The sequence below is a fragment of the Miscanthus floridulus genome, chromosome 16, assembly GCF_019320115.1.
Source record: "Miscanthus floridulus cultivar M001 chromosome 16, ASM1932011v1, whole genome shotgun sequence".
Lineage (NCBI taxonomy): Eukaryota > Viridiplantae > Streptophyta > Magnoliopsida > Poales > Poaceae > Miscanthus > Miscanthus floridulus.
The window spans coordinates 20,309,315-20,381,403 of record NC_089595.1 but is presented as its reverse complement, the minus strand read 5'-3'; the positions used below and the strand labels follow the sequence as shown (position 1 = coordinate 20,381,403).

At 46.2% G+C, this 72,089-nt stretch overlaps 1 protein-coding gene, 1 long non-coding RNA gene and 3 pseudogenes across 4 annotated transcripts; 3 read left to right on the top strand and 2 right to left on the bottom strand.

Moving 5' to 3' along the window:
* Positions 1 to 1,615: 1,615 nt before the first annotated feature.
* On the top strand, positions 1,616 to 4,161 carry LOC136513534 (uncharacterized; annotated as a pseudogene).
* Positions 4,162 to 6,862: 2,701 nt separating this feature from the next.
* Positions 6,863 to 11,065, top strand: LOC136512401 (uncharacterized). Of its 2 annotated transcripts, none has more exons than XM_066506364.1 (3): positions 6,863 to 8,090; positions 8,607 to 8,654; positions 10,810 to 11,065. In XM_066506364.1, exons 1-3 carry the CDS (start codon positions 6,932 to 6,934, stop codon positions 10,854 to 10,856), a joined length of 1,254 nt encoding a protein of 417 aa, XP_066362461.1. In that variant the 5' UTR covers positions 6,863 to 6,931; the 3' UTR covers positions 10,857 to 11,065. The 2 variants fall into 2 exon arrangements, with proteins under 2 accessions (XP_066362461.1, XP_066362462.1); XM_066506365.1 differs by having other exon boundaries at positions 8,607 to 8,702.
* Positions 11,066 to 16,772: 5,707 nt separating this feature from the next.
* LOC136514042 (uncharacterized) lies at positions 16,773 to 19,169 on the top strand (annotated as a pseudogene).
* A 25,438-nt stretch (positions 19,170 to 44,607) lies between these two features.
* LOC136510381 (disease resistance RPP8-like protein 3) lies at positions 44,608 to 63,803 on the bottom strand (annotated as a pseudogene).
* LOC136512621 (uncharacterized) lies at positions 57,575 to 60,698 on the bottom strand. 2 transcript variants are annotated; one of them, XR_010773167.1, is made up of 6 exons: positions 59,401 to 60,698; positions 58,958 to 59,065; positions 58,808 to 58,862; positions 58,361 to 58,509; positions 58,044 to 58,067; positions 57,575 to 57,934 (listed from the first exon to the last, which is right to left on the bottom strand). It is a non-coding gene; the product is annotated as an uncharacterized lncRNA (long non-coding RNA). The 2 variants fall into 2 exon arrangements; XR_010773166.1 differs by lacking the exon at positions 58,044 to 58,067 and having other exon boundaries at positions 57,576 to 57,934; positions 58,958 to 60,691.
* Positions 63,804 to 72,089: the final 8,286 nt, after the last annotated feature.

Genomic DNA, 72,089 nt, shown 5'->3' with positions numbered 1-72,089 from the left:
ATTGAAGAAGTTAACAAGCAGCTGATTGTCTGATAGGAAGAAGGGTTGATGCACGTGAAGTGCATTGAGTAACTGAGCTCTGAGTGCTAAAGCTGCTGCTTCAGCCATTAACACGGAGTTGCATCCTCTTTGCTTTGCTTTAATAAAGATGGTCGATGCAGCACCTGGCAGGTTGTTGACGATGAATATTCCCAATCCTGCTGAACTTGAAACCTGCAAAAGATTATCTGGAGCAATGGATGCATCAGTGTAGCATCTTGTGCCGGGGAGAATAGCTGGCATCAAAGCTTTGTAGTGAGGTGGTCCTGGTAGGCTCAGCATTAGGACAGAGTGCTGCTGATCTTCACCGCGATTCCTCCTTTCTTGTATGTTACCTGGAAAAGAAGAATTCATACCTTGTTGCATGGCTGCACTACATACTTGGGTAGAATGAATGTTTTGAGAGCCATTGCTCACCCTCCCTTGATCTGTTGTCCCTGTATTGGAGAAGTTCTCATTGTCTTTCTGATTAGATCAGTAGCATCATCGTCTATAGTTGATGTTATCTTGATGTCTGCAGCAACCGCATAGTGTACCTGCAAAATAGACCATTTTTTTATTTTGAAAGCGAGTGTCATTATGTACCAGTGTGCTATTAGAATTTTGTGGAGCTCCTCATCTGTAGTGCTTGGAGTTATAATTATTGAAAGAATTTCTTGAACTCCATCTTGTTCTTGTGGTAACCTGGAGGTGATTAGTGGTGGCGACTTTGGTTATGTAGTTGGATATATGTAATGGATTTATGCCTGACAAAATGCTTTGACTGCACTTCGAGGAGTCAATTAATTTTAAATTGAACTATGAAAACACAATTGTTTATGATACCAGATAGATATCATTAGAATAATCATGCCATATAATACCTCCGTCCCTTAAAGAATGTAACTATGGACTGCGTGCAACGAAAAGTGGTTCATGTTTGACTAAGTTTCTAGTGAATGGTATTCATATTTATGGCTCTAAATTAATTTATTATGAAAATACATTTCATAATTAATCTAATGGTATTAATTTGATACTATAAATATTTATAATTTTTTTATCTATAATTGGTCAAACTTGATATACTAAAATACAACACTGTTTCAGAGTTGCATTCTTTTGAGGACAGAGGTAATATTTTCATAGTAAACCTGTTATATATAGAAATACAAATGTTAATATTTTTTTCCTATAAATTCAGTCAATCTTGAGATTGGTTGACTTCCCAAAGTGCTAGATGTGCACTTATTTCCGGACGGAGGGTATTCATTAAGCATAGTTGGATTATTTTCTTTGCTAAAGAACAAGAAAATGAAGATGTGTGTATGCTAACAGTACCATGAACTCTAATCGTTTCTAGACCTAAATATGTTTAGCATGCCATTGTTTTTTCCTTATCTTGATTGGAGACCAGCATATGAATTGAGATTATAGTTTGAAATACATGAGCAATCTTTCTTGAACGAGTCAATTAAACTTTATGTTACAAATGGTCAAATACCATAAATGCAAGGCATTGTTTCGCTCGGAGCAAACGTGCCGAGAGGATCAACAGTGGTAGTGAGGTCAGGTGCCGCCTACATGTTCATGTTGCAGCAGTAGCTAGCGTCCATTTCACAGTCGCGCTCGCTCTTCCGTCTTCCTCCTCCTCCCTGACCCCCCCCCTCCGAATCTCAAAACCCTCGTCGCCTCCTTTCTTCGATCCACCGAGCGACCCCAACCATGCCGCCGCCGCCGCCGCCACCCGAGCTGGCGGACGACCTCCTCGGCGAGGTATTCCTCCGCCTCCCGCCAGACGACCCCGCATGCCTCCTCCACGCCTCCCTCGTCTGCAAGCGCTGGCGCCGCATCCTCGCCGACCCCGCCACCGGGAGCTCCACCGGACGCCATCAGTCGTGGGGTTCTCCTCCGCAACGCGGAGGGAGTCGCGCCGTACGCATCCCGCTTCGTCCCCAACAACCCCGCCTCCGGCCGCCCCGCCGCCCGTGACCTCCCGGGGCGGGTCGTGCTCGATTGCCGCCACGGCCGCGTCCTCTTCCTCGCGCCGAGCCCAAGCCTCTGCATCCAGCTAAACTATGACCTTATCGTCTGGGACCCCTTGACGAACGAGCAGCGCTGCCTGCCCCGGCCCTCGCCCCCACCCAACGACGTATCATGCAACGCCGCTGTGCTCTGCGCCGCCGCGGAAGGCTGCGACCACCGCAAATGCCACGGAGGGCCCTTCCGTGTGGCCTTTATCTGGCGTCACGGCCTTGTCATGTATGCTCGTGTGTACTCGGGGAGGGACAATTGGAGTGAGGTGATCTCTGTTCAGGAGCTCTCTCGAATCTTGCATCCCATGTTGCCATGCCGCATCACTCTTGTGGGAGACACTCTATACTTCCACCACACCTTGAAGTATGCCTTGGAGTACCAGCTTGGTGCACAGCGCTTATCTATCATCGAAGGGCCTCCACGGCCGGTGTCCCGAATTTGGGCCATTTTCGTGATGCCCATGGGGGACAGTGGGCTGGGATGCATGGACATCGAGGAGGACGAATCAAGCCTCCATCTACAACTATGGTCAAGGGAAGCAGCTTCAGACAGTGATGAAGTTGCACGATGGACAAGGGGCAGGGCCTTAGATCTTGAGGAACTGCTACCTGATGGTGCCCTACCATCTCCACGGTGGACGTCTGTTCCCCGCAGGTTACCGAGTGTACGATTGCTTGGCTTTGCGGAGGGCACCGATGTCATCTTTGTGGGCACATGGGCTCGTAACCACCCCAACCCTCATGCTGTCTATATGGTCCAACTCAATTCAGGGAGGGCCAGGAAGGTGCTTGACCAATGCACTTTCGTCGTTCTGTATACAAGCTTCTGCATTCCAGGTATAATATATGCAGCTAAATACCTACTTATATCTTTGTGTGCTACTGCTTTGTTAACTTTACATCCTTTATAATATATGATTTGCTATTAATGTCTTCTAGACTGCAAGTAATATTACGTCAGTTAGCGACAAGCCTGCATACATGAATATAATATCAGTGCTCAAGAATGATTTGTTATTAATGTCTTCTAGACTGCAAGTAATAGTATGTCAGTTAGCAACAAGCCTGCATATATGAAGATAATATCAGCGCTCAAGAAACATTGTTGATGCCAGTATGCCACTGTGGTTGCTTTTGGATTAGTAAACATTTCTAAAGTTGCCAGTGAGGCTTATGAGCAATGCATTCGTCACCCTGCTGATTTTGTTCTCAATTCTTTTTTTGCATTTCTGCAGTAACTGATGCGTCTTCTACAACCGAGGGGCCAGGAGATGACGTTTCACGGGCATGACAATCTCAAGCTGCTTGTTGTTGGGCTTCTGAATCAAACCAGGAAGCGTATCTTGATGTTTGCAAGTTGTGTTTCTGAGTTTATGCAGTGGAATGAGTTTTTAGGACTGAGTTCATTTTGTTGTGAGACAACTTATCGGGACTTCCTGATTTTCTGGTGGGGGCCGGGAAATATTTTAAATTCGTCAGATTTTGCGGTGGGATTACACCTGTTTTCTTGCCTTATGAACCATATGAATTTAGCTGTGTTGCAGCATTGACTTCAGGGCTGCAAAAGTTATCTAAATTCGTGAACTGGTATTGGAAATCTGAGTTTTTGCATACCTCATTTGTGTAGCTGCTGTGTTGGACACTTAAGTGCAGGACTTTCGATTTCTGCCCACCTTGCTGTAAGTAGTCAAAACAGTCTGATGGATACACAGGTGTTATGTATCTACCTGAGTTCATATGAATTTAGCTGTGTTGCAGCATTGACTTCAGGGCTGCATCAGTTATCTAAATTCGTGAACTGCTATTGGAAATCTGAGTTTTTGCATACCTCATTTGTGTAGCTGCTGTGTTGGACACTTAAGTGCATGACTTTCGATTTCTGCCCACCTTGCTGTAAGTAGTCAAAACAATCTGATGGATACACAGGTGTTATGTATCTACCTGAGTTAGCTGCCCTAGATGTTAGTTGTGCATCTGAACTTTATAAGCCCCATGGTAAATTCCGAGACGAAAAACACTGCAACTGAGACCGCGTCCTATGTTGTTATAAGGTGAGATTATATTGCCTGCTGTGGACATGTATGCACACATGACCTATCATTTGTTCCATCTGTAACATTACTCGAGGTTTGGGACATGTGGTTGTGTTTGCATATTCTGATTGATCCTTTCCATGAACCTGTATTCTCTGTGATTCTACTATTCTTTTTTCTCGTTTTGGTTTGGTTTCACATTCATTGTCAGATCCCGAATTCTGTACGCATGGTATTAACGTTTTTCAGCTTTCAGATTTGTGTCCTGTTGGAATCTCATGCTGCCAAGGTTGAAAATCCAAACCAACAAATTTATGATCTGTGGTGACTGGTTGATGATCAATCTCGTGCACAATCTCAAATCAGTTGCATATGGCCGTTGGGTCACATAAATAGTTATATAATAAATTCATAGTTCTTCACTACATGATCAATTTCATTGTGACCATGAGTCGTGGGTCACATTTTGTACTCGTCCATTCCAAATTGTAAGACATTTTGGCATATGTTCCAAATCGTGTATGTCAAGCATGAACCAAAATAGATTGGCTAAAAACAAGCATAAACTGAACCATAGTTTTTTTAGTTGGGATCCGGAGAATTCAACCAGGGTAACCATGACAGATCAAGATGGGTTTCTCTGCTCTTAAACTACCCAACTACTAGTAACGAGATACTCCCTCCGTTCAAAAATGGTAATCGTGCTATACTAGAGAAAGAGTCATACAAAATATATTGTTTTCCTAGGCCTTAGCCTTCGAACACCAGGTTGCTGCACGAGCGAATCGATCGGGACGAACGCAATAGCGAACACGGGGTGGAAAGAATGAGATCAGTATATTCACTATAGAATGTTATCTTCCCTTACAATTTCTGCATCAGGAGCTATTTATACATGCCCGTAGGCTTCTTGTGGACAAAACTACCCCTGCAACCACTACATATTCGAGGTATATTCTCGCCCGCCGAGGTCTTGCTCGGCCTTTTGGAGATGTCGCCCGCCCCGGATCGCACCGGTCCTCAAGTCGCCTTGTGGTCCTGCACCGTGTCGCCTTTTTGCCGACCAGGCAGGCCCCAACGGACCGACGTTGTCGACCCCTTGTCTCCAGGCGAACTCCTCTCCGGGCAAAACCTGCAAAGGCCCCGTTTAGTTCCAAGCCAAAAACCAAAAATTTTCAAGATTCCCCGTCACATCAAATCTTGCGGCACATGCATGGAGTACTAAATGTAGACGAAAAAAAAAACTAATTACACAGTTAGCCGAGAAATCGTGAGATGAATCTTTTAAGTCTAAATAGTCCATAATTGGACAATTTTTGCCAAATAAAAACGAAAGTGCTACAGTAGCCAAAAGCCAAAAATTTTCGGAACCAGCCACACAATCTAATATCAACTATCCGCCCAGGTGAAAGCCCTGGGCCGACCGGACCAGGCGATAGTTATCAGCCTCCTGCCGATACAGCGGGCCCCGCGGGACCGATCGCCCAGGCGAGCAGCGTCTATTCGCGTGGGCGAGAATAGTCCGAGCCGCTCCGCCGCATTGGTACGCTGTATTCGCTACGACGAAGAGACCAACCCTGGGTCAATGGGGTTGTCATCGCATTGCCATAGCGAAACGACTGAGCCGTGCGTAGATCGAGCACGGAGCCACCGCACGGGGCACTCTCTATTCGCCCCAACGACCATGTTGCGGGCTTTTTTCCCCGGCGTCTACACGCGTCCATCATTTCATCGGTGCGAAACATTGACTACGCCCGACAAGAGGGGGAAGGAGATGTCTGAGCCTCGTGGGGGTGCCCACAGGTTAAGCCTCCCCCCAACATATATGTTGACCATTTTTTTCCTCTTATGATATATAAAGTTGACAGCTTGAAAATCAATATCATCTTATAGGCACTTTTAATACAAATTTATTGATGCAAGTCTTGTGGTCTAAACTTTCATACTATTTGACTAATTGTTGGTCAAAATTTATAAAGTTTTACCCAACTAGTAACGAGACACTTTAAAGCAAATTTGAGGGCCAAGCAGTGGCCATACTGGACTTTGTTTTTTTTTGTTTGCTCCGACTTTAAAAATGAGTTTTAGTGTATAAGTAGGGGTGCTGCTAGAGTTGCTCTTATAGCCTGTTTGGTAGAGTTTTACACTCATTTTTAGCTCAACTCATTGATTCTTTGACGGAGGAGCGGGGTGGAGAGGAGATGAGAATTGATTCCAGAGTGATTTTGGTGAAGATTGAATAAAAAACTATGATGATCGAGTTTTTTTTAGCTCCTCACTCAGTGTAAATGAAAAATAATCCTTATTTGCTTTCTATCAGATTCTATGTGATTTTTATTATTTTAATTGAACGAAAAACTGTGTCATGTGTCAAACGGCCAATCCAAACATGCCCCTGACTCCTGACTCGTGAGGCCTAGATGGTCGAACCCAACCATGTAGCAGCAGCAGTAGCGCCCAGGCCCAGCCCACTTCGCAGTTCACAGGCGCGCTCGCAGCTCGCTCTTTGGTCTTCCCCTTCCCGAGGTCTTGTTTAGATCCAAAAAATTTTGTAAAATGAGTACGGTAGCATTTTCGTTGTTATTTGATAAATAGTGTCCAATCATAATCTAATTAGGCTTAAAAGATTCGTCTCGTGGATTTCATCTAAACTGTGTAATTAGTTTTATTTTTTATTTATATTTAATGCTTCATGCATACGTTCAAAGATTCGATGTGACAGGGAACGTGAAAAATTTTATAAAATTTTTTACAAACTAAACTGGACCCAAATAAATCACCGGACCCCCAAAATTCCCGAACCCTCGCCTCACTTTCTTCGATCCCCAAATCCACAGATCAACCATGCCGCCGCCGCCGCGCGAGCTCTCGGACGACCTCCTCGGCGAGGCATTCCTCCGCCTCCCGCCGGACGACCCCGCGTGCCTCCTCCGCGCCTCCCTCGCCTGCAAGCGCTGGCGCCGCATCCTCGCCGACCCCGCCTTCCGCCGCCGCCACCGGGAGCTCCACCGGACGCCATCAGTCGTGGGGTTCCTCCGCTTCTCCGGGCGCTACGCGTCCCGCTTCGTCCCCAACAACCCCGCCTCCGGGCGCCCCGCCTCCCGTGACCTCCCGGGGCGTTTCGTGCTCGATTGCCGCCACGGCCGCGTCCTCCTCGGCGCGCCGAGCCCACTCCTCGGCTCCAAACTAAACTATGACCTCATCGTCTGGGACCCGTTGACGAACGAGCATCGCTGCCTGCCCCGGCTCTCGCCCCCACTCACGGACATATCCGGCGGCTACTTCAACGCCGCGGTGCTCTGCTCCGCCGCTGTGGAAGGCTGCGACCACAGCATATGCCACGGTGGCCCCTTCCGCGTGGCCTTCGTCGAGATTCACGACGTACATTTGTATGTTCGTGCGTACTCCTCGGAGACGGACAATTGGAGTGAGGCGATCTCTGTTCAGAAGCCCCCATTGATGATGTATCCTCGCTTGTTGCGATGCCGCAACACCCTTGTGGGAGACGCTCTCTACTTCTACTACACCTTGAAGTATGCCTTGGAGTACCAGCTTGGTGCACAGCGCTTATCTATCATCGAAGGGCCTCCACCGCCGTTGTCCCGAAGGGCCCTTTGGGTGATTCCCATGGGGGACAGTGGGCTGGGATGCATGGACATCGAGGAGGACGAATCAAGCCTCCATCTACAACTATGGTCAAGGGAAGCAGCTTCAGACAGTGATGAAGTTGCACGATGGACAAGGGGCAGGGCCATAGATCTTGAGGAACTGCTACCTGATGGTGCCCTACGATCTCCACGGTGGACGTCTGTACCCCGCAGGTTACCCAGTGTACGATTGCTTGGCTTTGCGGAGGGCACCGATGTCATCTTTGTGGGCACATGGGCTCGTAACCGCCCCAACGCTCATGCTGTCTATATGGTCCAACTCAATTCAGGGAGGGCCAGGAAGGTACTTGACCAATGCACTTTCGTCGTTCCGTATACAAGCTTCTGCATTCCAGGTATAATATATGCAGCTAAATACCTACTTATATCTTTGTGTACTACTGCTTTGTTAACTTTACATCCTTTAAAATATATGAGTTGCTATTAATGTCTTCTAGACTGCAAGTAATATTATGTCAGTTAGCAACAAGCCTGCAAATATGAAGTTAATATCAATGCTCAAGAATGATTTGTCATTAATGTCTTCTAAACTGCAAGTAATAGTATGTCAGTTAGCAACAAGCCTGCATATATGAAGATAATATGAGCGCTCAAGAATGATTTGTTATTAATGTCTTTTAGACTGCAAGTAATTGTATGTCAGTTAGCAACATATATGTAGATAATATCAACGCTCAAGAAATATTGTTGATGCCACTGTGGTTGCTTTTGGATTAGTAAACGCTTGTAAAGTTGTCATGTTCTCTTTTAGTAGCAGATTCGTCGTACGATGTTGTTTCTACTTAGGTTAATGGGCAATGCATTCATCAACCTGTGATTTTGTTCTCAATTATTTTTTTACATCTCTGCAGTAACTGATGCCTCTTCTACAACTGAGGGGCCAGGAGATAATGCTTCAGGTGCATGACAATCTCAATCTGCTTGTGCATGGGCTTCTGAATCAACCAGTAAGCGTTTCGTGTTGTTTGCAAGTTGTGTTTCTGAGTTTATGCAGTGGGAAGAACTTTTGGGGCATGCCAGTTCATTTTGCTCTGAGACAACTGTTTGGGACTTACTGATTTCCTGGTGGCGAACTATTTAAATTCATAGCATTTTGCCGGGTTAAACCAAACATAATACTAACCACCCTTGGTCATCCATGTCACCATCTGTTGAAATATTGCTTTTCTTTTTAATTTCCAAAGACATCGCAAATATCATTTTTATTCTTGCTTTGTCATAGGTACTTAACCAATTTGATATGATCTGAAAGTTTGAAGTGATTATTAACAATGTTCTCAAGCTCCAGATTTGTTACATGATTACCATATTTAATTATGCTTTTGTGCTAAGTAGTTGCCATTTATGTACCTAAATCTTCACTCTTACTATCTTTACTACCTCTGATAGTTGGGTTAGCATTTGATATATAATACTTCAGTTGAATCAAAACTATAGAAGCTATATATAATTTTGTCAAGTGCTGGATCGGAATTTTGCAGAACAAATAGGTCACTTAAACCCTTCTACTGAGTGCAGATCCATTACTAACTTTGTGTCCTATAAAACATGCATTGTGTAGTTCTTAAATTCTGCAATTTACAGATAATGCAAAATTAGCTCCAGAAGAAATATTTGAATCAAGTTAGCCTCAGGCAATATTGGGAAACAGACTTGCGTCTGTTGAGGATCTATGAGTGCAGCTTACTGCCTTCTTGATCACTTCCTTGCGTGATCCTCACAGCTGTATATTCTTTTTCCCCTTAATGCTAAAACTAACTACAGACCTCACATTCCACATGATATATGTTCTCTCAGTGGTATTGCTTGAAAACTATGAAATGAACTAAACGAGACCCAGGAGTCAAACCCAGCCAGTGGAGGTGCAGGTGCTACTAAAACATCACAACCATTAGGCTATGATCTTGTTTTCTCATCTGTCAGTAAACCACCATCGATTGTTTTGGCATTGTTGAAATATTTAAGATCAATAGAATGTGACATATGTCTGTATATAACTACAAAGTAAAAATGAATAAGATAAACTCCATTTATATGTCTACTTCTTTTTTCTAGAACGTGCTTAGCACGTGTTTCATTAAGAAGTTTAGAAGCATACACGCCCTACATCACATCACAGCGAGATGCCATTAGTGATGGGGTTTCCTTAGCTCTTAATTTTAGTTGACAGTTGTTATGTGTTTGTAGCATTACTTTACATATTTGGGTTATCAGTTCGATGGGTTGAGTGCATCCCATGTGGGCAGCTGCAGCTCGATGTCCATGGCTGGCACATGAGGGAAACAAGGCTCTCAAATCATTATCAGCCACATTTACTGTTTCTGCCACCACCATTTGATATTAACTGAAACTCTAGATTCTCTCCAGTAAAGACAACATTTCTCCTTACTACACTATCAACTTGTCAACTCACTAAATAAATTGAAACAAGTCAGCAATATAGATTCTATTCATGTTAAAATAAAATCATGCGCTCTAGAAACCCTGCAAAGTTTCACATCACTTCTGATGCAGGGAAATCACTCACGTGACAAACAAATACTATACAAACAAAAGAAACTTACCTGAACACCACGGATCTTACCATGGCCAAAACTATCACCAGGTTTATAAGATGAGGCATCCATTGCCCATATTTAACAATTGTAACAATAATCGTGCGAAACCGGATGGGGTCTCTATTACTCACGCTGTCACGCATCACGGGCTGGCCAAAACTGTCTGTCGCGTAGTTTCTAGTAGTATGTGAGTTTAGCAACAAGCCTGCATATATGAAGATAATATGAGCGCTCAAGAATGATTTGTTATTGATGTCTTCTAGACTGCAAGTAATTGTATGTCAGTTAGCAACAAGCCTGCATATATGAAGATAATATCAGCGCTCAAGAAACTTTGTTGATGCCACTGTGGTTACTTTTTGGATTAGTAAATGTTTGTAAAGTTGTCATTTTGTTATTTAGTAGCAGATTCGTCGTACAATGTTGTTTCTACTTATGGGCAATGCATTCATCAACCTGCTGATTTTGTTCTCAATTCTTTTTTACATTTCTGCAGTAGCAGATGTCTCTTCTACGACCGAGGGGCCAGGAGATAATGCTTAGGTGCATGACAATCTCAAGCTGCTTGTGCATGGGCTTCTGAATCAACCAGGAAGCGTTTCGTGATGTTTGCATGTTGCATTTCTGAGTTTATGTAGTGGGATGAGCTTTTAGGACATGTCAGTTCACTTTGCTGTGAGACAACTGTTTGGGACTTACTGATTGTCTGGTGATGGAACTATTTAAATTCATAGCACTTTGCGTTGCGACTATGTCTCTTTTCTTGGCTTTTGGACAATGTGAATTTAATTGTGTTGCAGCAGTGATTTCAGGGCTGCATCAGTTATCTGAGTTCGTGAGCAGGTACTGGAAATCTGAGTTTTGCATGCACCATTTGTGCAGCTGCTATGTTGGACACTTGAGTGCACGACTTCTGATTTCTTCCCACCTTGCTGTAAGGAGTCAAAACAATCTGATGGGTATATAGGCAATACAGGTGTATCTACCTGAGTTGGCTGTCCTTGGCGCCAGTTGTGCATCTGTACTTTGTAAGTCCCATGGTTAATCCCAATAAGAAAAGCATTGCAACTAAGGCCCCGTTCGCTTGTCTTAAATTTGGCTTGTTCGGCTTGTTTTTTCAGCCGGAACAGTGTTTTTCTCTCACAACAATTCAGCCGGAACAGTGTTTTTCAGCCAGTTTCAGCCAAAATTCAGACCAGCGAACGGGGCCTAAGAGTGCATTCAATGTTGCTATAAGGTGGGGTTATAACGCCTGTTGTGCATGACTTATCGTTTCTTCCATTGGTAACATTACTAGTAGGTTTTAGACAAGTGGTTGTGTTTGTATATTCTGGCATGGATGATGTACATTAAGGTTTTCCTTTTTTTGTGTGAACAAGATTAAGGTTTTCCAGCTTTCAGATTTTTTTCCTGTTGGAATCTCATGCCACCTTGGTAGAGAATCCGAACCAACAAATTGATGATCTGTGAATGGTTAATAATCAATCTCTTGCACCATCTCAGATCAGTTGGCTGTTGTGTCACATAAAAGTTATATAAATTCATAGTTCGTCAATACGTACATGATCAATTTCATCGTGAGTCCGTGACCATGAGCCATGGGAACTGCTTAGGGATGCAAGCAGGGTTCGTGAACAAGCCTGCTCCGCTTGTATCCCTATATCTGCTTTTCTGTCATGTTTTGTGTTGTTGTTCATGCTCAGGCTGGATAGAGCCACTTTGGGCTGAGCACTAGAGCATATGCGTGCTCTTCTTCGGTGAAAATCGACTCTGGTTCTAGTTGAACTTTCATGAGAGCGTATTTATGCTTCCGTTCGATCTGAACAACTCTGTACATGCCCTTGGAAATTTGGAGCTGACGAATGCCGGAGTCGCGATTCAGTTTACCAGCAAGGACGAAGTGCATCAAGTCAGTGTCAATGGAAAGTACCATTTCATCACGCTTGCGAAGAAGCTGGGGAGGGAATAAGATCTTAACGTACTACATGTCTACATGCTTCTATGTCAGAGAGGAGAGGCGTAGAAACAGCAGCGCCGGCCGTTCCCTGGCCACGGAACGACGGCGGCCGTGCGCGAGACGAGCGTCCACCGAGCCACGGCCCAATTGCACAAGACGTACCCACTTGCTTGCTGTGCCCTGTACGAGAGGGAAAAGAGCGCGAGGACCGGAAAAAAGGCGCGATGGGAGCTTCTCTGCTTCAATCTTGTGCGCAACATTTGGTTCTGTTATATTCCTGCTGCTTCTCTGAAATTGATTGGAATAATAACTTGGTCTTGTTTTTTTCTTTTGTCATGGAAGAATCCGATGCCTGAAAGGTATTTGACTATGCAAATGAGTCAAAGCTGCCCTTTCCTCCCCCTCCAACACAACACACACACGTAGGAGTAACCATCAGAGACAATCCTATTTCACTGAACCCATGTGTGGCCCAGTACCAACATCTGAACCTGCTCAACAGACGGTAAGATGTTGATGCGTGCATATAACCTAGTAACCGAGAGAGAGAGACAATAGTGCGTCTACGGCTCTTGTGCTCTTCGCGCGGGTGCAAACTATTGATGTGCTATTTTCTCTCTCGTTATTTGTCTCCCTGCTAAAGTTTTTGCTCAAGCTCAAACTTTGCACACACATGGATGATTCCATTTTTTTTTATTTCCGCATCTACGTAGCACTCTATCGGTGGCTACTACACTCCACCATCGTCCGTCCCCTGCGCGTTCGCAGGCGGCTCATGCTGTTCGTCCGGTTCGCCTCCCCGCCCGGCCTCGAGCGTCGGCTATGGGCGCGCGTGCGTGGAACACTAAAAAAAAGCTGTTTGGAGTGTCGTAGGACACGGAACACGGGTTGGGGTTGAGGTCTGATTTAGGGCTCCTTTGGCACGGCTCCTGCCGGCTCCGGCTCCGCTACTGTAGCGGTACTGTAGCACGAAGCCGGAGGAGCCAAAATCGTGGCTTCACCGGCTTCGGCTCTTCCCAGTTCATTTTCTGCCTCGATTTCTGAAACGGCTCCTGCTATAGTGCAGCTACAGTGTTACGACGCGGAGGAGCCGGAGCCGGAGGAGGTGCGCCAAAGAGGGCCTTAGTTCGTCCCAAAAGTTACACCATATTCCATCGAATGTTTGACACATGCATAGAGTATTAAATATAGACTAAAAAGATAACTAATTGTACAGATTATGATTACTTTACGGGACAAATCTTTTAAGCCTAATTAGGCCTCGTTCGCGTGTCCTTAAACCCGGCTTGATCCGCTTCTTTTTTCATCCGGAACAATATTTCCCTCTCACAAATTCTTCCGGATTCCTCCAGAATTCCTCCAAGCGAACGGTCCATAAGTTGACAACAAGTGATACAGTAACACATATGTTAATGATAAATTAATTAGTCTTAATAAATTCGTCTGTTTTTTATTAGTATCCTATCGTCCCATGCCACGTCCCCACGTGAGATGACACGTTGAAACTTTACTCCCTCTGTCTAAGGCCCAGTTTAGTTGCCAAAATTTTTTACAAAATGACACTGTAGTATTTTCGTTGTTATTTGGCAATTAGTGTCAAATCATAGTCTAATTAGGCTTAAAAGATTCGTATCGTGGATTTCGTCTAAACTATGTAATTAGTTTTATTTTTTATTTATATTTAATGCTTCATGCGTCTAAAGATTCGATGTGACAGGGAATCTTGAAAAATTTGGCGTTTTGGAGGAGAACTTAGGCCCCGTTTAGATGCGAAAATTTTTAGCTTTTGGCTACTGTAGCACTTTCGTTTGTATTTGGCAAAAAAATGTCCAATTATGGACTATTTAGGCTTAAAAGATTCGTCTCGCTAATTACGGGCAAACTGTGCAATTAGTTATTCTTTTTACCTACATTTAATGCTCTATGCACGTGCCGTAAGATTTGATGTGACGAAAAATCTTGAAAAATTTTAGATTTTGGGTAGGATCTAAACCGGGCCTAAACAGGCCCTAAACGAGAGGGCCGGACGGGAGACCGATCCGGACGAACAGCAGCAGCAGCAGAGCAGCCTGCCACTGCGCCACTGCGAGTCTGGCATTGGCAGAGGCCCAGAGAGAAGAGCCCAGACCTGTCCTGTCCAGGAGGCAGGGCAGGGCAGGGCAGGGACAGGCCCAGGCGCCCAGGCCCGGCCATGCAGCAGACGCAGAAGCTGACTGCTGACCTGACCTCGCGTGTCTGACACCCATCCATCAATCACTCCATCAAAGGCAGGCAGGCTGGACGAGACGACGGCCGGCTCGTGCTGGGGCTGGGGCTGGGGCTGGGCCCCCGACCATGACCCTCCCCCGGCGTGTGTTTCAAACGAACACGCTACTGCTCGTGGGCCCCGAAGCGCCGGCGAAGAAGTCCCGTGTGGGGTAGGGGTGGGTAGCAGGCACAGGCCCACCAGGCTCTGGCTTTTCGCCAAATCAAATCCGAATTAACAGCGCGGACCAGGGCCCTGCCCCCTCAGTAACTCTAGTACACACAAGCCCATTACCGTCGGTAACCTCGCGCGTCTGTGTCTTGTGTGTGTTTTCAAACGGAGTGCCCGCCCGCCCACAACAGCTTTGCTTTGCGCCTTTCGCACTTGACTCTCCTCCGACACATTTTGCGATTTGTCTCCTCCGGTCCGGTCGTCCTCTGCTTCACCTAAATTTTAGTCGCTCTCCTATCGAATGTTTGGACATATGTATAGAGTATTAAATATAGACTAATTACGAAACTAATTACATAGTTTGTGACTAATTTGCGAGACGAATCTTTTGAGCCTAATTAGTTCATGATCTGACAATGTTTTGCTACAGTAACCATGTGCTAATGAGTGATTAATTAGGCTTAAAAAATTCGTCTTGTGGAGTACCGACGGATTATGTAATTTATTTTTTTATTAATATCCGAACACCCCATGCAACATCCTCCCGACACACCTTCTAAATTTTACTAGCCGGATCCAAACACTCCCTTCCCTTAGTAGTAGCAAGTCCACCGCCCGTTGCAAAAGGCATCATCAAAGTTCAATTTAGCTATAAGCCGGCCTACAAATGCTTTGGGGATGGCTCGTTCTGCCTCTCGAGCAATTCAGATCCAGGTTATCAAAATCTCAACCGGCTTTGGCTCGTTTGTGGCAGATACCTAGGTGATTGTTAAGGTCCTATCCAAACTATGCCATCTTCTAGCACCCTGTTCGCTTATCAGCCATACTTATCAACCATGACACAGCGTTTTTCTCTCATAACAAAACAGCATCAGCCGGCTTATAAGCTACAGAAACGATCAAACGAACAGTGTGTAGACTTTCAACTACTCTGCTCCCTCCATTCCATCATATGAGATTTCGCTTGGCATGGTTTTTAAAATCATACTTTGACGGATAATTTCTCTTATGATATACAAATTATTGCAACAAAAACAGATCATTGGAACGCCCTTCTAAACACACCTCCAATGTAACAATTTTTTTTTCATATAAACATTTGTCTAATTGTTGGCCAAGTCATAATAAAGTCTAAATTTTGAAATACATGCATGATCTAATGGTACTTATTCGGTATCATAAATGTTTGTATAACTTTTATCAAGTTTAAAGATATGTGATTCATCGGAAAGTGAGAACTGCATTCTTCTTAGGACGGATGGAATATATTATTTGACAACTAATGCACATTAGTATTATTTTGATGAGAGAAATCCAAACCATACATATTTTTTGCGGACAATTTTGTACATGCGTAGTGTACGTAGTTATATTGGTTCTAAGTTAAACTATCTAAATCTTGATCAAATTTTGCAAAGGAGATTATTAACATCTACGACACCAAATAGATTTAGACCCTGTTTGGATCAATAGAGCTAATAGTTAGCTGCTAATAATTAGTTTCTTTGGATCCAAACAGATCCAGTTAATTGTTAGCTGATATCGAACTTAACAACTATCTCACTAGTTGGACTAAATCGGCTGATAGTTGCCTAGCTAATATTAGCTATCAGCTATTAGCAGCTAATGCTATGAAAAATATTTCATAGTAAATCTACTGATATTTATTTAGTACATCAAATATTGGAGCCTAACTGGTTGATAGCCAAATTTTAGTTGGCAAAACTTGGGCAAGCTAAGTTTTTTTTTTGTCTCTGTTTGGTTTGTTGCCAAATTTTGCCAACATGTTGCAAATATTTTTTTCAACTTTGGATAACTTTTGGTTGCTAAATCTTTAGCTTGACAGATTTTAGAAGCCAACTAAATAGACCCTAAATATTCTTTACATAAATTTAGTCGAATTTAAAATTTCATTGACGACAATTAAAATGACACTCTTCACATGATACAACACACTAGTACCAGGCAACAGCTAGTACGTGGTATTTATATTTGAAATTATCCGTAATCCTTCAATCATCTCAGACAGTAGAAGGCTGACAGTAGAAGGACGAGAGTGAGATTAATCCTCCAATCATGGCGCAAACCCACGCATGGCTTCCAAAGCTTTCCACCACATTATCACCCACGTTCTTCAACAAGCGTGAAGGTGAAAGCGAAGACGCGCCTTCCTTCCATCCATTCCATCTGCTCGCATTGCAGGTTGCTTCTTCCTTCCTCCTCTGTTTTCCCTCCGCTCCCAGTTCAAAGAGTCCAGTTGAAACCAGCAGTAGGCCAGCAGCCACCACCTCCTTGATTCTTCCCACTCCACTCCACTCCCCCGTGCCGAGCAAGATCAGCCTGCCCGCCCACGCGCGCGCACCCAGTCGACGAGCGGCCGAGCCGCTCACATGGCAAAGCTGGCGTCGTCCTCGACGTTCGCGCTCGACTTCCTGCGCCGCCTCCTGTGCGCACACAGCGCCGGCGGCAGCGCCGACGACCGTCCCGGTTCCGCCGCCGCGGCACGCCACGCGTCCACGCCGGAGACGGAGGAGCCGCCGAGGAGCCCCTGCATTGTGGCCCAGCTCATGGGCCTGGACGCGATGCCGCCCGAGGCGCCGCACGCGCACGCCCAGCCCCAGCCCCAGCCCCAGCGGACGCCCCCGCTGCGGCGGAGCCGCTCCGCGAGCTCGGCGGAGGGGTCGCCGAGCCCCTGGGAGTGGGACCGGGACCGGGACACGCAGCAGCAGCAGCCGCCGCAGCCGCGGGTGGTCCGCGCGTCCGCGTCGCTGCGGGAGAGGCCGGCGTACCTCAGGCAGGAGAGCGACGAGTTCTTGCTCCTCAGCTTCAGCCCCGAGGACCAGGACCCGGAGCGGGAGCGAGACGTCAGGGAGGAGCTCGACTTCCTGCTCGCCGCCGCCGAGGCCACGGCCTCGAGGCGCGGCGGGAGGGTCGGGTCGGACTCGCCCGGGAGTAAGCAGAGGAGGAACGGGCGCTGCCGCAGGCTGCGGTTCGCCGACGACGAGGCGGAGTCGGCCGGCCGCGTCGTCCTCCGCAGGAGGACGCCGGCCCCGGAGTGCGACGCGCACCACTCGAGCCCGGTGTCCGTGCTGGAGGCGCATGACGAGTCGTCCACCACCACCACCTCGTCTTCCTTGGAAGAGGTGGAGCACGCAGAGCCCTGCTCGGCTACCTCAGGTTCGTCTTGCTCGCTTCCTCAACTTCATATCAGAATTGCTGTTCATCTCCAACAATCTGCCAAGCTACAAAAACATTCAGAAATCCGCATGAAAATTGTGGTTCATCTCCAGCAATCTGTCAATTTGTAGCATCAAAGTCTACAAGAGATGAAAATAAACCACATCCTGTCAGAACCGCAGCTCATTTCCAACAATCTGTCAGGCTTGTACAGTCAATTTTGTCGACAATAACTGCCATAAGCATGCTTTTTTTGTGTGTGGTCCATGTTTTAAGCTCAATTATGAAGCACTTCTAGCTGTTGATCTAATCAGTCTCCAAGGCGGTGTAATCCAAATTTCTGAAACCTCATTTTCATGTCACTTCATCTCTTCATGCTCTGGCCCTGAATGCTGTAAAAGCTGTGGGACAAAGGGAAAAGATGTTCATGATAGTAACTCTTCTTCACAGAAATCTAGTCCTATCAAACACTCCAGATAATGGTCACTTGACATGGTCCAAAAATTCATAAAACGCAAAAGGAAAAGGCATCACAAACCAGTACGGATCACCATCTGTAAGAACCGCAAACGAGCTGTTTCTTCCTTCTACTCACAGCGCTGTTACTGTATCCACTTACTGCAGATGAACCTCAGACGATACTGGAACAGCGGAACTCAAGGAGGAAGCTGCATCCAGATTTCTTCCAGTTGGACAACCTGTCTCCTCCAAGAAGCTCCTGCCATGTCTCAAGATGTTCAGATAGGGAGAGGAGGAATAGGAGAGTGGTGAACGAAGACGAGGTGATCACGCCAGAAGTTTCTGGTATCTGGCAGCCAATCTGTCGGCTGGTTGAGGAAGATCTCAAGAACATGGAATGGCCAGCTCGGGATGGTGCAAATGTTGTTGCCGAGATAGAGCATGGCATCCTTGAGCACCTCATGTGTGAGATGGTGGATGAACTCCTCCGGGGAATGTCTGAAACTGTACAACATCCTTTCCCACTCCAATGCACTTCCAACAAAAGATTGGCTGGCAAGAATGTTCAGACAAGACGCCCTATCGGATGCTACTGAACAAGGTTAGATTGATGTAGTCCTCATTCGCTGACCTGTCGCAACATATGTTGTGAAATGTGACAATAGTCTGGTTTAGGTTAATATATATCACTGAAACAAGTGAATATGTAAACATAGCAGCAGGCATAGGTACAGATATTGCTGAACCTGGAAATATCAGGATCTGCACTCTCTGTACTGCCAAGGTTTGAACTCTGAAACTGTACATGATTTTATCTCTACCTCGACTCCGTGTACTAGCACCTGAATAAACGAATGGGAACAAACTACTGCAAATAATTGTTCTTATGTCAGGTGCGTGTGGTAGATAAATTGGTATTTTTGGTCAAATTTCATGTTTGGCAAACTCCAGTAAACTTAAAACCAAGTTTTTATGATAAAAATAAACAACCTATGTGCTGATACATCTTGATGTATTTCTTTCTTTAATAAAATGATATACAGCTCTTCTGCATTCTTGATTGTGAATGTAATGCCTATAAAGAAGTTCATTGGTGATCCAAATATTTTCTGTTTTGGCGGGCACGCACAGGCTTTAAACTTATTTGATGTACGAAGAATTATTCACTTTGTTGCATAATAAAGCGGGGATTTTTTTCTAGCAAAAAAAAAAAAAAGAACAGGCATTAAAATGCTGAAATTTTCCAAGAGCCGAGGGGTGTACATTCCATTGTTGCAGCATTGATGTGTGTAGTCGCTTGCGCTTGCATCCAACCGTCGACCAGATCATCGGTCAGCGGCTGTCAAGTGTCAACCGCGAGTGCGCATGGCATTGTTGCTTGTTGGACACGAGACGCGAAGAAGGAAGAGCACGAACACCCATGGGCCGTTTGGGTTTTGGTAGCTGGGCCGACCAGCATCCTGCTCGCAGCATCATGCAAGATAATCAAATAGCGGGTACTGATGTGGTAACGGATAGCAAGTGCAACAGCGGACACTAAAGTTTCAATAGCATGATGATATTTATTAAAAATAATCAACATTTGATTTAATATCAATACTAACGTCATTTTTCTTAATATCGTTAGAAGATTTTAGTTAATTAATTATTACATTTCGTGGTATAAAAGCCATAAAACACATAAGTAGGATATAGCAAAGAATACACGCATAGACAAGACAAACAACAATGGTAGCCTGCAATAGTGAATGCTAAGTCCTAACATGATATCTTGGTCTAGACCTGATCAAACATCAGGTTAGATTGGGTTCAAGTCGGGCCAGGGGAAAAATGTCGAATCAAAATCTTTGACCCATGGGTTGGGTTGACCTATTTCTCTTTTTTTTCAATTTTCTACCTTGAGTCTTGTTTTTTTTGGATTAGGTCGGATCATGGATCGAAAATCATGACCCGAATCCAATCCAACGCGCGATCGAGTCAGGTCAGGTGGCCCATAATCAAATCTACTTCGATACGCTACTAATGTAGGCCATGTCTCTCCTTTTGCTCAATCTATCTACTCTCTCTTCCTCTGTCTCGAAAAGAATACAATTCTAGATATGAATCTCAATAAAATGGAGGGAGTACATCTATTCCAACAGTCCAACTCCAGGGTTGTGCTTCTTGCTGGCCAAGCTAGATGGGAAACTGAATCAGTGGCAGAAAAAGATAACTCAAAGGTTGGATGCGCGCAAAAAGGAATCCGACTTTTGCGGCCCAAGAAGCCAAGCCAAGCCCATGACCGAGTCCACCAGTCCACAGCGCGCGGCGTGCGTTTCCCCTGCCCTAAATCGCTACGGTCTACGGGCTACGAGGCTACGGCGGCGCCGACGACTGCGACGGCGTGCGTACCGGCAACAGCGCAGCGCGTGCTGCGCCTAGGACCGCGATGCGAGCGGTGGTCGGCAAGCAGGCTCCACACGGCCATCGAGCTGTGACGCCACGACGCAGGGAAGGAGAGGGCAAAACGGATTCTAATGGAAACACCAAATCAAAGTCAGAGGATGAATGAATGATGTTTTGGACAACAGATTGCACTCACTACGCCACAAAGCATTTTTAGGGGCGGCTTAAAACCATCTATAGCAACGGTTTGGCCAGCCGCCCCTACCAAACCGTCTCTACAAATCATATATTTGTAGGGGCGGTTTCTAGACCGCCCTTACAAATCAATTTGTAGAGGCGGCCGGTGTTATTAGCCGTCCCTACAAATCGATTTGTAGGGGCTGCTATAGTACTAGCCGCCCCAATAATACCTGTTTATAGGGACGGTTCAGTCTAGAACCGCCCCTACAGTATATTTTTTCGTAAAAAAAATTCAAATTTACAATTCAAATTCGACCAGAACATTGCATATATAATTCAAATCTGACCAGAACATATATAGTTCAAATCTGACCACAAGCACAAATAGATACTGCGGCTATAGCTAGCCGCAAGGAAACGAAATGCATTTATTGCAAGAAACAAAAGAACAAGGCAGAGCCGAGCTGTGGTTAATGTTGTAAACTCGAGCCTGCAGAGAGAGCACGGCTAATCTTTGCTGATTAACAATGTTGAACTCCTCCTACAGGGCGAACTGCTACTGCTGGGCTAGTTGCTGCCTGACCTGCAAATCTGAGACATAAGATTAGCTCCTGCTCTCGGCACAAAGAGAATGAGCAAGCAAACTGTAGAACACGCTTTCATAAACAACATAATAGACTCCAAGCCGAGATGTTCCAGATCTCACAAAAACGCACCAAATCTAGACAACTGATAATAAGATTCGAACCGATAGTGGAGATGAGTCGCTGCCACCTGATCTCATCGAGAGGAGGAAGGGGATCTCGTCATCCATTGCCATCGTGCCCCCGGAACTGCAGAGGCCATGCGCCCACGGCCATCGGCGAGCAAGCAAGGGAACGCGCGTCGTGTGCCCGGTTGCCGCCCGAGCTGGCGTAGAGGCATGAGCCCACTGCTGCCAGGACCTCACCGCCGTAGATCCAGTCATCGTCGCCTTGGCCGCGCACGAGGGCGCGTGAGATCCGGCCGCTGCTGAAGCGACCCGATTTCCGCGAAGGGAAATCCACAGAGTCGAAGTGTAATATGACCGTTGTAGGTCATATTACCCAAATTACAGTCGAATATCACATCCATACAACGATAATATCAGAGTACAAATAGTGCGGAATTACATAAATTATTACATCGCCGCATTGACGGAATCAAAAAGTAGCATTCATTCAGAATAGCTTGAAGATAAGATCGCCAAACTCGAGCGTAGGCACGAACCCCTCAACCGTCAAACTCCTCGGAGCTATACTCCTCAGCAGAACTCGTGTGCCAAAATTTATCAGTACGATTTGTACTGGCCACTCCCACCCTATGAGCATTGCTTTGTGGAAATTGGATGCAAGTTGGATATAATCAAAATGAACCTATAAGGCTGGGGTTTCCTATGCGATAGTATATCAAGTATACAATAATAGTTGGTCAAGTTTTAACACCATTCCCACACACATTCCACCCTATTCCCTTTCTAGAGCCAGGTTTCAATCCTGGGATCGATATACCACCATCTCCACACCATCATCATACCACACCCATACCATCGCTCAATCGACAGGCCAACTCCCTCTCGGCACTATCTCAAGGCCCGTAGCCCCTGGCTACGTCCGAACACTCACTCCCAGGGGGAGAAGAGAAGGACTCATCTCACTATCTAGTTTAAGCGAAACCCAGGAAAGGTCCATAGCCGACAAGTCGGCACATGTATCGATCGATCAACCATACACTCTGCAGAGGTTTTACATAACCACAAGATCCGCCTTCCTCGCTGACCGTCGTCAACTAGGCTGATTCTGACCGCTTGCTAGCCTAGGATAATGCCACTCTACCATTCAGCCCTGGTACACCCTAAGTCTAGTCTGGAGTGGCTGAAACTGTGAGTCATGAACCGGGTCCACAAGGTCTCCATGAAGTCTCGGAAGGGTGTGGGGGTAAATCCTCCGCGCCCCGTACCTCCTTACACTGTCCGCTATCAACCTAGCAGTAGTGGCAATATCCTACCAAGTAGTCCGGCCGTCCCGCACCATATAGGGCGAGTGGTACGTAAGGCTTCCCGGTGAATCTGAGTACTAGTAAGTCCTTAGGGATGACCAAGCCAGAATGTCTTCATCAGGGTTTCCATTTACCATGCCACCACAGCACCTCCACCCCGGGCTCCTCCCATCACAGGTTCACACCCAGGACCACCTCATATACCATTTACCCACCACAGGTATCCATTCCAGGGGTGCCCAGGTAGCACCCCATGGCAAGACTTGCCCTAGGCTCGTCGTATACTCCAACTTGGTCGACACAACCTTCACCCTCCACGCACCCAAGTCACACACGCAGCACTCTCCCCATAGTCTAGATAACTCCAGTTTCCACCACGCAACAGTGTAGTACAAGCGTAGTAGAAGTATAAGCAATGATATATAGCAGTAAGCGTGTGTTTAGCCTAATAGCAGGGTATGCAGGGGTAAGGTTGCGTCAAGGTAAAGGCCATCAAGTAGGCATACTACCATGTAAGTCCTATCATTGTACGATTATAACAGTAAGTAAAATAATAACAGTTCTATATTAGCCATGCGTAATAGGTGCTACGAGATTGGGTGGGATGTGGTACCTTTAGTGTAGTCATCTCCGTACTCCTCACGGTACTCACGATCCTCGTCCGTCCGGTTCTCCTCCGAGTCTGCAAACGATCGCATTATAGTCGCGTTAGCGACATCTATAGAATAGCACAAAGTAACAATGAAAATTCAAAAGAGCCAAATGCACTCAATCATGGGTTCATTGTGTAGAGCTTGATTTTAGATGAATTTTGGTCCTGGTTTCGTATTTTTCTGAGGTCGTATGAATTAGTTATGAACTTCTGAAGTTTAAATCATTTCTAAAAATGGAAAAAAGGCTGAATTAATCCTGGGCTGACACGTGTCATGCTGTGACTGGTCCACGTGGCATGCTGATGTCAGCATGACGTCATTGGCTCGGCTCTGAGCTGACAAGTGGGGGTCCTGCTGACGTCATCAACGTCATCAATCCGACAGGTGGGACCAGGGGCTCTTGGGTCTCTGACATGTAGGTCCGGTCAAAGTCAACGTCAAGTCAACGGGTGAGTCAATAGTCAATGGATCAGGGTCACTGACGTGTGGGGCCAGTGCTGCTGACGTCAGCAGCTGATGTCATCGTGACATCAGCATGACGTCACCCCGACTATGTTGGCTTCTGACGTGTGGGTCCCGCGTGATGTCAGCATGACGTCACCATCTGACATGTTGGTCTAGAGTGTCTGTGCCACTGACATGTGGGGCCAGGTCAACGGTCAACGTTGACCGGTCAACGGTCAACTCGGACTGGGTCTCAAACGGGCTTTGGTGGGCTCGGGTTGGGCCGGTCTGGGCCGGGCTGACCCGGACACGTGGCATGCTGTGACGCAGCCACGTCACAACCTTGGGCCTCCACTGGGCTGTGGTCTACGGCTCATGGTCCACGGTGGACGCATGTGCCGGTCTACGGTGGACTGCTTCTCCTTCCAGTGAACCGCGTCCACCCTTCTTCTCTCTCTGTGGTCCACGTGCGCCGGGTGCATGCGTGTGTGGCCGGCGAGGGGAATTCCCCTGCCTCCTCTCCCGCCGTGCTTCCGCCGGTGGTGAGTTCACCGGCGAGCTCCCATAGCGGCGCTGGTGTCCAATTGAGGAGGGGAAAAGCTCCCCCAGGCCATGGCGAACATGATGGTGGGGTCTAGGTGGTGGCCGGGGTTTTCCAGGGCGCTGGCCACGGCGATCGGCGGCTCGAGCACGTCGGTGTACGGGGACGGCGCAGTGGCAGCGGCCAAAAGCCGGTCATGTGGTGCGCGTGAGCGTCACGGTGCTCCAGCGGGCTCATCGGGCAGGTCGAGGGGACTTCTGGAGCCTCCGGTGGCCTTGACCACAGTGGCGGCTTGATTTGGCCATGGCGGTGGTCCGGTGGTGAACGGCGCAGGCACGCAGGAGCACTTCGGGGCTCCGGTGGGGTGGTCACGGCGTAGTCGCGGGTGTGCGCGTGAGTGCGTGTGTACCCTGAGGCCGGAGACAGCCCTAGCCTACGCGCTCCTGGTGTGGAGCGCCATGGCCGACACAGTGAGGTCCGGCGGCGAGTAGGGGAAAGCCAGGGCTCACCTTTGGTGTCGTGGAAGATTGGATGGTGACGCAGTGGCGAGTTGCGGCCATGTAGCTCTGGAAGCAGCGCAGTGCAGTGCAGCGTCGTGGCGTCGTCTCCTGCTCCGGTGGCTTCGGAGGTGTTCCGATGGCGCCTCCTTCTTCCTCCTCCCTCTCCTTTCCTTCTTCCTCGCCCTTCTCTGGCTCGGGTGTGCAGTGGATGGCCACAAAGTGGCGGCGGGGCATTGAGAGAGCTCTGAGCACCCGGGGCCGAGGCTTTATAGCCGAAGCTCGGCCATGGAGCTCGGTGAACGGCGGATGGGGATCAAGGGCGATCGGAGGCGCATGCTTGCATCCAACGGCCCGCGCGTGGTTGCGTGGTCGCGGTGCCAAGGGGACAAGGCCGTGCCCTGGGCATGACCCCTTGGCCCGCCCCTACCATCGCTATCGGCCTCCGGTCGCGCGGTGGTTGAGGCGTGGGGGGAAGACGACACTGTGGCGAAGGTGCGGCTGACATGCGGGGCCAAGTGGCAGCGGCAGCAAGGGAAAGCGGGGAGGCACGCGGGCATGGGCGACGCGCGCTGGGCTGCTTGCTGGGCTGGCCGCGCGAGTTGGGCCGGCCTGCTGCTGCGCACGCAGGTGGGGCTGCTTGCTGGGCTGCTGCGCGCTGGCGGGCCGAGAGGCTTCTTCTTCTTTTCTTTTTCCTTTTTCTGTTTTCTTTTTCTTCTCCTTTGGTTGAATTCAAAATTGGTTTGAAATTTGAATTCCAAATTGGTGCACCATATTCATTGGGGTTTTAGATATGAGGCCCACCATATTCTTTTATATATATTAGGAATTTATTTAGCTATTTTGTATAGCAACATAGGTGTAGTTTTGGTTATATATAGATGGAAATAGTTCTCTTTTTAAACATTTATCCTTTGGTTTGAATAATAATTACTTTATGGTGTGTTTCTTTAAAGGAGTTTTTAGGCATTATATAAAACAGATGAAAATCCAAATCACCATTTTAGTTAACAATGTATGCAACACTTTATTTGTTGGAAATTAAATAAACATAACTAACAAATGACATGCCATGCTTATGTGTTGACTTGGGTTGGGGTTATACCTAATGCATCTCTTAGGTTGGGTTTCTATATTGACACTCATCAACACATGGGAGTTTTTGAGAAAAAATTTGTAGTTGGTATTTTTGGTGTATGGATTTTTGGGTTGTTACAGTCCTACCCCCTTAACAGAATCTCGTCCCCGAGATTAAAGCGTAACGTACTCTTCGAAAAGATAAGGATAGTATAGCTGGAGGTCAGACTCTTTCTCCCATGTTGCTTCTCTCTCTGTGTGATTGCTCCATTGGATCTTGCACATAGGAATAGTCTTGCTTCGGGTCTCTTTGGTGTCTCTGCCCAGAATTCTGATAGGATGTTCTTTATACTCAAGTGTATCTTGAATGTCAAGTGTACCAGTCGGGATTACTTCATCGGACACTCTCAAACACTTGCGTAGCTGTGAGACATGGAATATGGGATGTACACCCATCAATTCCTCAGGTAGCTCAAGTTTGTAGGCGAGCTTCCCAATCCTCTTGCAAATCTTGTATGGGCCAACAAATCTAGGGGCAAGCTTTCCTTTCACATGGAATCTGACAGTTCCACGTAGCGGGGATACCTTGAGATAGACGAAATCTCCCACATTGAACTCAAGTTCTCTTCTCCTTTTGTCAGCATAACTCTTGTATCGACTTTGAGCAATTCTCAAATTCTCCTTCACTTGCGCAACTCCTTCTGCATCTTGAATCTTAGCGGAGTCAAAGAATGATCTTTCTCCCAGTTGGGACCACATCAAAGGTGTCTTACAAGGTCTGCCATACACAGCTTCAAATGGCGACATCTTGATACTGGCTTGGTAGCTGTTGTTGTAAGAGAACTCTGCATAGGGTAGGCATTTCTCCCAATCAGAGCCATAATTCAGTACACTAGCGCGAAGCATGTCTTCTAAAATCTGGTTTACTCGTTCAGTTTGTCCATCTGTCTGTGGGTGGTAAGTGGTACTGAAATCAAGTTTGGTTCCAATGGACTTGTGCAGGGCTTCCCAGAATCGGGACACAAACTGAGGACCACGATCAGATACAATACTAGAGGGGGCCCCATGTAGTCTGAGAATATGCTCAACATATAGATCCACTAATTTTTCTGCATTGGTCTTGGTCTTTACTGGTACAAAGTGAGCAATCTTGGTCAAACGATCAATAATCACCCAGATGGAATCATTGCCTCTCTGTGAACGGGGCAATCCAACTATGAAATCCATGGATATGCTCTCCCATTTCCACTTGGGAACGTCAAGAGGCTTAAGCAATCCTGCAGGCCTTTGATGTTCAGCCTTGACTCTATTGCAGGTGTCACATCATGCCACATGTCCTGCAATGTCTGTCTTCATGCCTTTCCACCAGAAGTGTTTCTTCAGGTCTTGATACATCTTTGAACCTCCAGGGTGAATACAATACTTGGAATCGTGAGCTTCTGACATAATTTCCTCTCGTAGTACTAGGTCAGATGGAACACAGATTCTATTCTTGAACCAGATGGTTCCTTGTTCATCTTCTTGGTGGTTGGTCTTGTAGCCTAGTTTCATCAGACCACAGAGATATTCGATCTCTTCACAACTTTTCTGAGCTTGATGGAGGCGATCTGTGAGATCATACTGTATGCGGAGCTCATTCAATAAGCCATGCGGTAGTATCTCAAGTTGGAAATCTTCAATCTCTTCCTTGAGCTTAGGTGATATGGATTCAGTGATCAAAGTGTGACAGTAACTCTTGCGACTGAGAGCATCTGCAACTACATTAGCTTTTCCCGGATGATAGTGAATTTCTAGGTCATAATCTTTGATCAACTCTAGCCATCGGCGTTGCCTCATATTTAGATCTTCCTGAGTGAAAAAGTACTTCAAGCTCTTATGATCCGTATAGATATCACACTTGTTGTCTATCAAGTTGTGCCTCCAGATCTTTAAGGCATGCACAACTGTTGCTAATTCAAGATCATGAGTTGGGTAGCGGTTCTCGTGTTCTTTCAACTGTCGAGATGCATATGCTATCACCCTTCCATCCTGCATCAGTACACAACCAAGTCCTTGACGGGATGCATCACAATAGACCACAAAATCTTTGCTGATATCAGGCAATGCTAGCACAGGAGTTGTGGTAAGCTTCTGTTTCAATTCCTGGAAGCTTTGTTCGCACTCGGGTGTCCATTCAAACTCCTTAGTCTTCTTCAGAAGGTTGGTCATTGGACGGGCTATCTTGGAGAAGTTTTCGATGAATCGACGATAATATCCGGCCAATCCCAAGAAATTTCTGATTTCTGTCACATTACGGGGTTGATCCCACTCTTTCATAGCTTCAATCTTGGCTGGGTCAACTGCGACACCTTCGGCTGATAGTACATGTCCTAGGAAGGCAACTTTCTATAGCCAAAATTCGCATTTGCTGAACTTTGCGTAGAGCTCATGTTGTGCTAATTTCTCAAGCACAGTTCTCAGGTGATGTTCATGTTCTTCGGCGGTGGGTGAATAGACAAGAATGTCATCAATGAATACTACCACGAACTTATCCAGATCATCCATGAAAACCTTATTCATCATGTTCATGAAGTATGTTGGAGCATTCGTGAGTCCAAAGGACACCACAGTGAACTCAAACTGTCTATACCTAGTCACAAAAGCTTTCTTCGGGATGTCACTCTCTCGAATCTTCATCTGATGATAGCCAGATCTAAGATCAATCTTGGAGAAATACTTGGCACCTCGAAGCTGATCAAGCAAATCATCAATCCTTGGCAGGGGGTACTTGTTCTTGATGGTGACTGCGTTCAAGCTTCGGTAATCAATGCACATTCTCATTGAGCCATCCTTCTTCTTAACAAACAGAACAGGGGATCCCCAGGGTGAAGCACTGGGTCTGATATATCCTTTCAAGATGAGCTCATCAAGCTGTTTCTTGAGCTCGGCCAGTTCATCAACAGACATACGATAGGGTCTCTTGGCAATAGGTCCCATTCTCGGCAAAAGATCAATGATGAACTCTACATCACGGTCTGGTGGCATACCCGGTAATTCCTCAGGGAATATATCGGGATAGTCTCTGACCACAGGCACATCATGAACTGTCTTCTCCTCTTTCTATGATTCTAAACTGGCTTTAAGGGCACACAGGATAGAGGTGGACTTTCTGGACTGGGGTTCACATCTAATGACTTGGCCTGATGGGTGGGTCACTTGGACATATCTAGGTGAACATGATATGATACCTCGGTGAATGGTTAACCAATCTATACCTAAGATGACATCTAGGTTTGTGGAAGGTAACAAGGTTAGGTCGGCTTTAAAGATAAGACCCTCAATGGTAACACTCACTCTCTTACAGATGTGGGTGCATTTTAGGTCTCCTAAAAGTGAACTGGTGATGATAGGCTTTTCACGTGGGGTTACAGGCAGGTCATGTTCTCGTGCAAACTTGGATGATATGTAAGAATAAGTTGCTCCAGAGTGAAATAGAACTGATGTAGTATTGCCATTAACTAAAAACATATCGTACACAACGTTAGGGGCAGCCTGTGCTTCCTCAGCGTCTAGATGGTTGAGACATCCATGGGTAGCAGATCTCTTGAACTAAGACTTCTGAGCAGCTGAGTTCTGTGGGCACTCAGCGGCTTTGTGACCTGGCTAGCCACAAGCAAAGCAGGTGAAAGGCGTTCCGCCTGTAGGGGTTGGTGCGGGTGCCTTCTAGTTTCCAGTGCTTGGTGCAGAGCGGTTCTATGCTGGACGTTCATTCATAGAGCGGGAACGGTTGAAACGGTCCTGAGTGTTGCGGTCCTTAGCATAACGGTCCCGGGTATAACATTCCTGAGCAGGGCAGGAGTATTTGGTGGTGTAGCCTCCACTACCCCTACTCGAGCCAGGGTTGTCATCCCTATTGTGGTGAGAGCGTTCCCTGGATGGTGCATCTCTGCGGAACCTCTTGTGTTCACATCCACAGAAGGACTCCTCAAGCTTACGCTTCCTCTCCCTGTACTCCTCTCCAGCTTCAGCACGGTCCTTCTCGATCTGGATGCAGCGATCCACCAGAGCACGCAACGTGCTACTCTCAATACCGCCAAACTTTAGCTTGATGTGCGGGTTAAGTCCCTTGTGGTAATAGTACAGCTTCTCCTTCTCAGAGTTCACAACATAGGAAGGTGTATAGCGTAGAAGGTTGGTGAAACGAGTAGTGTACTCAGTCACCCTATCCATTCCCATCTTGATGTTGCGGAACTCCTCGGCTTTGGCCTCCATGATACCCTTGGGAATGTGATACTCAGTGAATGCTTCGGTGAACTCATCCCACGAGATGTTGGCAGGGTCCTCATGGGAATCACTGAAACTGTCCCACCAGGCGCGTGCTGCACCTATGAGCTGGTGTGCGGCTGCTCCAACACACTCATCATCGGTGAAAGTAGTGAGGTCAAGCTTCTTCTCCATCTCCTTGAGCCAGTCATCGGCTACAAGCGGGTCAGGGTCGGTGCCATCATAGGTGGGTGGCCTTAGCTTCAGGAATCCTTCCAGCTTGCTTTGGAAGTCATTCTGCTGACCTCCCTAGCGATGGTTTGCTCCATCAACAAGAGCTGCAAGAAGTTGAGTCTGTTGTGCCATCACTTCTGCCAGGTTTGGTGGTGGTGTTGGCGGAAGGTTCTCCTCAGGCGGCGGGGTATTCTCTAGGTTGAAGGGTATCCCTCCACGTCCACGGCCATGGCCACGGCCACGGCCACGGTTGTTGCCACCACGTCCCCCATTTGGTTCAACTGGTTCAAGGGTAGGCGCACGTCCACGGTTCATTAGGCGATTAGATCGGCGATTCGGCATCTGCAACACGGATCATAGAAATTTTAGTGTTTGTGCCATATGTGCTTATAATTCAATATGATTACATGATTTTGATGATTTAAAGAATAACATTTATACTATCCAACACTCATTACAAAGAGGCAATAAGACCCATAAGATGCAATAAGATCCAAAACATTCATTACATGGGTTTTATTACATAGCATCATCTCCAGTAGCTACACTTGGAGACGTGCGAGAATTGTACTACGCATAGTGTCTCATATTACATCTCATAAGGGGTACATCATGGGGTACAACCTATGGAAGCCATTGACATGACTCATGACCACGCAGGGTCATCTACTCTAACTCGTACACCACAGCTGGGATACGACTGTTCTCGATCTCGATCTCCTCGTCAGACTTGTGAAGTCGGGACACGTACTTCAAAGCCTCGACGAGCTCCTCAGTAGGCTTGGCTCTAGGTAGGGTAGGGCAGGCGTCTAGGTTGAGGCATGTCGGGGCTAACTCAAACTCCTCTATCCTAGGCTTCGTCTTGCTATGAATCTCCTTGGGTAACTGATCCCACATACCCTTCATCTCCCTGAGGCGCTTCTTGTCAGACTTTTGCCAAGCCTGCCATGTCCTCTCACACTTGTCCTGTAGGTACTCGGTCTGCCTGAGTGCCTCGATTAGGTGACCCTGGTTGTGAACGGCCTTCTTCCTGAACTCCTCTAGCTCCTGGGTCATGGTCTTGTTCCGAGATTGGATTTTCAGCATATCAATCCCCTTGGACCTCTCTCTGTCTCCTCTGTAGTTGAACTCGGCCTTCTTGTCGTCCAACTCTCTCTACAACTCCAAGACCTTGCTGTCGAGGTAGCAGTTCCTATTGCCTAGGTTGGCTGCTTTGTCCTGTAAGTCAGCGACCTTGGCTCTATGGACTTCTTCACGACGGTTGAGCTCATCCTGTAGCTTGGCAACTGTCTCAAGTAGACTAGCTCGCTCCTGTGCTCCCTGCGAGTCTCGCTCCTGGTACTCCCACAGAAGGGCCTGGTCCTGATGTCTCCTCTGCTCCAGCTGGGTCACGTACCTGTCCTGCTCCAATAGGTGAATAGCTGAGACATGAAGGCATCTGTCCTCCTCGGCAAAGATAACTCTGCCGGCTGCGAAGCTCTGCTCACTAGGGGTAAGGCTGAGGTCGAGGGCCTGGGGAAGTAGACAGAACTCTATCGTCTTCAGGTGCTCGTAGTGGTCCCGCATCACTCTGCGAAGTGCCTTGTGTGAGATAGCTCGTAGTACCTCCTCGACTGTGTCCTCTATAGTCAACTCGGTGAAAGCTAGGACAGAAGGTAAGGTAGTGCTAGCTGGAAACTCGACTGAGATGACAATCGGTCCTTCGATTCCTCCTTCCTAAGCTGGCTTCCCGATGCAGGTGACCTTGACAAGCTCGTCGGGAACACCTAACATGATGAGAACTCAGCAGAGGGTCTGTGCAAAACCCCCAAGCTCACGTAGGTCGAAGGTAAGCTTGGCGTGGTCCAGAGGTAGCGGTCCTAGAGGCGGCCAGTCGACGTTCGTTGCCATCTGCATGTTTTAAGGAACATGTGTTAGCAGGTCAATAATAGATAAGCCTTGCATAAAAGTAAATGCAGGGTCGGTGTATAACCGAAAGGAGGGCTGTTCACGTCCTATTCTACCGTCCATTTCTAAGGGTTTCGTCCTATGGTCAAGTATGGCTCTGATACCAACTGAAGCGACCCGATTTCCACGAAGGGAAATCCACAGAGTCGAAGTGTAATATGACTGTTGTAGGCCATATTACCCAAATTCCAGTCGAATATCACATCCATACAATGATAATATCAGAGTACAAATAGTACGAAATTACATAAATTATTACATCGCCGCATTGGCGGAATCAAAAAGTAGCATTAATTCAGAATAGCTTGAAGATAAGATCGCCAAACTCGAGCGTAGGCACGAACCCCTCAACCGTCAAACTCCTCGGAGCTATACTCCTTAGCAGAACTTGTGTGCCAAAATTTATCAGTATGATTTGTACTGGCCACTCCCACCCTATGAGCATTGCTTTGTGGAAATTGGATGCAAGTTGGATATAATCAAAAGGAACCTATAAGGCTGGGGTTTCCTATGCAATAGTATATCAAGTATACAATAATAGTTGGTCAAGTTTTAACACCATTCCCACACCCATTCCACCCTATTCCCTTTCTAGAGCCAGGTTTCGATCCTGGGATCGATATACCACCATCTCCACACCATCATCATACCACACCCATACCATCGCTCAGTCGACAGGCCAACTCCCTCTCGGCACTATCTCAAGGCCCGTAGCCCCTGGCTACGTCCGAACACTCACTCCTAGGGGGAGAAGAGAAGGACTCATCTCACTATCTAGTTTAAGCGAAACCCAGGAAAGGTCCATAGCCGACAAGTCGGCACATGTATCGATCGATCAACCATACACTCTGCAGAGGTTTTACATAACCACAAGATCCGCCTTCCTCGCTGACCGTCGTCAACTGGGCTGATTCTGACCGCTTGCTAGCCTAGGATAATGCCACTCTACCATTCAGCCCTGGTACACCCCAAGTCTAGTCTGGAGTGGCTGAAACTGTGAGTCATGAATCGGGTCCACAAGGTCTCCATGAAGTCTCAGAAGGGTGTGGGGGTAAATCCTCCACGCCCCGTACCTCCTTACACTGTCCGCTATCAACCTAGCAGTAGTGGCAATATCCTACCAAGTAGTCCGGCCGTCCCGCACCATATAGGGCGAGTGGTACATAAGGCTTCCCGGTGAATCTGAGTACTAGTAAGTCCTTAGGGATGACCAAGCCAGAATGTCTTCATCAGGGTTTCCATTTACCATGCCACCACAGCACCTCCACCTCGGGCTCCTCCCATCACAGGTTCACACCCAGGACCACCTCATATACCATTTACCCACCACAGGTATCCATTCTAGGGGTGCCCAGGTAGCACCCCATGGCAAGACTTGCCCCAGGCTCATCGTATACTCCAACTTGGTCGACACAACCCTCACCCTCCACGCACCCAAGTCACACACGCAGCACTCTCCCCATAGTCTAGATAACTCCAGTTTCCACCACGCAATAGTGTAGTACAAGCGTAGTAGAAGTATAAGCAATGATATATAGCAGTAAGCGTGTGTCTAGCCTAATAGCAGGGTATGCAGGGGTAAGGTTGTGTCAAGGTAAAGGCCATCAAGTAGGCATACTACCATGCAAGTCCTATCATTGTACGATTATAACAGTAAGTAAAGCAATAGCAGTTCTATATTAGCCATGCGTAATAGGTGCTACGAGATTGGGTGGGATGTGGCACCTTCAGTGTAGTCATCTCCGTACTCCTCACGGTACTCACGATCCTCGTCCGTCCGGTTCTCCTCCGAGTCTGCAAACGATCGCATTATAGTCGCGTTAGCGACGTCTATAGAATAGCACAAAGTAACAATAAAAATTCAAAAGAGCCAAATGCACTCAATCATGGGTTCATTGCATAGAGCTTGATTTTATATGAATTTTGGTTCTGGTTTTGTATTTTTCTGAGGTCGTATGAATTAGTTATGAATTTCCGAAGTTTAAATCATTTCTGAAAATGGAAAAGGCTGAACTAATCCTGGGCTGACACGTGTCATGCTGTGACTGGTCCACGTGGCATGCTGACGTCAGCATGACATCAGCATGACATCATTGGCTCGGCTCTGAGCTGACAAGTGGGGTCCTGCTGACGTCATCATGACATCAGCATGACGTCATCAACGTCATCAGTCCGACAGGTGGGACCAGGGGCTCTTGGGTCTCTGACATGTGGGTCTGGTCAAAGTCAACATCAAGTCAATGGGTGAGTCAACAGTCAACAGATCAGGGTCACTGACGTGTGGGGCCAGTGCTGCTGACGTCAGCAGCTGATGTCATCGTGACGTTAGCATGACGTCACCCCGGCTGCGTTGGCTTCTAACGTGTGGGTCCCAGGTGATGTCAGCATGACGTCACCATCTGACATGTGGGTCCAGAGTGTCTGTGCCACTGACATGTGGGGCTAGGTCAATGGTCAACATTGACCGGTCAACGGTCAACTCGGACTGGGTCTCAAACGGGCTCTGGTGGGCTCAGGTTGGGTCGGTCTGGGCCGGGCTGACCCGGACACGTGGCATGCTGTGACGCAGCCACGTCACAACCTTGGGCCTCCACTGGGCTATGGTCTACGGCTTGCGGTCCACGGTGGACGCATGCGCCGGTCTACGGTGGACTGCTTCTCCTTCTAGTGAACCGCGTCCACCCTTCTTCTCTCTCTGTGGTCCACGTGCGTCGGGTGCATGCGCATGTGGCCGGCGAGGGGAATTCCCCTGCCTCCTCTCCCGCCATGCTTCCGCCGGTGGTGAGTTCACCGGCGAGCTCCCATAGCAGCGCTGGTGTCCAATTGAGGAGGGGAAAAGCTCCCCCAGGCCATGGCGAACATGATGGTGGGGTCTAGGTGGCGGCCAGGGTTTTCCAGGGTGCTGGTCACGGCGATCGGCGGCTCAAGCACATCTGTGTACGGGGATGGCGCGGTGGCAGCGGCCAAAAGCAGGTCATGTGGTGCGCGTGAGCGTCACGGTGCTCCAGCGGGCTCGTCGGGCAGGTCGAGGGGACTTCTGGAGACTCCGGTGGCCTTGACCACGGTGGCGGCTTGATTTGGCCATGGCGGCGGTCCGGTGGTGAATGGCGCAGGCACGCAGGAGCACTTCGGGGCTCCGGTGGGGTGGTCACGGCATAGTCGCGGGTGTGCGCATGAGTGTGTGTGTACCTAGAGGTCGGAGACGGCCCTGGCCTACGCGCTCCCAGTGTGGAGCGCCATGGCTGACACAGTGAGGTCCGGCGACGAGCAGGGGAAAGCCGGGGCTCACCTTTGGTGTCATGGAAGATTGGATGGTGATGCAGTGGCGAGTTGCGGCCGTGTAGCTCCGGAAGCAGCGCAGTGCAGTGCAGCGTCGTGGCGTCGTCTCCTGCTCCGGCGGCTTCGGAGGTGTTCCGATGGCGCCTCCTTCTTCCTCCTCCCTCTCCTTTCCTTCTTCCTCGCCCTTCTCTGGCTCGGGTGTGCAGTGGATGGCCACAAAGTGGCGGCGGGGCATTGAGAGAGCTCAGGGCACCTGGGGCCGGGGCTTTAGAGCCGAAGCTCGGCCATGGAGCTCGGTGAACGGCGGATGGGGATCAAGGGCGATCGGAGGCGCGTGCTTGCATCCAATGGCCCGCGCGTGGTTGCGTGGGCGCAGCGCCAAGGGGACAAGGCCATGCCCCGGGCGTGACCCCCTGGCCTGCCCCTACCATCGCTATCGGCCTCCGGTCGCGCGGTGGTTGAGGCGTGGGGGGAAGACGACACTATGGCGAAGGTGCGGCTGACATGCGGGGCCAAGTGGCAGCGGCAGCAAGGGAAAGCGGGGAGGCGCACGGGCGTGGGCGACGCACGCTAGGCTGCTTGCTGGGCTGGCCGCGCGAGTTGGGCCGGCCTGCTGCTGCACGCGCAGGCGGGGCTGCTTGCTGGGCTGCTGCGCGCTGGCGGGCCGAGAGGCTTCTTCTTTTCTTTTTCCTTTTTCTGTTTTCTTTTTCTTCTCCTTTGGTTGAATTCAAATTTGGTTTGAAATTTGAATTCCAAATTGGTGCACCATATTCATTGGGGTTTTAGATATGAGGCCCACCACATTCTTTTATATATATTAGGAATTTATTTAGCTATTTTGTATAGCAACATAGGTGTAGTTTTGGTTATATACAGATGGAAATAGTTCTCTTTTTAAACATTTATCCTTTGGTTTGAATAATAATTACTTTATGGTGTGTTTCTTTAAAGGAGTTTTTAGGCATTACATAAAACAGATGAAAATCCATCACCATTTTAGTTAACAATGTATGCAACACTTTATTTGTTGGAAATTAAATAAACATAACTAACAAATGACATGCCATGCTTATGTGTTGACTTGGGTTGGGGTTATACCTAATGCATCTCTTAGGTTGGGTTTCTATACTGACACTCATCAACACATGGGAGTTTTTGAGAAAAAATTTGTAGTTGGTATTTTTGGTGTATGGATTTTGGGTTGTTACAGCTGCAGTCCCTGCCGCGCTCCCCCCTCCCCCATGGGCCCAGTTGTCGAGCTAGTGCAGGGGCGCCGACTCGCACGGGACGCCCAGCCACCGTAGTTTCTTAGCGCGTGAATGGGAGGAGGAGAGAAATGAGGTGTGTGGCTCTCGAGGTTTTTCTCTCCAACTGCGAGCAAGATTCGCTTCCCCATGGTAGTCATCACTGGTCAGGGAGGGAGCTGAGGCCTAGGCACTAGGGAGTTGTGGCCGGTGGTGGTGTAGGCGAGGGCTGGGGCGGAGCTGGGAAAAGGAAAGGGTGGGTGCGTGTGGCGGTCCAGTGCGCGTGCTGACGTCGTGTGGGGTCGGGATGTCATGCACTATGAAGAAGCACAAATGTGCCAAGGCTGGGATCGATCCGTGTGCTCTTCCACGTCAGCGATCCGCTGGTGGAGGCTGGCGGCCACTCGGGTTTGCCACGTGTCGCTGGCTCATGTGCACAGACACGTGAGTCCACAACGGGTGGTGCGGGGCTGGTCTCCCAATTCGCATGGGATCAGAGTGGAAGCAGGTGTGGCTACCATCTCTATGTCCATGCATGTGGCGGTGAGGGAGATGGCCACTGGCCGCTTGCCACGCGACGGTGGATTCGCCAAACCAGGGGCGCGACGCCGGTTGTTTTCCATACCACACACGTGAAACGAGATGAGGTGGGGCTGGTGCAGTAGGTTCGGTCAGCAACCAACGCCAATCCTCCCCAAATGCGCCGTCGCACGCGGGAAAATTAGGATCGAGCTGGGTTAAGCGACTGTGGGGGACCTCCTGAAGATTGACTGGCTAGTGCCTGAGCGCCATCTGGCAGTGGGGCCCTTTTGTTGGTCTCACTGGGTAGGTTGGGTGCTGGTGCGAAGCGGCGGGGCCGGCGAATTTCCAATTCGCGCGCGCGTGCTCGGTCTTAGAGGGGAGGCGGCAGGGGACAAGCGAGGGCCCAGCGGTTTAGTCAAAACCGCGGTTGTGGTCGCACGAAAATAGGGGCGGCGACGATGGGTTTCACAAACCGGGCACGGGGTTCGGTGCGAAGGCTGTTGGAACAAGATGGATGGACGAGATTATCTACAACCTTAATTGGGTCTGTGAATTTGAGAGTGGGCCAAATGCATTTGTAGGGGCGGCTGATGATTGAGCCGCCCCTACAAATCGCAACACTAGGGGCGGCTGGTGAGTGAGCCGCCCCTACAAATCGACCCATTTGTAGGGGCGGCTCGTATCACCAGCCGCCCCTACTATGTCATTTGTAGGAGCGACTAGTCTCATGGGTCCCGAGCATGCCCACTGTAGGGACGCCTCCATCCCTAGCCGCCCCTAAAAAAATGAGGCGTTGCTACAAACCTTTTTTGTAGTAGTGACTGTGGGCTGTTAGGTTGATCTCCACCAATTTGGCCCAATGGCCAATTGGGCCCTTGACTCACGCCCTGATCGAGGGCGCCCAGCCACTCTCCTAGCTAGTGGGCCCCCATCACGCAGCGCTATGTAAAGGAGGTGGGAGCTGGGGCTCGATATACGAGGTTCACCACCAGCCGCCAGCACCCCACCGACGTCCTAGCCCTAGTCCGATCTAGAAGGGCGCGTTGTAAGCGATGGGAAGCACCATCGCCTTCGCCATCGCCACAGCACCGCGCTTGCACTGCTTCTACCTATGATGACCTAGTGGGCGTGTGTCTGCTTCCCCTACTACTACAACTCCAGTGGCCATGTCGCGATGGCGCCGTGGCCGTGACTGCGTATGGTGAGGTACATCACCAAGTCTCCCATTAAGCTAAGTATTACCCACTGATCTACGCCTAGAAGAACTTTCAGATTCTATCAAAGGTACCAGAGCCATGGTTGCTAGTGGGTAGATCCAGTTTGGTGTAGAAAATAGGAAAGAAATCAAGAAAGAAGTGATCCAAATCACATCAGAAACCCCAACCCTAACCCAAACCCTAACTCTAATAGAGAGGTCGGTGAGGGGAGGGACCTACACGGTTTTTCTCGCCACTGTCACCACCGCCGTCGTGCGGGAAGAAGCTCCACCGCCGCCGAACCGGCATGCGGGGAGAAGCTGAGCCGCGCTCGTCGCTGTGCGCGTGAGCCCCGACCGAGGGCACCGTCACAGGACCGCTCGACGGTGGTGCGCTCACCCACTGGGGAGCGTGCGCTCCGGCGATGGGACCCACGGTGGTGCCGCACTTTGATCTAGGATTTAGGGCGAGCCCTCACTGCAGCGTCTGTGGGGACTAAGAGCACCACCGCGGTGCGGCTCGACGGCGCCGCGCGCGGCTCTAGCCGCACGCATGCACCGGCGAAGGGCACCACGGCGGCGCCGCCACCTCCTGCATCGACCTCGGGTGCAGCGTCTGTGGTATGCGGCGAAGAGTAGCTAGGGTTAGGGTTTGGGGAGTGGAGCCGCGCTGAGTCAAGGGCACCGTTGCCCGGACCGCTCGACGGCGGCGCGCTCAGCCTCGGGCAAGCGAGCTCACCAGCGAGGGGACCGGCGGCAGCGCCACTCTGCTGTGCCTCTCGTCTCTCTCCCACGACGCTGAGGAAAGAAGAGAGAGAAAGCGAAGAAGGAAATGACGCTAGGGTTAGGGCGCAAGCGGCCACGGCGCGATTTTGATCGGACGAAACACGCGGCGAGCCGTCCGATGACATCCGATGGTCGGCAGAGCTCGGACCGAAAGCGGCCCAGGCGAGAAATGGGAATTGCCGGCGCAGGCCTGGGTTGCGGCCTGGGCGTGGGGGAGCGCGGCGCAAGCGGCCGCCACAGGCCGATTTTGTCGTTGCTGGGCCGCGAGCGCACGAACGCGTAACAGATGGGCCGCAGACTGTTTCACCGGGCTGGGCCAAATGAACAGTATAGGCAGAGTTTTGTTTTATTATTTTTAGAAGCAATTTTGATGAATTTTGTCAAGTTTTGAATTTCTGTCAAAATTTAAACCAACGGGATAATGTTTTCAGAGAGTAGATGAGTAAAGTAAAAGGCTTATGAAAAGTAGATAAAGAATGTTTTTTTATGTTTTCGCTGCAAAATTTAATGTTTATTATCTTCTAATTAAATTTGAACCAACGGGAGAATTTAATTTGAAGAGCAGTTATATTTAGTAAACTATGATTATGTTTATTCTCTAATTAAATTGGAACTAACGGAAAAATTTAAATTAGAGGAGTAGTCTATTTTATTTAAGTCAGATTATGGTATTGTCATTTTCTGACCAACGTTGATGATGATAATATTATAATGAGTTCAAGTTTGTGGTTTAAATCTCTGATAAATTTTACACCAACGTAGTCAATTTTCTAGAGAGTCGATAAGGAACAAGAAATACTCCTGAACTAAAAGAATGTATTTTATTATCAAGTTTCCTCTGAAATGATGTTGATTATCTTATAATTAAATTCGAACCAATGGAAGAATTTAATTTTTAAGAGTAGTTATATGTATTCCAAGTTGATTTATGAGTTTTATGCATTAATTCTATTTTCTGTCTAACGGTGATGTAGAATTGATGCAGAAGCACTTTATTTATTTAACCGACGAAATCACTCGGCTGCATGCCAACGGGCTGCAATGCTGGGTTATGTGAATGAAAAAGGCTTGAGTCAAGCCAGTTCATGACTGTTTTTGTTAGTTTATTAATTTTCTGATTAAATTGGAACCAACGTGAAGATTTAATTGGAAAATAAAGTATAAGTAAATGTTTTTATGATAAGAGTTGCAATAAGTAACATGTATGTCTAATTTGACCAATGTTGGATTAAGCATACGTGTTTGTATATAGATTTATCCCGCATGAGGAGAAGTTTGGCATAGTACTTATGCTAGTTAATCTTGTATGACGGGAGAAGTTTTGTGATGATTCACATGTTTCGTATCCCAGATAGCGAGAGAAGTTTAGGTAGCTCTTATGCTGTCCTAGTATTGACCGTGGCATAATAGAAATGCATCGTCATGGTCAATACTAACCAAAAGATAAAAAAAGATACAAGCGTGACTTACAAAAGTACTGCTAATGAAAGACCTCGTTGAGTACTTAAAGTGAAATAAGGAAAGTGTACTCCTAAACGGATCAAGAAATAACTTTGTTTACATGACATAATCATGTGAATGAAGTAAGTTATAAGTGTCTCCTTGTTCATAGGCTTTCTGAATAGTTCTCAAAATTATGGCAGTAAAGTTCATGTCATATTTCGAGGGGGAGAATATTAAGATCAATTAAGAAAAATACTCTTCATTAAGAGCGAGATAAAAACCAATTAAAAAAAGACACTCTTCATTAAGAGAATTAAAGATTAATTAAGATGAATGCGACTGTTGGAGGAGTATAATGGTCACAACAATGATACCCCTAAACAGAGAAATAGCTAAATTTCTGGACCTTTTAAAGTTCCGACAGGAAGATAGCGTAGTCAGCCTCAAAGATGTTAAGGTGGTGCTTAAAGCGCCATATGAGGTTTTAACAGATTAAATCCAAAATAAGATATTTGAAGATACACTATCTTTAGAAAAGATGGAAAGATCTAGGGGAGCATGGTATGTAGAGGTATATAGAGACCTAAGACTTAAAGAGAAGAGGGACTGCATGCCCACTCCAATGACTCAGGAGCAACAAGTTTCTCAATAACTATTGATGTTGTATGACTAATACAACACTTGTTGTTAGCTCTTCGAAGAAGATAAATAATATAAACTAGGATCTTGTAATACAGGAGCCTATAGAATCAATTGCCTCTTGGCAATGAAGAGCGACAGTAGCCCCATATGAAAGTGCCAGTAGCTGAGGCACCAGAAGGTCTCAAAGAATTAGTAAACCAGTTTTTCTGATGACTATAAAGTCTATGTTAGTAAAGAAATTCAAATAAATGGTGATTCCACCTCATTTGAAGAAGCCATGAGAAGTGTTTACTCGTTTAAATAGCAAGAAGCTATGTAAGTTAAAATGAATTTGATGAATACCAACGATGTTTGGGACTTAGAAGAAATTTCTAATGGAGCCAAAATAGTATATTGTAAATGGGTCTACAAGACAAAATATGACTCCAAATGGAATGTAGAAAGATATAAAGCACGACTTTTAGCAAAATGTTTTATGCAAAGAGAATGAATAGATTACAATGAGAGTTTTCTCTCCAGTCTCATGCAAGGATTCTTTTAGAATCTTAATGGTGTTCATGGCACATTACGATTTAGAGTTACATCAGATGGATGTAAAGACAGCATTCCTCAACGGGGATTTGTATGAAAACGTTTATATGGCACAACCCAAAAGGTTTTGTCGTGGAAGAAAAGAACATATGGGATGCCGCCTGTAGAAATCCATTTATGGGTTAAAAGTAAGTCTCTAGACAGTAGTATTTGAAGTTGATGAAACGATAAGAAAGTTTGGGTTTAAAGAAAATAAGAAGGACAATAGCGTTTATGCGAAGTTCAAGAATAGAAAATTTATTTTCCACATCCTGTGAATAGATGACATTCTACTCACTAATAGTGATATTAATCTGTCATTGAAGAAGAAGTTTTGTCCTCAAGTTTCAATGTGAATGATCTTGGTGAAGCGTCATTGGTTCTAGAAATCGAAATTCACCGAGATAGAAGAAAATATGGTATTAGGACTATCGCAAAGGCATACTTACAAAAGATTCTAAAGAAATAAAGTATGCATTCGAGTAAACCTACGCCTGCTCCTATAGTCAAGGATAATATATTTAGGAACTTTAAGTGTTCCAGGAACCGATATGAGATCGATCAAATGAACATGGTTACATATGCTTCAGCTATTGGAAGCTTGATAAGTGTACAAGTACAAGTAAGAACTTACCCTAACGTAGTTTACGTATCTGGGATATTTTGGCAGAAGTCCAGTCTAGATATAGATCACTGGAATGGAGTTGAGAAGGTCTTGCAATTTTGCAAAGTATCATAGGTCTCATGCTGAGTAAGAAAGAATAAGTACTCTTAAATAGTTGATGGTATAAATGTTAAGTCTTGGCGAGATGTGGAGTGAAATCCACAGTAGTTGCTAACACTCGCAATTGGAGTATTATTGTGAAAAAGCTCTAAAGAAACAATTGTGGTGTCATCAGTGATGCATACTATAGTATAACTTGACATGAGGGTTAAGGAACAGGCAAAAGGAGGTTAGGGAATTTGTACCTGAATTTAACAATGGTAGACAACAACAATAACCATTTAAAGTAAGTTAACTCCTAAGACAATAGGTCAAATGTGCTACCAAACACATTGACACTAAGTTATATGTTGTAAATGAAAAAAATCCAGAATCATTTTGAAAGCATTGAGCACATAAGTACCGAGTAAGTACTTGCGGATACGCTTAGTAAAGGCTTACCACCCAGTGCGTCTAGAGAACACACAGTCGACATGGGTTTACGGGAAAGCATATGATTTCTGGATACTGAGGGCCTAGTTGAGAATCTGTTTTAAAACATAGAGGTGCATTGTAGCTGTTAAATCTAATGGCAACTGACCGTGACGATGAGGCATGCTCTATATACTTATCTGTGATGAAATGGGAAAAAGATAAAGTAAGTTAAGTATAAGACATAAGGTGAGATTAAGGGGAGAATGTTATGTTGATCTCCACCAATTTGGCCCAACGACCAATTGGGTCCTTGACTCACGCCCTGATCGGGGCGTCCAGCCGCTCTCTTGGCTGGTGGGCCTCCGTCGCGCAGCGCTATGTAAAGGAGGTGGGAGCTGGGGCTCGATACACGAGGTTCACCAGCAGCCGTCAGCGCCCCACCGACGTCCTAGCCCTAGTCCGATCTAGAAGGGCGCGCTCTAAGCGACGGGAAGCGCCATCGCCTTCGCCGCCGCCACAGCACCGCGCCTGCACTGCTGCTACCTACGACGACCTAGCGGGAGCGTCTCTGCTTCCCCTACTACTACGACTCCAGTGGCCATGTCGCGGTAGCGTCATGGCCGTGACTGCGCATGGTGAGATACATCACCAAGTCTCTCATTAAGCTAAGTATTAACCACTTATCTACGCCTAGAAGAACTTTCAGCTATCACGGGCGTGTAGGCTAATGGACCAGTAGGAGTGCATACGTTGCTGTCGGCGTGTAAACTGTGCATAGGCATAGTGCATACTCCCATTCACAAACAAATGCTTCCAGTTCCAGCCATAGATACAGAATGCGAAGTGGGAAATTAGCTGACTATTTTTAGCACAAATACCAGATTTAAGTTGTACGAGAGGTAGGACTGCTAGCGGAACAAAGATAGAGGGATGGGGAGCATGAATGTCTGATGGTTGCAGTGGAATCATGGATTCATGGCTCATCCCAGAATATATATAGAGAATGTGTTACGGAATGAAAAGAAAAAATAACATGATATGAAAACAAGCAAACACAAAGACAACAATACAGGTTCTTATAGTTCCTTTGGCAAGTAGCAATAGCACGAATAATAAATAATAACAAAGGGGGATGAAGGCAGCCTAAGACACAAAAGAGGAATATATACAGGGCACACAAACACACACTATTTCTCATTATTACAAATAAATGAAAGAAGCAAGCATGATTTGGGAGCTTGGCTTGGCTACTAGCAGAGAAGGGCGGGCCAGCAAACGAACAGTGGTTGCTCCGGCTTCAAGACAGGTTTGTTAGGATGCTTGGAAAGTTGCTGCTTCAACTGTTGCCAGAGTTCTAATCTGTAGGAACCCTTGAGCCACACTTCCTTGAGCTTATCTAGATGCTCTAGCCCAGAAATCGTCAAGGACGACCCACTAGAGAAGTGAACCACAAGCAGCTCAACAAAGCGTGTTATGTAATCATCTGTAAAAGTCACCTGTAACCTGGAGGTGCAGTCGATCTTGAAGACCTGGAATTGTTTGTTCCAGTAGGGATAACGACGAGAGTCCTCTGGAGCCCCAAAATTGACTTGACCCATTTCGACTGCCTTGACACTGATACGTCCTTGGATAATTTGAGTTGGCAATTGCTCATAGAAACATGTGCCCTGTTGCTCTGTTATGGTCATCTCAAGATCAACCTTACTGAGACGGTCAAGCTGCTTCATCCAGGTGGGCAATTTGTGGACATGCCCATACATCTTCAGGCTCTTCAGGTACCTAGGCCTCTGGTGCTCGGAGATGCCATCCAAACAGCAAAAATCACCCTCCTGATCCTTTTCAAGTCGCACTGACAAGGACTCCAGATGGGCATGACCTGAGATGGCAGAAAACAACTCCTGATAGTTTTCCTTGCTGATGCCAGACACCCTGAGCTTACGCAGCTGGGTGAGCTTCTTTAGTTCTTTGGAGACAGCCTTCCTGCCTGCGCCACTCACATTGACAACACCGAGGGCCTGTAAGGCCGTCAGCTTCCCAATCCCTGCAGGGACCTTGATACTGCCATCATGATGAGCCCTAGCTTGCCGGTGCCTGTGGAACTTGTTGGCTGCCAAACAGCGGCCAGAGACCAACTGACGTGCCCTGCTGCTCCACGACGGTGGTGTTGATGTCGTCCCAGCCTCATCTGCCGCTGGTACTTGTAGACTCTGTTCTTCTGGTGATGTTGATGCCCGGTCTTCACTTGCTGCTTCTGGTGGGCTTGTCAGATCCCATGGTTCAGTGGTGCCAGCATTGATGTATTGCAGCTTCTCCAGCTTGATGATAACAAGCGGCAGCACAAGTATGGAAGTGTATCTGATATCCAAAGTATGAAGCTGCCTCAGGCCACCCAATGAATCCGGCAGACATGTGAGCTCCCTGCATCCTCGCAGGGAGAGGAATTTAAGCCGACGCAGTAGCTTCACAATCTGCTCAAGGTCATCATCTGTCACACCTGACGAGTTCTCCAGATCCAGCACCCGAAGCAACCTCATGTTGTTATTGACGGAGACGAAGAATGACCTCCACTCCCCAGACACTGTCAGAGACCGAAGCCGTGAGAAGTTGATGTTCTCAAAGACAATCTTGTCTCTGTCCCAGTTGCTCCTTATAGTCAGGTGTTGTCCCGCGCGTTGTGAGTTCACGCTGCATTTCCCTTTCAGCGTGAAAACAAGGTTACCTTCCATTGGCCTTGAGACGAGGTATTCACGGAAGAAACCGTTGAGTTCAAGGATCTTGCGTGGTGTATGCTGTTCCTGGATTATGCTCAATTTGATGAGCTCGGACAACAACATTTTCCCCTCCTCCTCTACAGCTGTAGAAGCTTTGTCCCTGCAGTAACCCTCTGCAATCCACCGCCTTAGCAAACGCCTCCGCCTGATGTTGTGGTCTACTGGGAAGATTGACAGATAGAAGATGCATGGCTTCAGTGTATCTTCGAAAGCATAATCAAAGTAGTTCTTCATCCTTGAAAATAGACCCCTTAGCCTATGGAATTCTTGGTCGTTGCTCTCCAAACTGCCCATAAAGTCATCATTTATATGCTTCAACTGATATGTGGATAACCTGCTGCAGTATTCTCCTATAGCATATATTATTTTTGGGAGCCCGCCACACTTGGACAAGATACGTTTAGAAAGTTTCATCTCATCCCGATTCAGTTGCTTATTCTTCCACACAACCTACAATTCAGAAATAAATCACTTTGCAGATATGTACAAATTCAATTTGGAAATGATGGTAACTTCAATATTGAAATTATTTGTAGAATTAAGGTAACTCCTCTTTTTTCTAGCTAGTATAATAATCTTTAGGATCTTATAAGCATAGTGTGGCCCTAGTCTCAACGTCCAGATTTAGATGGTGCATATAAATAATAATGGCTACTGCCTTACTTTTGAGTACCTAACAGGAGGTTACCAAAATCCTCGAATTAGCGCCATGACAGTGCGATTAACCCCCTCACTGACAATCTTAATCAGCCAGGGGCTCGGGGGGCTACACTCGTCGTGTGCGCTCGCACACACACTATGGACTATTGCGAAAGCTTGCTGGGCCTGAGATGGCCCACCCCGATAAGAGGCCCAGGCCTCCGAGAAGTAGGCTTAAGGAGAAGGGCCACGACCAAGTCTCCCGCGTCTAGGGGCTTGGTGAAGCCCAGGAAGTTCCCGATCTTGGAAGGTGGCAGCAGGCCAAGGATGGCCATGACCACCGCTGTACTACCCTAGCCGAGCTTCTCGCCTTGACTGATGTGAGGAATCTTCCTCGACACGCGGGCTGAGTCACAGGGCGTCGGGCCCTACCGGAGCTCTGTCCCCGCGCCCTTGCGAGGTTATGTCACGCCCGGGGCACGACGCAATGCGACAAGGACGGTGCGTGGCCACTTCATCGGTGTGCCCCGAGCCCGATGGTCAACCTCTCCCTATATGCTGCCACGTCCTTGCTGTGCAACGGATGCCACGAGGATGAGGAGCTTAGGTAAGGCACAACAACAACTCCGGTTTCTAACAATGACCTCCAGGCTCCTGCAGAGGGTGTCAAAAATGGTTTAACGCTGTCGGTGTAACACCCTAGCCCGTTAGAAGCCTATAGTAGTTGTGTTGTTGGCCCATGTGGAGTGTGATTGGTGAGTTTAATACCAGCTTGGAAGTTTAGTAGGGTGACAACCAGCTTATAATCCTTGTCATTTCAAATGTAGCACATCTGGGTTAACCCTTTTACACGAAGCGAGGATGAAAGTGTAAAAGAGGTTCAAAAGCGAGGATAAAAGTGTAAGAGAGGTGCTACGCGTATGCAGACCTGTTCCATGTGCGGAGCTGGGCCATATAAGTAGATTTTGGACATGGGGTGTTTACATATGGTATTCAGAGCATCAACCCTTGTTGCATGTGTCCGCGGAGAGGTATAGATGTCCAAACAAGTGGCCCGGCCCTAGCACGGTTTGGCATGGCACGACAAGGCACGATACTACCAGGCACGGCAACGCCGTCATGTTGTGTCATGCCACCATGCCTAGGTCGCGGCATAGGCACGACACTTTGAACCGTGTTGTGCCATGCCACTGGGCACGGCGGTCCATAGTGCCCGTCTCGGCCCTGGCCCGCCGCGCGCTGTCATTGCTCCGCGCGCTGTCGTCGCGTTCCACGCCGCCGTCGACCTGGGGAGCAAATGAATCGCTGCTGTGCCGCGCCATCGGCGCCGCAGCCACTGCGTCTCGTCGGTCCCAGAGCCACTGCAATGCTCTGTGCCATCGCTGTTGAAGGAAGCCGTGAGGAGATGCATCAGGAGGGAGTGGAGAAACGGGAGCGGCGGCCGAAGCCGCAGGAGGGAAGGAGGGAGTCAGATAGGGGAGTGACGTTGTGAGACGGGGAACTCATAGGTGTTTGGGAATTGGTTTTATAGCTAGGGTTTGTAACCCAACGGCTGCGATTCATCCAAAGAAAATCCAACAGTCAGAAATAACTGGGTCGCATTGTGCCGGCCCAAAAATTGTGCCGTGCCCAGGCTGGCACTACGTGTCGGTGTGGTGGCCCAGGCACGGGCACGAGGCCGACCGTGGTCGGGCCCGTGCCAGGGCACGGCGGGCCTAGCCTGTCTGGACATCTATATGGAGGGGTGTACCAAGAGGTGGTTTTGAGCATCTGCTGCGTATGTGGTGAGCTACCGAGGGCGTCAACCCTTAAGAGGATCAATGTAACACCCCCAGACCATTTAAAAGCTTCTAGTAGTTGTATTGTTGACCCATGTTGCATATGTGGAGTGTTGTTGGTGGGTTTAGTACCATCTTGGAAGTTTAGGAGGGTTAGAGCCAGCTTATAATCCTTGTCGTTCCAAATGCAGCACCTTCAGGTTAACCCTTTTACACGAAGCATGGACGGAAGTGTAAGAGATGTGCTACGCGTATGCGGTCCCGTTCCATGTGCGGAGCTAGGCCATTTAAGTAGATTTTGGAGTAGGCTGATTACTGTCGGCCATAACCAAAGACGAGGAACAACGCTCGCCATCGCTACCATTTAAGTAGATTTTGGAGTAGGGTGTTTACCGTCGGCCATAACCAAAGACGAGGAACGACGCTCGCTGCCGCCACCAACCGAGGATTAAGGATGTGAAACCCTAGAAAACCTCTACGAACCCACTCTCCTTGTACTCCCCAGGGCCTTCCGGTGCACAAGGTTGGCCAGAGGCTCATGTAGAGGGGGGAGGGGGTCGATGAAACCCTAGATCACTTTGCTAGCTCTCTCCTACCATCGTCTCTCTCCCATTGTAAGAACTTAATCGAGCATTTTAACATGAAAAATTGGCATCTAAATTACAACCACCCACCATTATGAAAACAATTTAAGGTAATCCCTTAAACTAGGAACAAAATCACTCCCATTATAAAAGTAACTTAAAGAACCCATAAATTGGCATCCAAACCCACAATGCCATTTTTGAAAGATAATTTAAAAATAACAAATAAATTTACATTTGGATCACAATCATATGCCATTACAAAAGGAACATAAAGAAATTCTCAAATCGAGGTCTAAAATACCCACATTTGTCATTATCAAAATAAGATAAAATAACCTCTAAATTTGCATCTAAATTACTCACATATGTTATATTTTATAGAAAAATGCCAAAGTAAAGTAGTAGGTGGCTGGACCACGCAGCCCCCACCCTAGATTTGCCCCTATTGGTCATACCCCTTGCCCTCTTATATACTCCCTCCATTCCAAATTATAAGTCATTCTAATTTTTTTGGAGAGTCAAAATATCTCAAGTTTACTAAAATTATAGAAATAATTACAAACATTTATGACATCAAATAGGTATACTATGAAAATATAATTAATGAAGAATCTAATGATACTTAGTTGATATCATAAATATTATTATTTTAATATATAAATTTGGTCAAACTTGAGATGCTTTGACTCTTCAAGAAAGTTGGAATGACTTATAATTTGGAATGGAGGAAATATTTTTTTAATATATGATGTTTATGGCAAGGTAATTAGGTTGGCCTAAACATTATATATTTATAAATAGAGGGAGTAGTCTAGATCAAGTGGGGCCACACTGTAACAAATATTAAAATTTAACCTGCCTCGATCGTATCTTCCTTTAATATTTTGTGGGTCCTTTATGATCCACAAGTACCTTACACTTGGGGGACATGATAAATGATAACGTTTTGGGGATGCTTATCATTTATGTACCTAGATATTCGATCTACATGTTGTTACGATCTTAGCGAATGCTAGATGGTTAAGCACTCTCAGACATAACATATTTTAGGTAGCATAGCATGTGACATTAATTTTTCACCATTCTCTCAAATTTAAAGAAATTTGGTGACATGTGACCAACGACTGAATTAGTATTTAAATTTTAAAAATTCATATAAGGAAAAAAAATAAGATAGTCCATTTTGTAACCCAAGTAAAAATTTTATATGTAAAATGATGTAGAACAAAATGTGAGCATGTAAACCCTAAACTATACTCTTTTATCATGCTAATGGAACTTTAATCTACTCTATATACCAAATTTATTAGGTTCTGAATAATCCTAAATGAAACCGAACATTTATGAAACACTTTAAAGTGAATACTAATTACTACCAAATGTAGGAAACCATGGCTTAATTTAGAAAATTAGCATAATTCTTTAAACAATTCTAACAAGACTAACAAATGCATATATGAGTAATAAAAACATAAATCAATTTTCTCTAGAGGTAATTAAAGTTTGAGTAATAGACATTATCTTTTATCTTAGTTTATTTTTTTGTAAGAAACATATACTTTATCTTAAATATAAAATTATATTCAGGTTATACATACTCTTTAATGTGTGTGCAATTTTTATGTTTCTTAGACATATGTGGATTAACTATGAAAAACTTTTTTATCCTTAGCCATGTCGCCATATTAGTGCCACACTACCCAAAACAACCCTAAATTTGAGCAAAGGTTGTGATGGTTTTACTAGTTGCCAGCGAAAAGGAACAATTTTCTAGTTGAAGATTGAAAACTGGACTGAATTAAATTGTAAAATAGTATATTTCCTATATCAAAAACGTTGGATGCGCTAGCTCAGCTTGTTGATGGGGATTTAGTTTCTCGAAGAAATGTTTCTAGGATTTGGTTCTAAACAACAAATAGGTTTCAATGGTTTCTAGTAGAATCCCTAAAACGATTTTGTTTCTGTCTCTGAATCGTCCCTAGACCATTTGGTAGTGATTCTCCCGTTCTCAGAGAGAAACATGTATAATTTTTTTTTCAATTGGCAGAATCACTTATTATTATAAAATGTCAAAATAAATAATTAGCTGACATATATACATCTATAAAATGTTAAGAGAGACTTATATTTTTTACTCACATGCATGGATGCAAAAAGGAAAGGAAATTATTAGCTCGACTGCTAGAACTACTATAGATAACTACAATAAGCCAGGATGGTAAACAACGAACCTTCATGAAGAGATTACGGGCTTCATCAGCTTGAAAGGCTCTGACGTTGACTCGTCGTGCTTCATCAACTTGACAATGCCTGGCCACCTTTGCTTCATGTGTAATGACAACAACACAACCATCAACGCCTCGGGGGAAGAATTCCTGCTTTATCGTGTCCCATTCATTCGTGGACTGTAGCCCGTCAATGACAACGAAATATTTCTTCGCGCGCAGAATCTTGCGACACTCTTCATATAGGTCTTGGCCTTGCATGATGCCAACTGCAGCAGCTTCCATGGCTTGAAGGTCATCTGAATAGAAATCCATCAGCAAGAGCCGAGAGAATCTCATCAAACTGAATGGACACGGTACATTGACCCAGCTGAATGCGGTGAATTCGTCTCCATGATTTTCTTCCTTTCGAATGTCCAACCATATAGGTTGGCTGTTGACTGTGAACAGCTGCCCCCATGAACGAAGCATATGATGGTAATAGCTTGTTCTGACCAGGTATTTCTTGCCAACACCAGTAACACCCCAAACCGACACAACACCAGGATCTTTTAGAAGCATGGAAAAGCCTAAAGCCAGTCGTTGATTGCTCTCAACAATTTCAGCTGTCTTAGTCCAGGTACGTGCCTTTTCCTTTCTGATGGAGAAAATCTAGAGAGTTTATTTAGAGAGTTAGAGTGCAATCCAGGATGGAATCATCATACTTATACTGTACGTGTGTATTAGGAAAAATTAATAAACATTGGGATGACAGGCAATATATTTACCTCGGCTGCGCTGGCTTCTGGATCGCCTTTGATGTTGAACACTCGATCTTTAGAATCTGCACAATGTTTTGCAACATTTTCTTCATTTGTAATGATAATGATGCAGCCTTTTATAGGCTTAGATAAGAACGTGTTTCTGAACAAATCCCAGTCCTTTGTGTACCGCAGACCGTCAATAACAACGAGGCAGTCCTTTTCACGCAGAAACTCACAGCACTTCTGAATTAGGGCTGCCTCTTCTATAGCATCGACTGTCTCATTAGCATGCTTGGTTTCATCATTGTATGCTGAACCACCATATGAACAAAGATCAAGATATAACTGCCGAGATATGAGCCTCAAATCGAACCAACAATCCGGCACGTGGACCCATCCATACGTTTCAAATTTGAATTTCATCAGTCTGCCGTCGTGTTCTTCTTCCTGCTTATTATTATGCAGCATTATTATGTCGCGGTAAACTGTGTCGACAACGATAGATTTGGTGCGAGATCTACCCCACACAGAGACGACACTTGGACATGTTATTGCCTGTATAAATTTGTTGATGTCAATGGGACTCTCCCGTGCCTGCAAGTAAGAAAGTAACCCGAGATGATGCATAGCAAAGAAAGTAAATCTGCAAGGAGTGCCTTGAATTAATAACATAACATCACACACACCCAATTTCACATGAATACATGATGCATCATGCATTTGTAAAACATGCTATAATGGACCAACTCAAATAAAAAAGTATGCCCATATGCATGCATTTATATGCTCAAAGTTCTACTTTTTTAACCCCCCCCCCCCCCCCCCCCCCCCCCCCCCACACCCACACTCCAAAAAGACTTTGGCATGTGCAAATATTTCCTTTCCTTTTTCCAAGTGGCCATATTGATTTCAAAAAATGGATGTACATGGACCAAGTTCAGCTAGAAATTATTTATCAAAACTTACATGTACAATCAGAACAGCATTACTCAAAACCAACGATCTCACTTCTTTTTTATCTCTCCAAGTACACTCAATTAATTGTGTTTTTATGTACTACAACATGCCTTTTCCTGTTACTATAACTGTTTTGATAATTTTTTAGAATAATGAACGTGTGTTTTTCGCAGAGTAAATTTCATGGAACCCAATCTTTGGGCAGAGGTAACACATAAGGATCCAATTTTTAGTGATGATAAATCCATACCATACTATTACTAATTGGAGAATCTTTTTGGAGCATCAACGTTAATCCTCACAATACACACTAGAAAAAATCTAAATTAAAGTAAACCCATAAATCGGTGTCTCACATATGTCATTATAAAAATAACAAAGCAAACCCCATTATCTTCATCTAAGTTACCCATATGCCATTATGAAAAATAATATAGAGTAACCTTTGCGGTTAGAAAATAATCTAAAACGATCCGCATTAATCTTTCTGAGACGTGTTGAAAGCCTTAGTTTGGTTTTAGTAATTGAGTGACAACTAGTGGACTAATGTTTTCAATGAGATGATTATGCAAGGTCAAACACTTGGAATTGAGCAAGACTAGGAGATGGTGAAGATGATGCTTACTACAACAAAAGTGCTCAACATTGGAGAGAAGAGGAGATGGAAACAAGCCCGAAGGCAAAGGTATATGCAATAATAGGGGTTTTGCTTCACCGGCCAATGTGCAATAGAGTGTACGGTCGGGTTTAAATATAAATAGCCATGCTACTAAAAGGGGATCTCTAAAGTAACTACGGTTATCTTGTGCCACTAGGTTTGAACTCACTTTGCATATGCATTAGTCGACCTAGTGACATGGTGATGAAGCAAGTGGTTTGGAAATATTCTGAAAATGCTAACTCAAATACTTAAGGTGTTAGTGTTCTTGTGGAACACATTTAGAGTCAACAAAGTTTGGAAAGCATTTGAGAGAAGGGCTTAGCATAGGGCCTCTGCACTCATCAGATTTATCCGTTGCCCCTGGTGGGGAAGCACCGGAGCAAAGGGCCTGTTCGGCAGGACTGAAAAATACTGTTCCGGCTGATTGTTGTGAGAGGAAAATACTGTTCTGACAGGACGTGAACAATGATTTCATGAGGTGGCTGGCCAGCCAGCCGAACAGCCCCAAAGGCTCCACTATAGGCCCCGCGAAAAAATGACTTAATGTATTGGCTGGTGGGTCATCGGATTTCTCGGGTGCCCCTAGGGCAGTACCACCGGAGCTTAGGCTCCCAGGTTGGATGGACACGTGGTGGCGATCGGAGTGATGTAGGAAAATTCAAACAGAGGCAACACATTCTTCGGTGTAGAGGTTGGGATTCCAGACTTTTCCGGTGGTGTCCAGAACCTTACGGGACTTCTATCCAGTAAGCTCCCAGACCCACTGAATTTCTCTGGTGGTGTCTCTGGGGGAGCACTGGAGGAAGTACTCATGGGGTGTTCCTTTGCTATTGATTTCCCGAGAGCGCTGAGGTGGAGTGGAGAGGCACTAGAGTAAAGGGTACTCCAACGGCTATCACCCTGTTCGCTTGTTGGTTTCAGCCAGCCCAAACCAGCCGGCCAACAGTATTTTTCTCTCACAACAAACCAGCACCAGCCAGTCCAAACCAGCCCAGAAACCAACCAGCGAACAGGCCGTATATGACCGTTTGAATATATCTGTTGGATAACCATTGGATAGCAAAATCCATTCTTTGGTGGTCACTAGAGTTTTCCGGTGACCCTGCAGAAACCCCACCTAGTCTCTTTGAGTGGCTTATAAATAGAAGGGTGGCCAGCCATTTTGTGACGACTTTTTGGCACCCTTGCTGATACTTGTGCATCCTTAGTGATCAAAAGTTCAAAACGCAACTCCACTCACCTTGCTTGACTTGTTATTAATCTAAAGTGAGATTGGAGAGACGTAGTGCATTTTCTTTGTGAGTTTGCATCCAGTAGCATTACTTCGTTGTTGCGCTTAGCTCTTGTTACTCTTAGCTACTGATGGCTACTGATGCCAAAGTAGTAGCTAAGAGTGCAATTTAGGGCCCATAATATTTTTTATTTAATAAAATACAAAATGACAGTCTTGAATGTATGGTACAATAAACAATTCATATAGTTTCAACTTAACATTTGAATAAAAAAGTTACTGTACTAATAATATTAAAAAATTCAAAGCCTAAATTTGGATATGTGACGTCATGTACAACATATGGCTTGCAACAAGAGCTGATATAACTTAGTCTAATGTTTTCACTGGACAAATAGGATGTGCAATGCAAACGAATGGATATAGGTTATAAAAGCATATAAGTTAAATATTTATAAATTTATCACAAGCGAACAGACATTATAGATCATCTGACTTGATGATATTGTGTTAGAAAGAGGGGAGGGGGTAGAGAGAAGCAGTTTTAATTAGTGTTAGGTACTAGGGTAGAGAGAAGCAATTTTAATTAGTGTTAGGTACTAAACATATCCACGGACTTATACGTTCTAAGATTCTAATCCGTGTAGGAGGACAAGTCGATCGATAGAGAAACAAACACAAGTAATTCAACTACTAATTATTTGTTATCAAACTATCAACTTATACAGTCAAAAAATAGTGTACCATTTTTGGATGGTAGATGCTGGAATTTTGTTTTCTTGTCTAAAAATACAGTAAAAAAATAGTGTATATGTAATATATATATATATATAAAAGAGGCTCATGCTATGATTTTCAAGGATTTATCGGCCCAGTCTTCGAAGATGCTCATAGGGGTGGGGTTTGTATGCAGGGATGGAGGGAAGGGGGGCCAGGGGGGCCCACACACCCCCAACCTCCCTAGTGTCCCACTACATAACCCCTTAATTAGCTAATAAAAATTACTAATTAGTGTTGTATTTATTTATCATCTCTTCTTTGTGTTAGTCTTTATTGATATCTATATGATTTATGTCTAATATTTGTGTTATCTTCTCCCTCTATTTTATTCTTGTTATTATTGTTATAGTTTTTCCTACACAATATCTTAGTTGATCTGCATAATATACGAGCAATTAGCTAGTTATGACGTTAATTATTAGTGCTTTATCTTTCCCCTCTCTTTTATTCCAGTTATTACAATGATTTTTTTTCTATGAATTATATTAGTTGGGTAGAGATTAGAGACTTAGGGTTATTTTTTTTTCTTTTGCTATAATTTTCATTATCATTTTAGACTTTTAACTTTCTTTTGTATCGCAAAACAAATATTGATTTGGTTATTATTTATACTCTTCCTAACTCAATATACTTATATGTGTATGAATGCACGCATATTTTATCATATGTGGTTATCATTGGTATACCAAAATGCCCCCCCCCCCCCCCCTATGGTCAAATGCCGGCTTTGTCCCTGTTTGTATATGTGTGTTCATAGTGGTGAGTGTGCGTGTCTCGTGACTTGTGAGTGTCTGGATATCGAAAAAAAAGAGTAAACAATGGCAGAGAGAGTAGTATAATATATTACATTTCTGGAAGTAGCAATTTATGTATATTGTGCCTGCAGGTTTACCTTTCTGAAGAAGGCGCAGAGAGAATGGCCATCAGGAAACCGCCTGAGCTCCGACACTAGGTAGGGCATGCCGGTGCACATAAATGCCATCCCTATGTCATGGGTAGATACGACGATCCGGCTGCCGTTCTTACAGTCCGGCAGGTACATTTTGATGGCATCCCACTGTACCACAGTGGACACATCTTCGAGGACGACGAGATACTTCTCCTTCATGAGTAGTTGCTTCACGCACTACTGGATTCAGGTTCTTTGCCGAGTGTCTGAGGCACTCGGCAAAGGCCAAATTGCACTCGGCAAAGCCTTTGCCGAGTGCGGTACTCGACAAAGAACACACGGCAAAAAAATTGATCGGCAAAGTCCTCTTTACCGAGTGTCTTTTATCGGGCACTCGGCAAAGGCTTTGCCGAGTGCCCCGGGGACACTCGGCAAAGAAAAGCAACCGTCACGGCGTCGGCCCCGTTGACAGTCACTTTGCCGAGTGTCAACCCTGCAGACACTCGGCAAAGATTTTATATATTTTTTTAAAAAAATTCTTTGCCGAGTGCCAACCCTGCAGGCACTCGGCAAAGATTTTTTATTTTTTTTAAAAAAAATTCTTTGCCGAGTGTCAACCCTGCAGGCACTCGGCAAAGATTTTTTATTTTTTTTACAAAATTTCTTTGCCGAGTGCCAACCCTTCAGGCACTCGGCAAAGATTTTTTGTTTTTTTAAAAAAAAAATTATTTGCCGAGTGCCCCTTGTCCGGCGCTCGGCAAAGTTTGATTTTTTTTTTAAAAAAATCTTTGCCGAGTGCCCTCTGGCCGGCACTCGGCAAAGTTTGAATTTTTTTTTAATTTTTTTTTTACCGAGTGCCATGGTCACAGCGCTCGGCAAAGCTGGAAAAATGGTTTTCCAAGCACAGATACGTTTATTATTATTATTATCCCCTGAAATGATGTTTTATAGGAACATATACGTTTGTAAGCCTTGTGGTACATTGCATATGCATGCTCTGATTATTTTTTTGAAACCTGCATGCTCTGATATTGATATACAATCATACGGATACACTTCTTCTAATAATCGTTAATACTTAATACATGTGGTTGTATCGCCTCAATGACTTTCCCCTCTTTCCTATGATAACTTTGTATACCTAGGCAAACAAATCACAGCACTGCAACTGTTTTTCACAAGCCATAATCAGTTCAGCAAGAGCTGTCCATGAACTCCACAAGCAGCTCCTTCACCGTGCCTCTGTCTGGCATCTTCCCTGCGGCGCCGTAGATAGGAGCCATTCCACCGCTAATAGGGCCTGGGTTTGCTTTCACCTGCCAACGCCAAACGTCATAAGAAAACATAGCCTTTCCTAGCGATGGAATGGATCAGGGTAATAATAGCCATTAGGCGACATAACATAACACGTGCTGAGCAACTCACAGTGTTCACAGAATATTGCAGATCCTTCAGGAATTGGTCATAAATAGTCGTGTGTTGAAGGGTCACACAAATGTGCAAATTGAAACCGGTAAGGATTGTCAGACTAGCCGAGAATGCAAATAGCACCAATGGCTGCTGGGGTGAAGGGACTCCCTCCATTCCAAATTATAAGACTTTTTTTGTTTTTCTAGATACACTGTTTTTATTATGTATATCTAAGTGCATATAAAAAGCTATGTATGTGGAAAAGCAAAAATCTCTAATAATTTGGAAAGGAGGGAGTACAATACAATTGTTTGCCTGAAGCCAAGATTTACCTGTTAGGTCTCTGCAGAGCATTGAGATGCCAACCTTTTGATGACATTATGTCGTTCACCTCAAATATGTCGACAACATCCGAGGCGAACGCCACAACGGTCATATCTGGTTTCCCAATCACAAACAACCCTGGGATATCTCTCCAATCCTGCACAAGCCATAAAATTTTACCCACAGCTAAGCAGTGATCCATTTTGATGATCCAGTCACAACAAAAGGAAGCACATCTATTCTTAGTATAGAAATATTACAAGTGTGTGCTAATTAATTTGGCATTTGACCATGCATACTAGTAGAAAATAAATATCTACGTGAATACTACTTCAATTTAAAAAGTTACAATAAATAAATAAACAAAAATGGGTAAAACATAGCTACAGTCAGAGTTTGTCTTATGTCTTGTAGTCATAGTTCAGAGTTCAGGCATAACAAACAAACAAGTTTACCCTCTTTGTATTTTCTTCGAAACTTCCATGATACGGCTTGTACTGTCCAAGTAGCCTGGAAAGCAAGAAAAGCAAGAGTATACATCACAAGTACTATTTGATTCTAAGCCACCACTACACACTGATGGAATTTCAGAATAAGTTTGTCACCATTTAGTCCGAGAGACATCATAGCAGTCCAAGCTCCCGCAATTAATCCACCTGGCCTGCTTCCAGCCATAGTGGGAGAAACATAAAGCCCACCGGTCCACTCGGTAACTGAACAAACATGGAAACACAAATGCAATTGTAAATCACTATTCAAACTTTTGAAGAAGACTCAAAGAAGTTAAGATAACAAAGGATTTTCAGGAACCAAGTACTACTTCCACGGATAGCGGAAGCATATCCAACTTCTCCAGACCATTTAAAAAAAATTACAGCTAACAGTTCTTCCAGCTATATTTTTTTTGTGAAGGTCAACAGGGGGAGGCCAGTTATATGTATTTTCCATAACGGAAACCAATATATGACATTAATACGAACATAAGTTAAAAAGACATAAGTTCATTAAAGAAGTTCCATTTTATTTTGGAAGAAGAGGAAGAGCTTACCAGCAACAAACTGATGCTGAATTTGATGGTGATATCCCAGATGTCAGAAAACGTAGCACTTTCAGAAAATCAAAGTTCACTAACAAAAAATTTAATGGATACCATTGACATACCGCTATTCTTTCTAGATCCCAAAAATCAACCAATGTCCCACAAAAGGGAAGGCAAAAACACACAGACAAAACCTATCAAGATTAGTCACAAGCTGATCTTTAACCAGAAGCTTTTGTTCACCTCCAATTATATTGAAGATCACAGCAATCAAACATATTGCTTTCATATGTGGTTATCCTATATCATATTTAGTTGTAAGTTGTAACCATTTTCTAAGTTTATTTATCGTCAATGATGAAAGTTTTTACATAGTGGCAATTGATGTTGGCTGGCAAACAAATCTAAAAAAATCCTGAACCTCAAACATCAACTTAGAGAATTTGAATGAACATAGTGTTTTAAGACGAAAACTTATAATCATTTCAACTGCTTCAAGTTGTGGTGCACATATTGAGGGGTTACAAGAAAATTTTGCAACCTGCAGGAACCATGGTGTTATGATCCCACAAATAACAATTATCATATAGTAGTAATTATAATATAACCTGCAGGAACCATGGCAACTGTAAATACAACATGTATATATATCAAATGGAATCATATACTCCTATTTACTGTAATACTTATACTAGTAATTCGAGTAATTTACAGTGAATTATCATCGCACAAAATGCAAACGGCATCACGCACACCAATATTGCTGTCAACACAGCACACACACGGGAGCTGGGAGTGGGAGAGATCAGAGATGAGACTGAGAACTGGAAGTTGCAGCAGATTGCGGGCAACAACGACTTATCTCTCGGGCCTCAGTCGCTCAGGCCGCCAGCGACTTGGCCTTTGCGGCGAAGCAGGCGGCGGCGCGCTTGCAGGAGCGGTAGAGGCTGAGCATGGACAGCCACTCGGCGAGCCTGCTGGGCGACCGGCGCCGGGTCCGGCGCACACGCACCCTCCAGCGGTTAGACGGCGGGTCCATGGCGGCGGCGTACTCGGCCGGGACGACGGAGGCGTAGGGGTCGGAGCCGCCGGCGCAGGAGCGGGCGAGCAGCGACGGCGGGAGCAGGAGCGCCTTGCTGTTGTTTCCCTTGGAGTTGGAGCGGTTCCGGGCGTGGGCGAGCTGGCCACGCTCGGCCACACGTGGCCGTGGGGGCGAGGGCTGGCAGGGGCGGGGGCGGGGGCAGGCGCCGTCGCGCGGCGCGGGGAGGGGCTGCGGCCGAGCGCGCAAGCGGCCGGGCGGCGCGGGCAGCGCGGGCTCGCGGGCGGTGGCGGCGTGGGCGCGGCGCGCGGCGCGGGGGCGGGGGCGGGCCGGCGTGGGCGTGGGGGCTGGCTGGCTGTCTGCTTGACTGCCCGGCCGGCCGAAATCGTTTAAGTCCCCCAACCGCCCCTTTGCCGAGTGGCGGATGAGGGAGGCACTCGGCAAAGATTTATTTTTTTTTAAAAAAAAATTCTTTGTCGAGTGTCTCAGATCTAGCACTCGGCAAATATTTAATTTTTTTTTAAAAAAATTTCTTTGCCGAGTGTCCCAGATCTGACACTCGGCAAAGTTTTTTTTAAAAAAAATAATTTGCCGAGTGCCCCTGACACGGCACTCGGCAAAGATTTAATTTTTTTTAAAATGTCTTTACCGAGTGCCCTGTGAAGACACTCGGCAAAGAGGAAATTTTTTAAAAAAAATCCAAACCCACTTTGCCGAGTGCCTTATCCGTGACACTCGGCAAAGACCCCCTTTGCCGAGTGCCATGTCTCGGCACTCGGCAAAGTTTTTTATGTTTTTTTGTTTTTGGCCTCCAAATTTTTTGTACAGCCTTTTTAAAGCACCAGGAACTTCTAGTTAGAATTTGGGGATTTTTTATGACTTTTTGATATATTTAGTTACTTTATTTTATTTACTTGAATTTTTTCGAAAAATATAATTTTGAACTACACGTGGTACGAATAATGGAATTTAATGATTCAAAAAATGATAGTCATGTTACTGAGTGTAGTGTGAGGCCGTATCCAGGAACGGACCCGAAATTTCGGACATCTTGTTCACGAAACATGACCGCGAACTTGCGTGCGAAGTGTTTTTAAATTCTATAAAAAGCAAACGAAGTCCGAAAATCATGAAACTTGTTGAGATGTCGTGATATCATATGTGGAGGCTATGATAAAAATTTCAGAAGATTTCATGCACGTTGTCACGTACGATGCTTACAAACCAGGACATCTCTACATCAGATATTAGGTATCACGTGTAGAGATGTCCTGGTTTGTAAGCATCGTACGTGACAACGTGCACGAAATCTTCTGAAATTTTTATCATAGCCTCCACATATGATATCACGACATCTCAACAAGTTTCATGATTTTCGGACTTCGTTTTCTTTTTATAGAATTTAAAAATGCTTCACACGCAATTTCGCGGACATGTTTTGTGAACAAGATGTCCGAAATTTCGGGTCCGTTCCTGGATACGGCCTCTCACAACACTCACTAACATGACTATCAATTTTTGAATCATTAAATTCCATTATTCGTACCACGTGCAGTTCAAATTTCTATTTTTCGGAAAAATTCAAGTAAACAAAATAAAGTAACTAAATATATAAAAAAGCCACAAAAAATCCCTAAATTGTAACTAGGAGTTCCTGGTGCTTTAAAAGGGCTGCACAAAAAATTGGAGGCCAAAAACAAAAAAACAAAAAAAACTTTGCCGAGTGTCGGGGCATGGCACTCGGCAAAGGGTGTCTTTGCCGAGTGCCAGGATAAGGCACTCGGCAAAGAGGGTTTTAATTTTTTTAAAAAAATTTCCTCTTTGCCGAGTGCATCCACAGGAACACTCGGCAAAGAAATTATAAAAAAATAATTAAATCTTTGCCGAGTGCCGTGCCAGGCGCACTCGGCAAAGTATTTTTTTAAAAAAAAATTCTTTGCCGAGTGCCAGATCTGAGACACTCGGCAAAGGATTTTTTTAAAAAAATTAAATCTTTGCCGAGTGCCAGATCTGGGGCACTCGGCAAAGAATTTTTTTTTAAAAAAAAATCAAATCTTTGCCGAGTGCATAACAGCAGGCACTCGGCAAAGAAGGCCGTGACCGAACACCCTTTCGCGGGCAGCCTATGCCGAGTGTAGAGATTTTGCCGAGAGTCTGGCACTTGGCAAAGAAGTCCTTTGCCGAGTGCCCTTGTTTGCCGAGTGCAATTCTTTGCCGAGTGCAGCACTCGGCAAAGAAGGTCTTTGCCGAGTGCGCGATTTTTAACACTCGGCAAAGAATTTTGCACTCGGCAAAGTCTCTGTTTCCGGTAGTGACGGCCCGTTCGCTTCGCTGAAAAAATAAACCGAAACACTGTTATGACTGATTTGTTGTGAGAGAAAAATACGGTTCCGGTTAAAAAAACGAGCCGAAAAAGACGGATTAGACAAGAAGCGAACAGGGCCCATGAGGCCGTCGTCGTCGTCTTCCGTGCTTACCCTTGCCGGCCGGAAGCCCACTCCGGCTGCATCTCCATCTCCGTGGTGGTGAGAGCTCTTGCGAAGAAGCTGTGTCAGCAAGCTGTCGAGGAAGTCGTGGAGGTTAAATGGATGCGCCAGCTTCACCCAGGCGCGAGCTCTGAATTCTTGGCCGATGTGTGTGTCGCAGTATGCCTCCCTGATAGTGCTGGTCATCCCAAGGTCACCTCCTGTACTTCCCCAAACCGAGATGACCTGGAGCTCATGGCCGCCGTCAGTGGCGATGATCTTCTGGAGGTTGAGCATGGCACATGGCTTCCCAGCGGCCTCCCACGCCTTGCGAAGGATGCCGAACGCCAACGGGCTGACGGCGGCGCCGGCCACCATCTGCTCTGCCGGCATGGCAGTGGCAGTGGCAGCAGGCTTGTTGGAGATGGAGCGGGAGCCGCCGGCGCCGGACGAGGAGGAATCGCTGCTGGGGATGATGTTATAGCGCTTGCTCCTCTGGCTTACATTCTCGACCCTGGCCTTGAGCAGCTTTATTTCGGCGGCGGCGGCCGCCACGTCCAGGTCCTGCGACTGTGCCAGGCACGGGCAGGCCTGCATCAGCATGCGGAGGCACAACGCCCCCGTCGCCCCTCCTTGTCCATGTGGGCGACGAACTCGACCCAATCCTCCACGTCGAAGGCTAGGTCGCGGAGCAGCCTCAGCCAGGTCCGCGCCACTTCACTTTCGCCGGCACGATCCCTGTTGCCGGCATTGTTGAGGAAGGACTGCATCATCTGGAACTCGGCCGTGATGAACTCCAGGTCGTGCTGCACCTCTTCCTTGAGCTTCTCCTCCTCCTCTATCGCCGACTTGGCCTTGCTCACGGTCGCCTCAACCACCGTCTTGGTCAGCCCAAATGCGAACTCCATGGCTGCCTGGCTGGGCCTGGGAATGTTTGAGCTCGATCTCGATCGATCGATCGAACTCAGCCACTAATTGTTACTATACAACAACTCAGGAACACAGGTTTATATATATAATAAGGAGAGGCTAAGCTAGGACAGACAATGTCACAACGTATCCGGTGCGCTAGCGGTACAAGCATGCACCTCAAAGGCAAAGCGAAGCTGATTCCCACCTTGCGTGCCGATGCTTTGCCTCTTAGCGTGCTAAACCTTTTTCTTTCCTTGTTTCGTCAGGGAGTAATATATTCTCTTAGTTACCCTACACACACGATTTATGTTAAGACTAAAGAGAGAGATGTGGTGCTTCCGTGGACACTATGTCGTCTTGCGCGATGGGACCACCGGCGGTCTTTAGCCCGAGCACGCGGAGCGCCCTGGCCGTCGTAACGTGCAGCATGAGGGGGTGGGTCACCGAGCGATGAACTAGCACCGAGCCAAGCACCGAGCCGAGTCGTGTGACCCACGACAGGCCATGAAGGGCTCTCTGAATTGGCCAGGGGCTCGGGAGCTACACCCATCGGGTGCGTTTGCATGCACCCACTGGCAGGAAAGGGATAGCTTGGCAGCCCGTAAATTGCCCTCCCCGCCAAAGGATGGCTAGTCTAGTTGGTTAACTGAGATATGCTAGTCACTCCGGCGGCACCCTCCAGGTCCTGAGTTCGACTCCCACTGGAGCGAATTTCAGGCTGGGGGTTAAAAAAATCCCATCGCCGGTCCCGGGTGCCAAAGCACTGGTTTAAAGGAGACGGTCCATCTCACGGGTTACGTCTCCCAGTGTCGGGGTTTTTCTCGGCCTGTGTGAGAAGGCCTTCTTCTTACGTTTAATGCCCGGGGGGCGGCTTGCCCCTCGCAGGTCGAGTTTTTTTTAAATGGCCCTCCCCTGAGGAAGTCCTTGATATCTGAGAAGTGAGCCTGAGAAGGTAGTCATCGCCATCGCTCGGAGCTCGGGGGCTCGGCTAGGGCGCGAGGATTCTTGGCCTAAGGGGAGCCCCAGCCGAGCCATAACACTTACACCATCCCAACCTTGGCTCGGGGCCAACAACTGTCCCTAGCAAAGGCTAGAAGCTAGCTCCATAGTCTATTAGGCGCTCAGGGCCTGACAGGCGCTAAAGCAGCATTCCGCTGCGAGGCGTTGTTAGCCATTCCCTCGGCAGGGTCACCCACGGAACATGACGCATCAAGACAAAGGAGCCCCCAAACCTGCGGAACGGGGGGGGGGGTGTCCTAGGCACGCTCAACAGCCCCTCCAAACAGCGGGAGGATCCTTGCATACCAAGGAAGCCAGGAGAAGGCTCACTCAGGGAAGGCTCCGCTGTGGCAGTTAGCGCCTGGCGGTCAAGCGTCAGACTGCAGCAGGGATGTCAGGGAGTGCTTGCGACATTGTCGCCCCCCTTCTACACGACAAAAAAGTATCCGATGATGTCAAGCGGAAGGAGACAGGAGCATAAGGCGAGAAACCCTAGAGAAACCACCTGATTTTGTACTCCTATATGCCCTCTAATGGGGACGGGTTTCCCGATCTTCTCATGTTTAAAATAACTATCGATTTGGTCAGGAGCGACACACTGATCCGGCTTCAGATCACAAAGACCCAAACCCTGCAACCTTAGCACCACGTCTCCCCTGATTATCAACCGTGTCACAATCCGGTTGACCTCGCCAAGAAGGCTAATCTATGCTGCGAATCGAAGAACACAAGCAAGAACAAGATAAAGCGCAACTCAATTGAAGTGACAATTGCAGATGAATGATTAAGCACTCGAAGTTGGGGTTTCACAACCGATAACGGCGACTGTTCAATAACAGATTGATCTAAAGCAAAACCCAAACCTTAATGAGGGCGGAGACTACTGATTATAAGGTGTTAGGGTCATCACACCCCCTAAACGCGCCCCCTAACGGGTTCAAAGACGATACATGGCCAACGGACCAAAGACAATGATGCAACACCCTGACAGATTCTGGACGCTAAATTGTTTCGATGATTCCCGTTGACTCCGGTGGAATTTGGATCTCAAACCAAAGCCATTGATTAGATTATGAAATTATGTTTTCATCCATATGTGGATCGTCGAAAACGGAGTCCGTATGCATCCTGAGAGTCTGTTTTATTACAGACTGTTCCGGAAGGCCGAGGCAGACTCGAACTGAAGTTGGACTTGGCCTCCGGCTTGGCTTGGACGCCCTTGCTGGCCTCATAAAGTGGTGGGCAAGGAGGAGGACGTCCAAAAGCTTTCTTGGTGTGTTCTCCATCTCCTTGGGGCATGCTCCGACTTGAGCCTGGGTCCCAAGTGTAAATAATAAGCCCGCGACCACGTCGTAGCACCCGACAAAAACAGCGACAGCATGTATGGATGATTTGAAGACCTTACCAATGTGATATTGAGGTGGGACCAGATCTATTTGAAATCTTGTCAAATAAGGTTTCCATCAAGTGCTCATTGACCTCAATCGCACAACGTATGGATGAGTTATGGCCTTCACAATGAAGCACTGTCGGGCTGCCGACGAACCGAATGTTAGACTTTGATGAGCCTGCATTCCAAGATCAGTCTTGTTCATGGCATATCCATACTCTATCATCATCACCATCATTCCTAAACACATTTGAAATACCGATATTAGGTAGTAACAAATTCTTAATTTTATCGTTATGCAAACATAGGAACGAGCACACCTTGTCTTTAACTTTCATTGGCGTATCCATAGGTGTCATGTCCTTATCACCCTCCTCTGTGTATATATAACGGGTGGAATGAGCTCCCATAGAAGGGGACTATCAGCCCGAGACTCATTGATCGGACGATCTCACCTAGAACCATAGAATAGCACCGCGCTATCCCCTACCACACTATCTCTCTCTGCATTGTAAGAACTCTCGATTGAGCATTCCTAACACGAAGAACACCATATTGCTGGATGTAGGGCTCAGAAGCCCGAACCATGATAAATCACCCATGTCCCTGAGTGTTTTGAGTGGTCGAGTCACCGGAGATCCACACACCGACTTTCGACGAACAACATGATGCTTGTTGTAGTTCTAAATCCGTGACTGGAGGTTTGTGTCATATCTGATAGACACTTTGGCATACTTAGTGTTGTATAGGAGCAAATTTCGGAGCACGCACATGTCATGTCATGTAGTTTTTTATATGAAACATGAGGTGTTGCCCCACCTCTAGAGTACAGATAATTTTTACAATCACCTCCCTTTTTCTTAGGGTTGGTTCACTTAGCAAACCACCTTTAGCTAGGACTGAGAACACTATAGCTCACAAACCATCTCTAGAAGTCCATTTTTAGGAGGGTGATCACTTACACTGCTACAGAAATGGTCATCTTCGTATCCTTATCATCGCAGTTTTTTTCTAGAACCAGCAGTGAAAATATTTCACCACCAGTTCCACGGTCGAGGGGCACAGTAGCCAGTTCTTCAACCGGTGCTGAAAAGTGTTATCACCACCAGCTCAGTGTATGACCCGGCGTTGATAACCGGAGTCGATTTCACAGCTAGACCATATGCCGAGCAGGGGTGAAAGTAGGGTACATTGCCGGTTGGAACAACCTATGCACCACTTCGTATTGGACCGGTTGTGAAAGAACATGTCAGCGCCTGATGAAAATTCATTGTTCTACCCAGCGGTGAACATTGTTTGTATTGCCAAATCATAGGATGAACTGGCGGTGTAAACAGGGTTGGTCTGTGGGCGCCGTTTGTGGGCATTGTGGGGGCCTTTTGTGTCGGCCTAGGAAAGAGATGAAGGATGCATTGATGTCCACATGGCCTTATCGACTCTTCTTTGATTTCTCCTCATTTGTGTTCGTGAGGCAACGTGACTATTCGGTCTCACATGCCCGAAACTTTGTGCCCGTGGAGTGTCTCAAGCATTTATCCTCCTTGACACCGGGAAACCAAAGAGGCAATCACAATTCTGTACAAATAGAAGTGATCTACTGTCTGAAAGCGTGCACTCTTCTTTCTCCACTCCAAATTTGTATACATAGAACCAAAATGCCACTCGAACCACGACATTCAAGCTGCCCAACAACGACTCCTCAAGTGATGAAGGATCAGAAGTATGGGAGAGTGACGGCTAGGTGGGCTCAAATGAAGACAGTGCGCCTAGTTCTCCCTGGACGACAAAAGGCGAGCGGTTCTATGGTGAGGCGGCGGGCGGCGGCGACGAGGAGGAGGAGGAGGAGGAGGATGACGACGACGATGAGCCTCCAGCAAAGAGGCACAAGAGATCCTCTGCTAGTTTTGAACCGACGGTGATAACCATGGCTATCACCGTTGATATTTCACCAACGATGGCCAAAATCAACGGTGACGTGGGGTTCCAACCCAACTGTGATGGTGTTTCTATACTAGTGTTAGGCCAATGCTCCCTAGGGGTGGCAGTCTCTAGTGAACCGCCCTTGGTAATAGATTAATAGAGGCAGGTTGGTAAGTGAGAACCGCCCCTAAAAATACTCCCCTATAAAGCCATCTTCTTCCTGGGATGGGAAAATGGCAAAAATAAAAGGGAAGGTTTTGCTCTACAGATCTTTTAAGGAGTTGGCTTTAGGAGATAAGATTATGTCATCCCTAATGCATTTTTTAAGTTTGCTTATATATTTGTTTCATAATTACAGTTTTCATCTAAAGAGAGACATGATGGTTATTTCCCATTTTTATATAAATTAATGCAAAAATTTGTGCCCAACTTACTAGCGTTGAGTAGGCTCACGTTATTCAATAGTTGATTTGTCTTGATATGTTTCTTCTTATAGGATTTACGGGAGATTGTCAATTAATTAATATAATAGGGATGTTTCTAGATCAAGCCATGCATGGACGGAGAGAGAGATGTTTTTTTTGTGAACAATGAAATGAAAGTGTAATAAATAAGGATTTTCTCTAGGATTTTTGCAAATTTAATTACATAGAGTATATATTGTAATTAATTATATGTAGAAATTTTGGCCATTCTGATATGGTCGATTAATACCGATTTTTTCCATTCCGCTTACTTGCATGGAGTAGGATCACATGATTCTCATGTTAATTATTGTATACCAATATTGTCTCCTATTTTTGTTGTTTAATTAGGAAGGTCCATTGTAAATGTTTTTTAATCCACTCGAAATAGTTGCCATGTTATCTTGTGGTTTGTGAGCTATTTGAAGACAATGAATCATTTATTAACAATTTTATAATTTAATTTTTTACTTTAAATGGGAATAATATTTTGATGCAATGGTATGTTTTTTTTAGATATGCAATGGTATGTTTTGGTTGAGGGTAAAGATGGACATTTCATGGGTGTATACGCGATAAGAAGACCTGATATATCTCTCTCTCTCTTTTATAAGATGTCAACAAATTTATCAAAGTCATCGAAAAGGATGCCTTGATTAAGCTGAGAACACTCGACCTCCAAGGCTCCAATGCTCCGTGGTTGTGCTTCTTGGAGCCTAAGCTCGACTCCATCAAACACAGACCCTGCAATATCATGGTAGGCCATCAGCATCAGCTAACTGAAGATGGTACTCCCTCCGTTTCAAATTGGAAGTCGTTCTAGTTTTTCTAGTTACATAGCTTTTGCTATGTATCTAGATATACATTATGTTTAGAAAAGACAACGACATACAGTTTGAAACAGAGGGAGTACAGATCGTTGTTTCTTGGGGCCTTCCATGATAGCATGACAGTAACCCTTCATTGAGTCATTGAGGTCCAGTTCCTTCCATCGGCTAATAGTCACCTAACATGGTCCCAAAATTCAGACAACAACGTATGGGCAAGAAATTGCGGTGACCTGTGATGTCAGTCGTTCAGTTAGACATCAATTCAGCCGCGTATGCGTTTAATTTCTTATGGCTACTGTCCTCCTGACATCACGCCATCAGGTCTGCTTCTGTTTCCTATTATTGTTGAATAAGCTTGGTTTACACCCGTGCAGCAAATTAGCTCCTGCAGACAAACTGTTACTGTTTTCCCATTACTACTGAAATCCGACTTCGACCAGTTAGTCAGATACGCTGTTTCTCGCAATGTTCAGATAGTCAGCCTGTTCGGTTGGCTGGTTCGTATCGTTGCTGGTTCGTTTATGTGAGAGAGCAGTACTGCTGGCTGGTTCGCGTGAACAGTAGCCTTGTGAGGGGGCTGGCCAGCCAGCCGAGCCAGCCCAGTGAGAGGAAGAACAGAGAAATCGTGGACAAGTCCGAGGAGATCATCCAAACTAACGTTAAGGGCATTTGGAAGCCATTTGCGAACAGTTCGAGTTTGTTTGTTTCATATTGCATATTTGTACTCTTGAGCTTGTGCATAAAAGTTTCAGGAACTGCACATCTTTTCCATCTGCGAGTAAAACGTTAAGGCAATGTTCCTTGTGTCATAAAAATGGACCGCAGGCAAGCTCCAAAGTTTTTTATGGGACGACGATATCAAGTCTCAACATTCAACAACATGATGAGAATATTCAAATGTGGCAAGACAGGGATTGTTGGAGCTGAAGATCTCCACTCCACGTTGTAGCATTGCCGACTGCGTGTTGGTAAGTAGCAAAACTGCAGGAAAATAGATTAGATTTGATTGGATGCCATTTGAACAACACGTCAGATTCAAAAGTTTTCCGATATTTGATTTACTCCCTCGGTCCCAAAATAACTGCAATTCAAGAGTTGGGCACACAAACCAATACAAGGTGTGAAATTATGAAAATGCCCATACTTCTGTAAAAATCAGAGACGCAAGGACCTTCGATGGGGTACGACCGGTGCAAGTGTACTACGCGGAAGAAACAACGGGGGAGAGAAACTAGTGGATGAGACGAGGCGAGTCAATTGTGGCTGATTTTTATTATTTTTTTACAGTGCGGTGGCTTGTGGTTTGTGCACAGAAGCATGCACATATGAGGTACGGTAGATTTGTACGGATGGGTCCCACGCTTCCTTACATTGTGTATTTTTTCTAGGACAAATTTTGAACCTTACAATTGTAATTATTTTAGGACGGAGGGAGTATAATTCACGTGTTACATGAGTACAAGAATTAATAATAAATGAAGTCGGAAAAGAGGCTCACATAACTTTTCTAATGTAAATCTGGAAACACCCTAAATAAATAAAAGCACAAAAATTGTAAATCTAAAAACACCGAAAACACATAATAAAAAGAAATAAAAACACAAAAAACCAAAAGGAGATGATGATCGGGTAAGGCATCTCTTTACCCCCTTATGCCTAGGGTAACAGGTCCGCGCCACCAGACCCCGCGATTAGGGAGCTCACGCGCTAATTTTTAGCCAGAGCCAGCAGGTTAGAAAATTTCCTATGCGGGACTAAATTTATTTGCTTCCACTCCACCGCGTCGAGTGGATTTTGGGCACACATCAACCGAATCGGAAAGAGAGTAAACAAGGCCGCCCGGCCCATGCATCTCGTTCACTGGCAGCCCACTATCTATACCCACACTTCGCAACGGGGGCCGTTCTCTCCTCGGGTCGCGTTGCCGAGACCCTCCTTTTTCCAGACCAGTCGGCAGTTCTGCACCCAATATCAACGTTCGACGAGGACTCATTTGTAAATTTGAGGTAGTGTTTTTTTTTTTTTTTGCAAAACATTGATCGAAAGGAGAGGGACGATAATGTCGTGGGTCGTCCGTTTCATCCGGACACGCATTGGTGTGCCTCGACGCCGATAGGTCCAACAGGCAATACTGCCGTCCGCACGGAAATAAAAATAAAAAATCGTCGCTCTCACCTTCTTCTCGAATCGCCGCGGCTTGCTCCACCGCGACGACGCTGCCGCGCCCGCAATGCTGTGGCGTGCTGCACCGCGCCCGAGTGGCGCCGTCTGCTTTCCTGTCTCCCCACTGCCACTCACCACTCGCCACCGAGTTCTTCGAGCCGACGCGGCGTGGCCCACGGCGACGGCTCCGGCGCAGCGTTCTTCACCACGCCCAGCCGCTTGCCTGCCGCCATCCTCCCTCTCCACTACACCCGAGCATCGCTTGCTGGCTACCGCAGTTCCCCACTAGTTAGGCCATGGCTGCCAGTGGCGCTATATTTTGTTTCAGGTATGTTTCAGAAGTTTCAAGTGTTTCATCTGTATGTTGCGTATGTTGCAATGGCTATATACGTATATTGCAAGTATATGTTTAAAGTGTTTAAGTTGTTTCAGACGTATGTTTCACGCGTTTCATCTATATGTTTCATGTGTTTCATCTTGATGTTGCATTTGTTGCAATGGCTACACATATGTTTT

Excerpts from the sequence above, each read along its gene's own strand:
- LOC136512401 (XM_066506364.1), top strand. The coding sequence starts at position 6,932 with ATGCCGCCGCCGCCGCGCGAGCTCTCGGACGACCTCCTCGGCGAGGCA. Across the intron at positions 8,091-8,606 it reads TACAAGCTTCTGCATTCCAG|TAACTGATGCCTCTTCTACA; the intron begins GTATAATATATG and ends ACATCTCTGCAG. Across the intron at positions 8,655-10,809 it reads GCCAGGAGATAATGCTTCAG|TAGCAGATGTCTCTTCTACG; the intron begins GTGCATGACAAT and ends ACATTTCTGCAG.